The following is a 71914-nucleotide window of genomic DNA, read 5'->3' as shown; positions in this document are numbered from 1 at the left end:
GATTGTAAATAATGACCCTAACTTTCCTGAAAGGGGGTTGCTTATTCCAAAGATGGTGTTTGACAGGAAGTCTTCACACACGGAAAATATTGGTTTTCACACCATTCTGACGGGTAGGTTCTGAAAGCAGCATTCTGATAAGTTATTCCAATGTTTTTGTGTCCACAATGCCGCTGCATAATTCACAAGTAACCAGCTAATTACTTATAGCCAAAAAAAGTTCCTTGTATCCAACTTATTTTCTACGGAGCATATCACAGATAAGAATTGAGCGACTTAATTGTGCCACCATCAACTCTGACATTTAATTGTATTTTTACTTCTTTTACCATTGTAGTAAATAGTGAGACTAAGTATTCGGTAACTTATTTTCCAATTTTTTTTTTCGCAGAGAAGACGGGGCTGTTGGCGATGAAACTACGCCCTGGGAAATTCCTTGTTTAAATCTAAAGCTTTTGTTTTTTATTTTTATCTCTTAATGCCGCATTCAGCTGATGTCTCTAAATATAATTGAAGACCCAAAGGCTTTTTGACAGATAAGGTGGTTGTCCGATAAATATTCAGCCTGCAAAAAACACTCCCACGAGCGATAAAAGCTAAAATACGATTTGATATGGTTGAAATTTCAGCAGTAATCCTTTACGAGAATGTAAATATAAACATAAATTTTTCCACTTTTTCCAAGAGTATTGCCCCTGATATGTTAGCTAATGGAGAGCGAATGAAGGCCAGATCGATACTTACTGGAACCTCTGCATGGCTAAAAACTACACCCAGGGATAAATTGAGAAGCCTGAACAGGTACTCAACTCGCGCAAACATCAATATTGAAATTCCATCGACGCTAAGTGTTTTGAAAGCCTTGTCGGTTTTTACATTTTATTTTTCAATTTTGGATTTGTAGTAGAATGCGAGTAAAACCTTTGCCTGTAATTTTACCTCTCTCAATACGGAGCAAATGTTTACATTTACATTTAAATATAAATACAATATTGCTAGTGCAATCGATAAAACTCTGATATGGTAGACTCTTTCCACATAATAGATGGCTCAGAAAATGCCATTGAAAGACCGCTTTACATATAAAAACTCGATTTTAAGGGGTCAGTCTCGGACAGAAAATATATAAACCTGGCAATATTATTTGACAACATCATCTGTGAATTTATGAGTTTGTTGTGAAATATTGACTAACCATATTACAAATATAAATTTAAAGAGTTTTTGTTTTAGCTTCTATTACAATATATTTACCTGGCACATAAGGTTTCACTTGGTGGTATGAGTTATGGGGCCTATAGTAGACAGTCTCATCATTGTGATGATAGCGTTGAGATGGTGGCTGATATTTGGAAGGACCATTGTTATTGGGGCCTCCACCCGAGTTATTTCCACCACCACCGCCGCCACCACCTCCTCCAGAATGAGGTGGACCTCCCATTCCATTGCCGCCTCCATTACGACCAGTCTGTTGCTGCTGATGTTGTTGTTGCTGTCTCTGCTGGCGCAAAGTGATCTTTTTAGCTGCCTCAGGATCTTCCATCAATTCTCGGAATTGTTCTTGACGTATCTCATCGTGTTTGTCGGGTATCAGGTAACGTCTTAGTTCTGCCAAGGCGTATGCCATACGAGCATATGCTTCAGCCGGTGGAGCTACTGTAGAAACTTCAACATGCAATGGTAAATTTAGGTGGGCATATTTAAAATCAGCCGAGTTGCGTAATTCCTCTTCACGGGCACGATCCTTCATAGAAAAGCGACCCAAAATAACTATTTTACATTGTGTCTCCTCCTGCAGACGACGTAATGAGTTTCCCTTCGGACCCAGTAATTTGCCCACATAGTTGAACTGGAAAAAGCAAGAGGCATTCAAGTATAAAAGGATGTCAATTTATCCCAAAGTATATCATCTCTTACCTTTTTATTTTTTATAGGCACATGAACCTTTTGGGTTAGTTTTATGGTACGTTGTTGGTAGACATCGGCATATTGTTCTCTAGCCGGTATACGGCCATTCAACTGAACCCTTTCTAATGCTATCATATTTGAGAGTATCAAGGACACGGTATGAGAATGCATTTCGTAAGACACCAATTTATCACTTACCTTCATCGATTAATTTCACAGCCAATGGAAAAGTATTTTCCAATTTGGACCGTTCCACCAACAAATCCTGCATGTATTTTTGTGCAGCCTCACTTAATCGCGGCGATGACTTTTCCACGTTCCCATGGTCAACAGCGTTATCGTGAAGATGACCATTCACACTAACACCCCCACTATCGCTGTCTCCACCACGCATACCGTTTTCCGCCATTTATTACAAAGCCCACCACCAATATGATGTGTGAAAACCCGGAAAAGCTTGATTAATTATAATTAATCCAAATCGTGTGGCACTTCAACACGCTTAGCTATGCAAATCTTTTATAATTTTTGCCAATTTATTTCTGAATTTCATGTAATGTCGTAATGTCGTCCAAATTAAAATACCAATCGAAACCAAGAAGAAGGATATCACTCTTCTTCTTTCTCTTCTTCTAATTTCACTGTTCTGTCACTCACTGCAGATTGGCAACACTAATTCCTCTAAGAACGTTTGCGGTCTTTGACAATTACCTAAATTGTGGACTAGAGCGTCGTCAATACAGTAATGCCAGATTTATATTCAGAGGTACAGACATATGCAGTGTGAACACATTCCTGGCGATAGGCGACAAAAGAATAAAATTTTTTAGCTAATAAAAATTGCTTCGTTCGAGAACCCGATAATTTTTGATAATTATAACAAATTTTTACTGGAAGTTATTCGTTTACAATAAATAGCCAGTAAAAAAGAGCCGTGCTCGTGTCAAAAATATCCCAGATATTGGCCACACTATAAGTTATGTTGGGCGGCATACTCGATCCTGCTGCTTGTTAATTTGATCGATGATACATTTATCGATTATATAGCCATCGTCGACAATTCTTAACGATTGACCACACTGTAAGATTCTTTACAAACGCAGACATTAAGTCTGGATAAGCTTACCCCCATAAAGAGAACCTCCAACGAAATTGCTTTATTTGCTATTCTACAATTGAATTCGTGAATATTCTTAAATGCAACGATTATGATTTGTGTGAATGCTTTAATTATAAAACCCGACTAAGATTTATTTAAATTTGTCTTAAGAAATGAAAATATCGATTTACATAGTCTCTCTGTGAAATTACTATAAAACCGAGCTATATAGTCCCTATATTGGCTACTGGTCTATATGATTCACATGAATATTTTCCATTTTTATATTTTCGAACCGATATACACAGCTCATTCTGTATTTAATTTAGACATTATTTTGGGGATTCTAAACAAAAAAGAAACGTTTGTCATTTCGGAAAACTGATTTATTCTGCCTGTAGAGGATGCTGATGAGGAATGTGGAAACCTCATCAGCATCCTCTACAGGCAGAATAAATTAGTTTTCTACAATATTTTAAAAATTCAACAGAAAGTCAGCCTTAAATGACCTTAAATTAAAGGGAATTTCATATGGAATGAAATTATCGCCCATATTTCTCGCTTTTTGGTTTCTTTTTAATTAGCAAACAACCCTGCCAGCATTTCAAAGTTCCATTTCATCCTCATCGTTACCACAGACTCGTAAATGTCACCACAACCATCGCGAACTGTGATGGGGGAAGCATATCAAAAAGTACAAAATGTACATGAAAGTATTTTGCCATCACTACTGTTAGAAGAGCCATTTTATTTTTTGTGAAACGCCAAGCGCAACCATAAATAAAAACGAAAATAAAGTTCTGAAAACATAGATATTACACTTAAAATTGTGAAAGGTATATGGTGAACAATTTTCGACTTTCCAAATAGAATAAAGTGATCGTTTTTCAAATATTTTTCCAGACACGCTGATAGACGCTGCAATATGTAACTTGCTACTTAAAACTCAACATCATTATTTTACACAATCGTGTTTTACTTGACCACAATGATTCTTCTACAATTACCTTAAAATGCACTTTTTCTGATCTAAATAGGCACCTAATAATCGCACTGATGAGAAACTTTTTCGTAGTAACTTGGCGTGGTACAACTTCTCAATAGTGACGGCGCTTTTCCGACGAGTTTTTGATGTCGTATATGATAGCTTTCGACGTAGTGGGGATTCTCAGAAGCGTCCCCAAATTCAAAAAATGTTGGCAGGGAACTTCCAATTTTGCAAACTGCGTTTGTACTAAACTGGGTTGTTTCAAGATTAGATGCCTTCGTTAGTGCAAACAAAATTTTTTTGTAAACAACATTAACAATGTTATTATCGTCAAGAGATAATGAACTTCACTACTGTTAATATTTTCCTCCAAACACATTCTGTCAAACATATTATACAATCGAAACGAACCCTAAGAATTTACAAAAGCTAGCCACAATAATCGATAACAAAATCCGTAATCGATTTATTTGCAAAAATCGTCAATGCTGAATACCTCTTCCCCTGACCGAGGGTGTTGAGGAACGCTTTCCAACCGAACCTTTCAACTTAATCCCGCCTTCTGTAAATAATGGCAAGTGAAGATCTTTTTGCAGAGGATTTCTCAGAAGAGATCATATCCGAATTAGAACAGGATTATGTGGAAGAAACTGATATCAATGAACAGGAAGAACTAGGAAGAGAAGAGATTGCGGAAGAAGTTGATGAACAAGTCGTAGCGGAAGAAACTACAGTAAGCACAGAAGAAAATTCATGTACGTATAAATTCGAAATTCGGTTAATGGTATGTCCCGTCGTTTCTGCAATATTAAGCTTAAAGTTCAGATGCATGACACCTATTTCGATTTGAGAGTTGGGTAGTTGCGGATGAAACCAGTTAATTGGAATCAGTCACTATAAGGACTTGCGGGCTGTAAACTTTATAGGCATTTCTCGTAGCAAAAATTCTCATAGGGTTTACATTGCATGCGATATGTGCTTGTTACGTTTAGAAAATTGTTTTCGCTATTTCGCCCACTTTTGTGCATTGAAAAATCAATCGCATGGCCAACAAAATAAATAAAGGAACTAGTTCATATTGCAGAACGGAACTAAATAGAGTTATAAGATAAAGGAACTAAAAATCCCAACTCTAGTAAATTTGTAAATTTTGCGTCCCTTAGAATCGTTAGTTATACACCGTCGGAGAACAATATACCTATATAGGGAAAGGTGACATAACTCCTCCTGTTCATATATCTTTGAATAAAATCTTGACCTCGAAAAGTTATAATACGTATTTTCCTTAAGAGTTCGCCTAAGCCCCCCTTTTCCAAAATCGATGTTTAACGTTAATGATGTCCGTTTTATAGAATTCAGGTTTTCGTTTTTGAATGTCTTTCCAGTGATTCGAGTAGGCACAATCACTATGTGTAGATCTTCCCCTTTAGTAAACACATAGTTTTGTGAGCAGTCTTGAAAAATTTTTCAAGACATTTATTTTTGTTCAAGATGTATATGATATTTTTGTAATTTTTCCCATTTCCCCCCAATAGCCACTAAGACGAAAAGTGCTCCAGCAGCAAGCAATGAAGAAAAACTTTTTCAATTACCTCTAACACGTGTGCGTAACATAATGAAATTGGATCCGGATTTACATGTAGCCTCGAATGAAGCAGTGTTTTTAGTTACTCGAGCAACGGAATTATTCATACAATCATTGGGTGTTGAATCTTATACTTTTACGGCTCAAGCAAAAAAGAAAACAGTTCAAAAAAGAGATGTAGATTTGGCCATATCCGCTGTAGACAGTCTAATGTTTTTAGATGGGGCCATGACTTTTTAAGTTTGTATAGATATAACTAAATATTATTTTTAATAAAAACACAATACAATTTTTTGTTACAAATAATTATTTATTGTTTCGTTTTTGATGTATATGGAAGTGTTATTTTCTGTGATTTGTATGGACTGATAATGGATGTTATAGATTTAGGTTTATTTTTATGTAGTATACTTACACTCGGCGCTTCCCTCGCTAATTGGAAGCTGCTCCTGTTGTTATAAAATTATTTATATGCAATGGATTTCTCAGGATTTTGTTTTATTAAATTAAATTATCTTAATTGTTGTTGTTTTGCCATGATGTACTATTTTTTTATTAGGTCTACATAAATTATTGTTGGATTATTTTTAAAAGTTTTTGTTTTTGTAATAATTTGCAATTTACTTTGTTTAAACATTCAATGTTGTTTTAATATACATTCATTTTATTTAGTTTATTTTTTGTTTGTTTTTAATAAAATAGTTTTATTTGGAGATAAAGAAACAGCACATTCGCATTTGCTTTTGATATTCAGCCTATGCTGTAATTTTTCCAGTCCTAATTTTAGATTTTCGTATTTGAAAAAGATTTGAAATCACACATTATGAAAATATTTTTCTTTTTTATGTTTGGTATTTAAAAAATCTAACCTTTTTGAATTAAACACTGGAATATCACAGAGTACTTTATGTGGTTAATCTCCGAGAGAACATATATTTTCAAGTTTGTTTTTCTTTTTTGCACAAAATAGATTTTGTTTTTGAAAATAAAAATATAAAATAACGTTGAATTCGCGTTATGTGTATATTGTAATATATTTGAATTGATAGACATTGATTTATTTCTCTTTTTTTTGTTTCACTTATAAATTGCTGGTTTATAAGTAAATATATTTTAGACTACTCTCATTATCGACAAGCTGAATATCGCAACTGCATGTTGATATATCAGATGTAATTTTGTTATGTAATATTATGTAATATATATGTAAAACTATAATAGTAATTAATTACAATATATTGAATAGAAATAATTGATAATTGTATGTCCTACATCAGAATTGAAGGTGTCCTAGTATAAGAACCATTAAAGTCGGAATTAAAAAACAGGAAAACCGTAAAGTCGATCGCATTGAGCTTAGGGTGGGTAGGTATTTCGATTTTTCTAAATATCCAAACTTCCCAATACAGGTTATTCTAACGCTTTATAACTATGGAACCCCAATTAAATCTTCCTAGTCAAAAGTGGATATTTTAGATTCAGCCAAATTAGTATAACCTTATTTTTTATGTGACACATTTTCTATGATTTTTTATGCAATTCTGACCGTTTTGGTCTTATTACTTATCATTTTCTGAGTAAATAGGGTTTCAGAATGTCTTAACCTGTCCCAAGCTATGTTAAGCGGGTTTTGCGATCTTGCATCAACAGAACAGGCACGTAGGTTTAGGTTAGGTGGCAGCCCGATATATCAGGCTCACTTAGACTATTCAGTCCATTGTGATACCACATTGGTGAACTTCTCTCTTATTACTGAGTGCTGCCCGTGTTAAGCTCAATGACAAGGGACCTCCTTTTTATAGCCGAGTTCGAACGGCGTTCACATTGCAGTGAAATCAATTAAACCCTCAGAAATGTCACCAGCATTATTGAGGTGGGAAATCCACCGCTGAAAAACTATTTGTTGTTCGGTCGAAGCAGGAATCGAACCCACGACCTTGTGTATGCAAGGCGTGCATGCTAACCATTGCACCACGGTGGCTCCATCTATCTGCTTGTTCTGGTACACACATGTGTCGCTTTCGTGAGGTGTTCTGGACTACATTTTGTACAATCACACACCTAAAACATGTACACGAACATTTTTCCGTGTGGGCCAAGTGTACAGTTATCGTATGCAATCTTGAAAGTTTTTTTTTATATACTTTAAATATTTAAACTATTTTTAATATATTTTACACATTTTATTGAGAAAACTCACTTGCACATGGCTCGAAATAGATTAAAAACACGTCTTAAATTTGACCAAAAATTTCTTTTGACTACTGTATGTGTCTAGCGGTTGTTTTTTACCCTATTTAGTAACTTTGGCCCGATCTTCATGAAATTTGATAGAGAGCTTTCCGGGACAAGAATGATAGTCTTACCTATTCTTATTACCCCGTTCGTATTCTAATTTGGATAATTTGACGTTTCACGATCAAATTATCCACTTCTGTGAGGTGTACGCTCCACATATTTATGTATTGTCGGACTTAAATATTTTTAACAATATTACCCCTATTTTCTAATCGATCTTATTCACCTTTATAGCCCCCATCAGTGTTGTCAGTTAATTCGTTGCTCCCTTAAATGTAGTCGGAAATGTTCCTTAGATATGTTAGGTTTTGTTAACTGGAAAACCAAAAAGCTAAATACTTTCAGTAGGACACATATAATTATTTTTATTTTATTGATTACCGATCCTTTCTTCTCTGTACTTTATTTAAATTATTCGCTCAAATTGATTAGATCAATTAAAAAATCAAAAAAGCGCAAATTCCACCGATAAAAATCCATACTCAAACGGCCGATTTGTACACTCACAAATTCTGAAATAGGACAGTGTATTTTTTTTGTTCGGATTTTTAATTTTTGTTTTTGTAGTCATAATTGTATTTTATTAATGATTTTTGTTTACTTGATTTAAATATACTCAAATTTAGTACATTATGAAATTTTTTGTTGGATTTTTTTTTATTTTGTATATTTTCATTCTTATTTTATTCCTTTTACTGCGGCATTTTTACTCCAGGCTTCATTCCAAATGTGTAATTTCAGCTCACCACTTGTTCGTTTCTATTTTTCTTTGTTTCTCTTATGTTGTGTCTCTTTTTTAGATTTAGACTTTACTTCAACTTTATTTTCAATTGGATTTTTAAGCCGCTTAGTTTTGGTGGTTGTTGTTGTAGTTGAGTGGTCGTGGTGGTAGTCATTTGATTTAGATTTGGTTTTATATTAACGAATTTTTGGATACGGTGCTGAACGATATCGTACACTTTCTCGGGAACGGGAACCACCTGTCTCATAATGGGACGATGAATGTGAAGTTGTGGATGTTGGCCGATATGCCGATGATGAGGAACGGCCATTACTGCTTTTTGCTATTTGGTTGGTTTTTTTAGTTTGGTTTTGGAGGGAAGGTAGAAGGAGGGGAGAAGATATTGTTTGATTTGTTGTTTTAAGATTAAGATTATTCCATTTAATTTCTTTATATAAATATGTATGTACATTAGGGTGATTATTTTTATTTTTTGTTTAATATGAAAATTAAATATTTGAAATATTTATTTAGACGGGTAGTATAAGGACGTTTTCATTTATTGGTTTTGTAATCTTCATTCTATCTCTCATTTATTTGCTATACAATTTAACGAATTTAAATGGTTTATTGCTCGTTTTTTTTTAAGGGAGAAATTTATTTTTTTGAATAGATCATTAGCGCGTCTTTAACTTTTTGGAAGAATTGTAGCAGAGACTATAAATTTTTGAATACCGAGTTTTAATTAAATTATGAAAATATTATATTTCTATTTAAATTCGTTAGCAATTGTTATTGTATTTCAATTGAATTTGTGTGTTTATTTTTTCTTCATTCTTTTTGTACTTGTTTATTTTTGTTAGAACGTTCCAAACAATTATTAACTCGTTTATTTAGTCTTGATTGTTTTTAAATTAGAACGGCCTTTTATTATTATCGTAGTATTTCAGCTGTAACAGAAAACCTTTTCGCTTTCTGAAAATAATATGCAAACTTACCTGCATAAGCGGCTGCTGCATAGGAAGAGGAATGGGGATGATATTCTCGTCTGTAGTCTCTTTCATAGGATGAGCTTTCATAGGGAGCATGGTGAGCACTTGAATGTTTCGAAGAAGGTGGTGGTGGTGGTGATCCATAACGATCATATTCACTGGGATGCTCATATAAATCATGTTCTCGAGGTCTATTAGAAAAATGGATAGTTAATAGAAAGCTCAACCCAAGCTCAGATTGAATTTTATAACCCACCTATGCGATTTAATCATTGTGTAAGCAGGATCATCCATCACATAACGAGCTTTTTCCAATATCGAATATACCTTTGGTTTGGTTTTCTCAAAAGGTGGTGGTGGAGGTGGGGTTCTAAAAATCAAATGCAACTTTTGTTAACCCCGAGTTATTTGGCATTCATGTTAAATTTACCCACCTGCTACTATATGGAGCATGTTCTCCATATGCTTTGGCATAATGAGATTTCTTATAGAAACGTTCCTTTCCATCCATTTCACGCAATTGTTCTATGCGTATATCATCATTTGCATCGGGTATCATAAATTTACGAACTTCGCTAAGGGCATAAGCTAAACGATGATATGCCTCCGAAGGTGGTGCTACTGTCGATATTTCTATATGCAAATCACGGCTCAAGTGAGCATATTTAAGGTTCCCCGATTTACGAAGTTCCTCCTCCTTGGCATGATCTCGCATAGAATTACGACCCAAAACAGTCATTTTACAAAATGTTTCCTCTTGTAACTGTCTTAATGTGTTGCCCTTGGGACCCATAATTTTGCCAACAAAATTAAATTTTGGATATTCTTTTATGGGAAACCACACCTTTTGGGCTACCCGTATAGGTTTCTCGCTGTAGACGTTGGCATAAATTTCAGTTTTAGGTATGCGACCACTAACAAGAATACGTTCAATTTCTGGAGGTAAGACAATAAAATATGTATGATAAGTTAACATGGTAAATATTGATATCCCCACAAGAACCATGAAAAATTATGGCAAATATGGAGAACATTTTCATCTGTGTATGGCTGCAAGTGGTGTAAGAGGCATGTGGCATATTTTTCATCGGAAAAGAACTTTAGAAACCCTTTTAAAATATTCCCTTTGTTAACTTATACAATCACTAGCTTAAAAACTAAATTACACATCCTCCTTTTATTAGAAATCCAAGATGGCGGTTTATATGGCCGAATGATCTATTAATTCCTAAAACAATTCCTTACCATCATCCAATAATCTTTTGCAAACATTGTATTTGTTGGAATCTAGCAAATGTTTCTTTTCCTGCAAACATTCGTCCAAATAGCCTGCTGTTTTTTCATTAAGACTGGGAACCACATCATGTGAAGTCGTATTTGTCTCTTGGACACCTTGATCATTGCTATTGTTTTCATCATCATTACGTCTCTTGCGTTTGTAATCCGATGTATCTTCACTAGTATATTCTCGGTCGTAGTCACGGGGCATCTTTAAATATTTTAATTAACTAAAAAAGATGAATTTTACTCCGGGTCCTCGAAAAATGTGTATTTATCAAATGGAAGCCGTGATGCCGATAAGAAAAAACATCGATATGAAAGACAAATCGATTGTTGTTATCGATAAGTGACCGAAACTGCACCTCCATGATGTGAATTTTGTATGGTTCGTTTCCACGTTTATAGGTTTTAGAGGCTCAACGTGTAAACATAACCATAGCGATAGCGATAGGCGAAACATTCTTCATTTTTATCAAATGTTTAGAAAAATAGTTAAACAAGGCATACTGGATTATTACTTTATTATTTGTGTATTTTGGTTTTTTAAGAAACGAGAAAACAAAGATAGAACAGCAATGTAAGTAAAAACCGAAATTAGATATAATTTCATTATAAATTATGTCAAATGATTCTTTGCAATTACAGCAGCATTCTTCTTTCCATAGAACCAATTAAATGTTTAAAATCGTATCCCAACGCAATTTTTCACACTCTTCTATAAATTTAATTAGTTGATTTCTATTCTTTGGGCCTCTCTTTTTTTTTGTCGGAAACGCCCATAAATTTCCTATAGGGTTTTACTGGTGATAGTAGAGGCTTTTTTTCTAGCGACATGTGATGGATATTTGTTTTCAATTAGTAATTTTCAAACGGTTTTATGCGAAACCTGAACTCTGTAGTTGTTTTTAAGGATTATATTTACAAATGCCCAAACGGAATCCATTTCACTATCAAAATTGTGAGAGTAACAAGAGCTGTTTTTTAATATCATCGGCGACTATGAAAGTATACCAATTTCTTTAAGTGGCGTATGTTTGAAGTTCATTTACTGGTATAAATGTTAATAGCCCCAAACCGTGTCCTTGGGGAAGGCCAGATAGAACTGAAAGTACATTATGTGCATTGCCATTCAAAGTGAAAATTCGAATTTTACCCTCCAAATATGAACCTACACGCAGTCTGTTTTAATAGCAAGTGGGTTGTATTAAGACCCTGCCGGAAAGCGCGCTGGCCATTACCAAAAGGAGCTTTTCAACACAATTTGCAGCTCTGCACTACGATATTGGAACAATTCCAAGAGCTAGGAAAAGTAGAAGTCATTGTTTTTAAATTCAAATAATATTTTCCAGCGAGGAACTATGGACAGATATAGATTAAGGGACATGGTTAATAGAGCCATTGAAAAATAATTGTACAATTAGATATAATGCATTTGGACGTCGATTGGCTGTTTCGGTATCAGGCTAACATGAGATATAGTAAAATTTTTCTCATTTCTTTGTTCCGTGTGTTTGTGATATCGATATATAATGATTTTGTACTATTCAACATTGGTGTATAGTGTGTTTAAGCTCTGGGGAAATGTCGTTTGCCTGCCATCAATACAGTTTATCCATTTACCATGGAATTTTCAGTAACATATATATCTATCTTATGGTTAAAGTTTGGTATGCACCTCTAGCGGAAATTTACGCTACCCATACGAAAAGCATTGCTACATATTTGCCAGCGTAAATTCCGTACGGAGATATTATCGACTGTTTAAATTTTGCCCCCATAAAAAATACATGGCAAAACTGTGCTATTGGCACACACACAAAATTTCCCCTAGAGCCTCAAACAAAAATTTCATTTACGTGCCAATATCACAGTTTTGGGATGTATTTCTTAAGGCCGGTATGAACTTCTAACGAAAATTCCTCTTGCATGCCAATAAGACAGTTTTGTCCCCGCAGTACTTCATATGGAGATAAAATGTTAACAATCGATAACATCGTGCTAATGAACATTTTGTCAGCAAGTGTCTATCCCCCATGTTCCGAAATTCAGCATCCTGAATGGCAAATTTTTCGTTTGGCCATAAGTTCCTAACCCTGAACGTTATGAACTTAAATATTGGTAATATAGTTCTCTTTAATGAGAAGTTCTAGTTAAAATTGTATTGTAGTCCGAGAGTATCTCTATTTTTTCGTCACGAGATAAATAAATTCTTGCGATTCCGAATATCGGAAAATGGGGGTATGTGTTTCTTATGTGTATCAGAAATTTCGTAAGAGCTGCAAGCTGGGCTTTACGGGAGAAAAAATTAAACAATCAATAACAACGCCGCAAGTAATTTTTTGGTAGCAAAACTGCCAATGCATTTCTTAACAACAATTTTCTAACAAAAACTGTGCGAAACGTTATTATTGTTTTATCAAAAATTTATCCAAAAAGCCCGATAAGCACCTCTGACGGGAATTGCGTTTGCCTGTCATTATCCCAGCTTTGCCAAAAATTTAGCTATGAAAATTCCGCAAGAATATCATATCTGGTAATAACAAAATTGAGTTATCGTGTCTTTTTGATGTCAAAGATGGTGAACTTCAGTTCGCAAAATTTTCGATATTGGGTTTTAACAAGAATATCTTATTGACTACTTTAAGACTATTGTATATCTTGTGAGTGAATAAAGAAAAAATAAATATACAAAATAATATGAGAGACATTGCCCATGTTGCGTCTAAACTATGAACTTTAGTCTTTGATATTCGATTTTCATTAAGACTGATTTGCTTCAACTGCAAAAGTTTAACAACGTGCTAAATTCTTTTTTGAAACTTTTTCATGTAGGCGAGGGCTAACTAAAAATCATATCTATAATTCAGCGCTATCTACGTGGTGACCTCTCATATATATAACAAGACTAAAATACTTTAATTTTCATAGGCGAATATTGACTTTATTGGACAATTATACTTTATTGTTTTATTGATTTCCTTTTATAACATTTAGATATATTGCATATTTAATAAATTTCGCATAAGTATGTTCATATAAATATATAATATATATTTTTTGCTCATGTTTTTGTATGTTTCTCGGTATATTTGTTATTTTTTTTTTCAATTTGTTTATAAAGTAATCATGTGTAATTCTCCTTGTGGTTTCGATTCATTCCTTTATTATCCATATATAGAGTAACATTTGATAAAATGTGTACACCTTTTGTTATTGTTTATTTTGGGGGTTTTTGTCTTCGTATATAGTAATGTTTTTTTTATATTTTAATATCGTTAATTAATTTGTTCTGTCTTTTTTAAAGAATGTTTTTAGTTTAAAAAATTAGTTTTTTTAAAGATAATCTCTGTTATATTTTATGTATATTTAGATGTTTTTGTAGTTTCCTTTCGCTTTTTAGTTATTAATTTTTTGTTTTGTTTACGTTATTATGTGTGCCCGTTTTAGTGATATTGTACGTTTATATTTTGTTTTTAATGTTTGTTTTCCCTCTTTTGTTTTATTTTTGTATTCCTTCGCTGATTATTTTTAAGATAAATATTAAATATTTTGTATGTTTGTATATTAAGATTTGTTTGCTTAAAATGTTTAATCAATTTTAAATTATACAATTTTAGTATTAAATGTTGCTTCATTGCTATGTAGTTGTTTAACCCATTATTTTTTTTTATTAATTTTGTTATTTTTCTTTTTAACCTGTCGTTTAAAGTTTTCAAGTTATTCGTGGTCATTTTGTAGTTTGTTAATAAAATTATGTCATATTTATTTTTTGGAATTTTTAGAAGTTTATATTTAAGTATTTTTAATTCTTATTTCTTTTGTTGTCGTCAATATTTAATTGTAAATATAATTATATATAGTTGTATATATGTTTAAGATTCTTTTCATAATTATTAGTAAATATTGTTTTTGTGTTTTACTTTAGTTATTCTTTATGCTCTTTTTAGCTTGGGGTAGAGCTCAATACTTATATTTACTTAGTTAATTGTTCATTGAATGGTATTCATTATTTAGAATTACACATTTTTATGTATTTGTGTGTGTGTGGTTTTAATTTGTTTTAAACGTTGGTTTATATATAGAATTTTTGTTTTGTATTTATAAGACTTTGAGCCTTAGATAACACAGGGACGGCATAATCCATGCCAAGGTTTCGATATATTTTGGTTTTGTTTTTCTTCGAAATTATCATAAATGATTCGAAACGAAATTTAAAATTTCTTTCTTCCAATCGAATTTTTTCTTTTGTAATTATATGGCCAAATTAAATATATATTTTTTTGTAAACAAGAGTATTTCAAAATAGCAATTGATTCAAGATTTTTGATTTTTTTTATCATTATATTTTTGTAACATTTATGGAAAATAATATCGCTTTCAAAACCTTGCATCAAGAATCATGCGCCAGTGTGTTTTTAATATATGTAAATATAATTTGTTTGTGTAGTTTTTTGTTTTGTTTCTTTAAAATTATAAATATTTGTTAAAATACGTTATAATATTAATAATAATGTAAGATGAAATAAAATATTATTTATTGTGTTCTTCATATTCAGTTGTATAAAGGGGGAGAAGTATATGGTTGGTTATTGGTGGGTGGTGACATTTGTTGTTGATTTTTAAGGAGCTTTATAGTTACGTTAAATTTTATTTCAGATAAATTGCTGAATCGGCAAAAATGGTAATTTGCCAACATGTAGAGTGGTGGTGGTTGTTGAATGATTTGCTGGTCTGTAAGAAAATTTTAGATGATAGCTATATTATGATATATTCCATGCTTGAATTTTCAAATTTTAAAAGAAAATTTAGTAATTTAGCTTAAAATAAAAAAACACAAACGTTATGAACGTTAAAATACTCTGAGTTTTTCTTCAATTAAAATTGTAATTGATTTTGAAAAAAAATAATAATAAACTAAAAATTAAACTTTTTAATTAATACAAAACACAAATAATAATTTTAATTTGATCAATAATTATTGAATTGACTTTGTTAATTAGTGCAAAATTTTTTAATCAAAAGTTATTCGGATAAATTAATTTCGTGATTGAAGACCAAAAATATTTTTTGAGTATCCAGAAAAATTGACCTTTGAAACAAATTGAATTACAAACCAAAAATCATTTATAAATGTTAATTAAATCAATTAAATTTTTAACACAAGAAATAAATTTTTCAACTGAATCAATAAATTTTCAATTAATGTCATCATACTATCATTTCCGTGATTGAAGCAATTTCAACTAAAAATTGATTGAATCCAATAATTCTCGTGTATGATTTTGGTTTGAATAGACATTTAATCGAATCAACTAATTTTTAATTAGATTTTTTCGGTATGTACCTTACCCAAATTGCTACCGATAAGAATTGCATAGAAGGTGTTATTGATTGCTTAAATTTTTTGCCATTAAGTCGGTATGCAGCTAAAGTGATTAAAAAAAATGGGTTTTTTGAATGTCGGTTTTCCTCGGTTTAAAAAACTGGACTATTTTCCAAAACCAGTGCACGGTGTTTTTTATACAAATAACTGGCAAAACGGGTTCAATCGGTTTTTATAAGAACACATAGTTTTGAAAGAAAAATCTTATCTTACTACAATCTAATCTTACTAATCAACATAAAAAAGAATAATTCGATAATTTATGAAAAGATGGACATACTTTTTTAATGCATGTGTATTTTGCACCAATTTGGAAGGGTTTTCATTGTAGTTTAATAAAATACGTAGATTTGCCTACATTTGGTATCTAAAATAGAAAAACCAAAAAAAAAAAACACCGGTTCTACCGGTCCACCGAAAATGGGATTTTAATCATACCCGACAATAGGTGCAAGATAAATCGGCCTACCGGTTTTCATCCATCGGTTTTGATCACTAGATATATCTTTTGTGAAAGGTCCGATCTCATGTCGATAATACAGTACATATGTGCTTTACAAAGGGTGAAAATGCAAATAATCGCTAACAACACTTCACGGAATTTTCAGTAGCAAAAATAGCTATGCATTTCTTATAGGTAGTCAAATTTTCGTTAGAATTGCATACCGAATTTAATCCCGGTTACCTAACGAAATTTCGACATTCCCATTGGTATTTTTGCTACCGAAAAGTCAGGGAGGAGTTGTTACCGATTGTTTACATTTTGCTTCAAAACGAAACCCATGGACAAACTGTATTATCGGCATGCAATAGGAATTTTCGCAAGGGCTGAAAATAAATTCAAATCGAATTTTGGCGTTATAATAAAATCGACATCATATACTATTAACATTTTACTACACACTTGGTAGGCACAGCTGTATATAGCCCACCACATGGGGAAGATATGTTTCGGGACGTGGTCCAGTTTGAAAACAGCGACTTGAAACAAATTAGAGAATTCAATAAATACACCGCACTGGAATAAAAGGAGGGTGTGATGGAAATAAGTCACAGCAATCAATCAGCTTTATACTGACGTCAGCCTACGGCGCAAAAAGTTTGCCCAAATTGGAATAGAATTAATTTGATTACTAAAATATCCATCTTTTGTGTTTTTTTTAATATCCTGAAAGCAAGTTATAGTTTAGTTGAAACCAAACAAAAGTACTCTAAGAATAAGTCCTGTATTTTTTTCTTAAAAATCCGATTTTTTCATAAATTCAGAAATAAAAGCCAACAATATTTTTTATAAATGTCTTAAGTAGCATTAAAGAATATTGAAAGGAATCAATATACTATTTGGCCCTTGAAATCCTTTTGAAACATTTTTGATAAAAAAGAGTTGTTGTTGGCTGGACCAACACTTACAAAAAATTGTAGCTGCTAGCGACTCGTGATTTTTCAGAATTGATTCTAATAGTGCAAAGTACATTTCTGTTTTCCCTACATTAAAACTGATTATTGAATTTTTATAGAATTTTAAATCATGTAATAATTGGCTTTCTACTCCATTTAGAAGAATATGAATGGTCGAGTTAGATCTTTAAAATGGAAAAACCCAATACCGTTACAGTAAAATTGGATATGTAAAACAAACGAAAAATCATTTTTCCAAAAGTAAAATGTAACCATTCCACTAGCACACATTTCGAAGTTTTCTTAAAGCTTACAAAAAGTTGAATTCGATAAAAAATTCATTTAGTAGACTCTGGGATTTCCAAAAACAAAAAATCAAATATCATGCAGTAAAATTAAAAATAATATTAAAGAAATATTAGTATGAAGCAAAAAAAAGCGTCACCTTTCGTCCGTCTCTAACCCACATATAATTTCGTGAAACATAATTGTTTTTATGCATTTATAGAAATAGTGTAGAAATAATGTTTGTTTTTTAATACCTTACGAACAATAGATTGTTTGTTGCCATATGTTGATTTGATGTATCAGACATTGATATAGTGTTTTGAATTGGTGGTAATAATGTTGCTGTTGTTGTTGTTTTTTGATTATCATTGTTATAATTGGGAATAGTTGTTGTGTCTGCAAGAGACGGTGGGAAATTTTGTGTTGTTGGTATTGTCATATGTGTGAGAGGAATTGGGCCATTATAGGAATGATTCATATTGTGATTGTTTTTAGTTATGCCTATTCCTATATTTGATTGTTGTTGTTGATACGTGCTAGTGGCCAGTTGTTGTGAAGACGAGGATGTTGTTGTGGATTGAAATAGGTGATTATTATTTAGTTCATTTTTTAGGCCAACGACGCCAACGCTACTGCCGACACCGACGCCGTTTCCTCCTCCAGCTCCTGCTAATATGGGGGGATCGTGTATATCAGACAAATGATGAGGTAAGATTCCTGGTTTCAAAGTGGTGGTTGTAGAAGAGGAAATCGTGGGACAACGTGTATTCGAAATAACATTGTTATTGGGCTGTTGTTGTTGTTGCTTTTGTTGTGTTGCTGTTGTATTATTTGTTGTTGATGTTACAAATAAATTTCACCTGTTAACATGACTTCGGTTTTGTGTTTGATTCGGATTAAGACCACCATTCGGTTGGATACCAGCAGCTATTACAAATTACAAGAAACAATCAAAAACACTGATCACATGGTTTAAAGAAACTCAAAATAATCACCGGCATAGGATGTTGCAGCATTCTGGTAATAATCGCCACCACCCACTCCACCATCTCCACCGCGTCTACTATAATCATTGGCTTCATAGTCGTTAGTATCATAGGGTCCTCGTACTGAATTCAAGTGATTTATCCCAATGCCAGATGTCTGCGACACATGTGAATTATGTGCAGCCGATTGTCCTGCCCCTTGTGGATATGAATATCCATAGCCTTGTTGTAGATGCTCAAACGATTGACTATCATCGTAGCCGCGACTAAAAAAGAACCCAAAATAGATTAAAGGCAAATGAAACAAACAAATGAGCTGAATTTTAAATGTACCCATACCCATAAGTTTCCTCCATAGCGGAACGAGCTTTTTCCAATATTGACATTACCCGTTGTTTGGGTGCAGCATTGTTTTTATTATATGTTGTACCTTGATTTGTTCCTTGACTTGTGGTTTTGGAATATGGTATCATATTCTTCGATGCATTCGATGTAACAACGCTACCACTTCCAGTTATAATACCCGAACCACTACCACCACCACTCGACGAGCCATGTGGTATTATTTTCTTATAGCCTGTAGCTTTGTGGTCCTCAGATATATGAGTACTATCCATAAGTTCACGTAATTGTTCTTGCCTAATAACATCATTACTATCCGGTATTAGATATTTACGAAGTTCAGCCATTGCATAAGCTATACGTGCATATGCCTCAGCTGGTGGTGCTACTGTGGAAATTTCCACATGTAAATCGCTGTTAAGGTGTGAGTATTTGGGGTCCTTCGATTTACGTAGCTCCTCTTCTTTAACACGATCTCTCATAGAATTACGTCCCAGCACTGTCATCTTACACATTGTTTCTTCTTGAAGGCGACGCAATGAGTTACCTTTTGGTCCTAGCAATTTTCCAACAAAGTTGAACTGGAAAAAAGGAAAAAACAGTAATAAGTGGGGAAACTAGTACCAAATATGAAGGAATTTGTCCACAATCCCCCATAGCCCCCTATATAGATCAAAACAAACCAGACATTGCCCCATAATTTTGTAATGGGCAGGGAAGAGACAGCTGTTCAGACACTACTCCACGAAGTTTTTAACATATAACAAGGACGGGAGCCATCGTTGGTTAATTCTTTCCATGCACGCCGGCCAAAATCTAAAAGGGTTTTCAGCATTTTCCTTTCAGACACTGCTACAAAAAGGACTTCCCTTGTTTTTGAGCTAAACATACACAGAAAAATTGTTTCCTGATTCAAACACGTCTTCATCACAAAATGATAACATCAATCACAATTTTAATTGGGCATTAAATCAATTATTTTTTTTTTGATTCAAATAAAAATTTTATTTATGTTGATTGCAAAACTCACATAAGTTTTTACTTGAACACTTTTTTTAATTAAATAGGGATTTTAGTTTGATTAAAGAATCAATTGTTTCAAATTAATTTTTAATTAAAATTAAAAAATATTCCATCATTTTTAACCGACTTAGGGCCATTTTGATGTAGCTCCGTTAGGCTTTAACTGCCAGTTAACAGAAAGTAAATTGCCAATATTTTCTCTCCGATTAACTTTAACTGAAAAATTGTCGTCAGTTAAGTTCCTAACTGGCTTATGGAATATAAAGGCAAGATGACAGCTTCGTCTATAATACGGTTTAAAAGTTGGTTAGTTAACGGAACCCTAACGGAGCTTTATGAAAATGGGGGTTAGTCTTCTGAGATTGATTAATTGATACAATTAACTTTTTAATAAAAAAATTAAACATTTTCAATCATTGATTAAAAATCACTTGTATCAATTTTTTAATTGAAAAGGATTTCAGTTTGAATCAAATATTTTTGGTGACCAAATCTTGGACTCCTATATTAAGGTGGGTATTAAGTTCGAGTTTAGCCGCTAAAATCGCCATTTATTCACGATTACTTTTCTTCAGTTTAAGGAATACAAACTTTGTGAAAATTTGCTTTGGGCTATTCCCCATCAAGTTATAATAAAATTCGCAACAAATATGTATAATTTTATGCTTTTTTTACTGATTCAGTTTTCACTTAAACGATTTTAGCGGCTAAACTCGAACTTATTAATACCCACCTTTAAGGTGGGTATTAAGATCGAGTTTAGCCGCTAAAAACGTCATTTTTTCACGATTACTTTTCTTTAATAATCCATTTTAAGGAATACAAACTTTGTGAAAATTTGCTTTGGGCTTTTCCCCATCAAGTTATAATAAAATTTGCAATAAATATGTATAATTTCATGCATTTTTCTTACTGATTTAATTTTCACTTTAGCGATTTTAGTGGCTAAACTCGAACTTAATACCCACCTTTAGGCTAAATCTCAATTTCATTTATTGAGTCATTCGCACCATCAATTGTGATTAGATTTATTAAATAGTTTTATGGTCAGTTTCTCTATATCGAACAAACTTTCGGCTCTTAAAAACAGCTGCATTTTGAAACAAAAACCTTCTGTGTTTTGCAGTCTGTCGAACATGGTAAATTTTTTAAGCAGCTCTTTATTTCATGAGTATGAAGAACAATGCGATTCTTCTTTTGTATACTCGTGCATAAATGACTGAATTCAATTAGGTCGTATTTATCAGATTTACCGAAAATTGAGATTAGATTTACTAACTAATTATTGATTTCGCTCAGTTCTTTACATGAACTTCATGGATCTCCAGATTAACATTTTAAGGAAAAGTTAGGAAAGTGGTTCCATTAGTACCTTACAGGGATTGTGATGATAACGAAAAGACAACATCTACATTTTTTTATTAATTTGGAAATGTCTACTTTAAATTTTTTCAAAATTTTAATTTTAATTTAATATTAATTTGATATTAAAAAGCCGGTTTTTTACGTTGCCGCTTAGACTTTTTGATCATCACACTCCCTTTTCAAATCAAATTAGACGTTATTGTTAAAGTTCGATTAGTCGATTCTGTTAAAAAGTCGATTATTTGATATTTGCCAACTTTAAAAAAGTTTATCAACCAATTTCACTCGTTTTCAAAAAAAAAAAATTCGATTAGTCGGCTTTGAAGGTTATAAAAAACCGATTACAAACTTTTTTCGACAAAAAGCCTATTCAAACGGATCTGCAAATTATAAAATGTTAGTATTTGACATACCTTCGGATGTTCCCGTATGGGCACTAAAACCCTAAAACACAGAAGAAACAAAAAAAATACATTCATTTAAAATTAGTCAGTCCAAGTGGAATAAAATAATGACAATACCTTTGTGACACTCTCAATGGTTTTTCTCTGTATATATCAGCATACTTTTGCTCTTTGGATGGTAAGCGTCCTGTGGTCTGCACCTTCTCGATTTCTACAAAAAAATATATATCAGCATTCAATTATCCAATGCTCAAATTAGTGTGGGTGGATATTCCGCATTTTGATATTCACCTGCATCCAATAGTTTTTCCGCAATGGGAAACTTTCGGTCCATTCGAGATTTCTCATTTAAGCATTCCCTTACAAAACATTCCCTCTCGTTGGCTTTCTCATTAAGATAGTTGGTGTCAGGATGTTGATGTGGGTCTCCCCCACCATTATCGGCATAATCGCCATTTCCCTCATAGGTAGTGGCCATGTTTATTGCTTTCTTTGCTTCCCAAAGCGCCTTCTTATTTTGGCAAATCAATCTACACAATTAAATATTCATGAGAGAAAAAAGGAACACTCAAGAAAAATAACTACAACTGCAAAATGTCCCACAAACAAAACACATCCACCCTCATATAAGCAAACGTCGGTACTTTCTTTTCTTCTTTGAGGTATCAGTTGTAGTATTTTTTTTTTTTTTTTACAAAAACAAGAGCTGTTTTGATTTGTATACACACCACTTTTCTTTTAAATAACAAATCTATTGCAATAGTATTAATTTCTTATTTGCAACTGTTGTCTAATTGTAATTGTTTAAAATTGGTTGTTGGTATTGGATGTTTGGTATTGAATCCGTCCTTCCTTCCCAAAAAAAAAAAAACTATTATATCGATATTTGGTACATTTTATCGGAATGTTTGAACCGGTTGAATATTTCATAGCCCTAACGTCAAGCCTATACAATTCATGAATTTATTATCCGATTATTTTTGAATCCTTCACATACAATGGGTAGAAAACCAAATTATTTTCGTCGGAGTCACGATTACTTTTCTCTAATAATTTATTTTCGCGATTACTTTTCTTGAAATGTTGCTATAAACGACCTTCTGGTTTCCCTAGAAAAAGAAAGGATACAAGTGGTGGCATACGCAGATGATGTGGCGCTAGCAGTCAGGGGAAAATTCCCATCAACTGTTAGAGATATTATAGAGAGAGCCCTCCGGATGACTGAGAAATGGGCGAAAGATAATGGTCTTGGGGTAAATCCTGCAAAGACAGAACTAGTCATGTACTGCAAAGACCGCAAAACTCCCACGGTTAGACCCATTTTCTTAGGGGGTATTGAAATTCCCTTGGGAGTGTGCAAAATACCTTGGCGTTATTTTGGACAGGAAGCTGAACTTTAAGCTTAATATTGAAGAAAGGGCGAGGAAAGCAACGGTAGCTTTATACTCGTGCAAAAAGGCAATAGGGAAAAAGTGGGGACTAAAACCAAAAATTGTACATTGGCTATACACGGCACTTCACCAGCCGACAAGTTTAGACAAAGTTCAGCGTATGGCGTGCTTGTGTATCTCAGGTGCATTTAGCAAGACAGGAACAAACCCCCTTAATGTCATACTGCATCTATTGCCTTTAGACATTTTGGCCAAACAGTCAGCTGCAACAACGGCTGTGCGGTTGCGCGAGCTATCGCTGTCGGAAAAAAGTTACGGTCACAGTTCGGTCCTCAAAATAATGCCAGATGTACCTAACGTAGTTGATTACACTTTGGCGAGTCCACTTTTCGACAAAAAGTTTGAGAATCTAATCCCCAACAGTGAGGCGTGGTGCACACAGACCCCGGGGAATAAAGAATATATAGATTTCTACACTGATGGCTCCAAATTGGATGGACAATTGGGTTTCGGAGTATATTCTAATGATCTGGAACTTCGAATAGCGAAAATATTACCTAATCACTGTAGTGTTTTGAAGAAGTAATGCTCCAAGAAATAATGCTCCAAGCGGAGAAGTAATGCTCCAAGCAATATTGGCATTAATATATACTTAGACAGTCAACCTGCAATAAAATCCTTGGACTCTGTGTTCCTCAACTCGAAAACGGCCATCGACTGCCGCAAATCTCTCAATGGGATGGCTGAGCAGCACAATATTCACCTAATATGGGTGCCTGGCCATAGAAACATACCGGGGAACTGCGAAGCAGATGATATTCCAGGGGAACTAGAATCTGTTGGTATGCCTCTGGCTACCTGCAAGCTCTTACTTCGTGAGAAGGCTGTCATGATGGCAAATGTTCGATGGGAGAATTGTAAGGGTTGTAACGACACCAAGCAAATATGGCCCCATTTAAACTTAAACCGCACACTAGATATGCTAGTGTTCTCGAGACGCCAGATATCACTTCTGATATCTGCTATAACGGGTCGCTGCCTGATAAGCGATTTTGCAAAAACTATTGGTGCGAAGTATAATGACTATTGTATGAGCTGTCATGATGCGGAGGAAAAGGAATCAATAAAACACCTCTTGTGTGAGTGTCCTGCATTTTGTGTAAGGCGTAAGCAAATTTTAGGGGCATATAGCTTCAGATTACTGGCGGACCTGGAAAACGTTAACTTAAGCAGTCTGCTAATGTTTTTGGAACAATCTGGTTGGCTCAACAAAGAAAAATAATCAAGAAGGTTCAGCGGTTAAAACTAGAAGTGCCCATATGTAATAGGTACTTTTAGTTAATGTGGTATCACAATGGACTGAATAGTCTAAGTGAGCCTGAATCTTAATCGGGTTGCCACTTTAACCTAACCTAATGTTTTTGGAACAATCTGGTTGGTTCAACAGAAGAAAATAATCGAGAAGGTTCAACGGTTTAAAACTAAAAGTGCCCATATGTAATAGGTACTTTTAGTTAATGTGGTATCACAATGGACTGAATAGTATAAGTGAGCCTGAATCTTAATCGGGCTGCCACTTTAACCTAACCTAACCTTCTTGAAATAATCAAAATTATAAATGAAAACAAACATAATCCCATAAAATCATGCCGAAATCTATAGAAAGAAGAAATTGCGCATCAATTGAGTTAATTTATCTGATATATATTGAACTGTTTTTATAAAGTAACCGCGAAAATTTCAACTCGAAAAGCGAACATAGTACTTACCTTAATCCATTACAAAGAATATAAACGTGGGAAGAGTTGCTTTGAGGTATTCCCCATCAAGTTTTAGTAAAATTTGCATCAAAGAGGTAACATTTTATACTATTCTTACTGATTTAATTTCGGGTTTAGCGTTTAAACTCGAACTTAATACCAATTTTTGCAATTGGCTGGGGAGCTTGATAGCTGAGCCCATAAAAATTGTCATAATCGTTTATACTGCATATTTGTAATTATTTTAACAATACACTAACAGCTAATTGGAGCTACGATGGTGCAATGGTTAGCATGCCCGCCTTGAAGCCACCTCATCAAACCCTGTTTTGACCAAACACCAAAAAGTTTTTCAGCTGTGGTTTATTCCACCTCAGTAATGCTGGTGACATTTCTGAGTGTTTCAAAGCTCCTCTAAGTGGTTTCACACCACCGTGCTATCGCAATGGACTGAATAGTCTAAGTAAGCCTAAAATATCGGGCTGCCACTATACCTAACCTAGCATAACCTAACAGCAAAATTTTCGTATGCGAAACGAATGCTTTCGTTCGGCTGAAATGGCGAAAACAGCTGATTTTTCTAGTCCGAGTCGAACGAAAGTATTGGGATTATACTATCATGTAATCTACATATCCTATTATATCCCTATTTGTATATATTTATGTATTATGACATTTATTGTATTCCTTATGTTATTGACATTTAGTAATAAAGAGTTCTACTTCCGCTGTAAGCGTGCGCTCTACTATAGGTTATGTTCCCAGCTTAGAAATAAAATTATAATTCATCCTAAATTATCAATCTAATCTCGACATGTCGAAGCCGGAAAGTAATACAGGAGGATTGTCTATCGAAAGACTTTTTGGGAGAGAAAATTATCCCACCTGGAAAATTGCTGCGCAGGCTTATTTGGATTTAGATAATCTTTGGACTACCACGATCGATTATGAAGTCGATGAACAGGGAAATCCAAAAAAAGATGTGAATCCAGATCAAGACAGGAGAGCGAAAAGTAAGCTGACGTTGATAATCGACCCGGTATGTTATGTTCACATACAAAATGTAAAAACAGCAAAAGACCTTTGGAACCAGCTAGCAAAAGCATACGAAGATTCTGGACTGACTCGACGCGTAGCATTATTGCGAAAGCTGATCACAACGTCTCTTGCAAGCTGTGGATCGATGGAAGTATATGTAAAAGAAATTGTTACGACTGCACAATCTTTGAACGGTATTGGTTTCACGATAAGTGAAGAATGGGTTGGCTCATTGTTACTTGCTGGACTACCCGATGAATACCGACCAATGATTATGGCTTTGGAAAACTCAGGAATTAGCATCACTGGAGATAGCATAAAGGTAAAACTTCTGCAAGAAATACCAAGTGCATGCGAAACATCTGCATTTAAAGCTTCACAAAGAAAGTTCCAACAAGTAAACAACAAAAAAGGCCCGAAATGTCGGAAATGCCAGAAATATGGTCATATAGCAAAATATTGTCACACGAAAGTCCCAACATCTGACAGCAGTGATAGAAAATATGATGCGTACTCAGCTGTTGCTCTTTCGACGCTAAACACAACCAACAACAACGATTGGTACTTTGACTCTGGTGCTACATCACATATGACGTTCAATTCGGATTTGTTGACAAACATTAATTCAAAAACTGGAACAGTTTCAACAGCAAATAAAGGGATAATGCAAATAAAAGCGTCTGGTACATCAACAATACGTCCTGATTGTCATGACACAGACATAGAAATAAATAATGTATTGCACATTCCTGATTTGTCAACTAATTTACTCTCGGTAAGTCAAATTGTGAAGAGAGGTCATTGTGTTATATTTAGCAAAAACGGTGTTGAGGTGTTGAACCCGGAAAACAAAGTAATTTCTACAGGAAAACATATAAACGGTCTGTTTAAATTGGAGTGTAAAACCACTAATAAAGCATTTGCATGTGGGGCAACTGCAAGTTACAATTTATGGCACATCTTAACCTCAAAAGTTTACAAAAACTAAAAAATGGTTTAGCAACTGGCATAGAATTTTCGAATGACAACGCGAATGATTGTAAAATTTGTCCAATGGGTAAGCAAATTAGATTGCCATTCAACAAAAATGCACATAGAGCTTCGGAGATACTCGAGGTGGTACATTGTGACGTTTGCGGCCCAATGGAAGAACATTCTCTTGGAGGAAGTCGATATTTTTTAACATTTATCGACGACAAAACACGAAAAATTTTTATTTATTTTCTTCCAACGAAAAGTGAAAGTGAAGTTGCTGCCAAATTTAAAGAATTTTTGTGTTTTGCGGAGAGGCAAAGTGGTAAACAACTAAAAACCATACGCACCGATAATGGAACGGAGTTTGTAAACAAAACCTTTCGGCGCATAGTAAAAGAGAATGGGATAAATCACCAAACAACAAATGTACATACACCTGAGCAAAATGGAGTTGCCGAACGCAACAACAGATCAATTGTTGAAAAAGCGAGATGTATGTTAGCAGATGCAAATTTGCCAAAAATATTTTGGGCAGAAGCTGCAGCATATTCGGTTTATTTACTTAACCGGTCACCATCGAAAGGCACTGGCATCACTCCTGAAGAGGCGTGGAATGGCAGGAAACCTGATCTGTCACATATAAAAGTTTTTGGAACAAATGCTATGGTCCACATACCCAATGCAAATCGTAAAAAGTGGGATGTAAAAGCAAAAGAATGTGTTTTAGTAGGCTTCGATGAGCACACAAAAGGTTACCGTTTTTATGATCCGGATAAAAACATGGTGTTCAAAAGCCGTAATGTATCATTCATTGATGAAAACATATCTACAGATACTCCTGCGAAGTTTGCGATCAAGACAAAACATAGCAAAGTCGGTCTAGATTTAAGAGAAAATGCACTAGAAGAACAAAGTCAAACTGAAAATATAAACAGAAATGAAGTGGCAGAATAACAACAAACTGAAATTACCCCAACTGATTCAACGGACGACGTAAACAAAACAAATCAACAAGTTTCTCAGCAGCAGCATACTGCAACACAGTCATTAAGACGGAGTGGAAGAAACCGAAAGAAACCCGTTAGATTATATGAATACGTCACTGGCAATGAAAGTACATCATCAGATGAGTATGAAACAGCTGTTTTGCGAAATGATGAACAACAAAATATTTTACGAAATGATGAACAAGGAGATGGTAACTCAACATGTAGTTCTGAAGTCAACTTTATTGGATTTTCTGGATTGGCGGCGCCTCCATTGCAACCAAATAGCCGAAAATTGTTTCCCCAACAAAAGGTTAAGCACGGCGATGAGGGGCGCATATTTAAAGGCAAGTATTTTGAAATTAATTTTAAAAATAAACAAAATACTGCATCACAATTGTTTCAGACATACATGGATGATCCGGCGACGCTAGAAGAAGCATTGGCATGGCCAGATGCGAATCACTGGAAGCTGGCAATGGAAGAGGAATATCAATCTCTGATGCAAAACAATACTTGGTCAATGTCAGAATTGCCACCAAACCGCAAGGCAATCAAATGTAAATGGATTTTTCGAACCAAACGTGACGTCACTGGTAGCATTGATCGTTATAATGCGCGATTGGTCATAAAAGGATACTCGCAGCGAAAGGGGGTGGATTATGATGAAACGTACTCGCCAGTTATACGTCATAGTTCCCTACGATACCTTTTTGCAATCGCGGCGAAACTAAATCTACAAGTTGAACAAATGGATGCCATCACAGCATTTCTACAAGGCAATATTGAAGAGGAGATCTACATGGAACAGCCACCGCTATACACGGATCATTATAATGCGTCAAAAGTATGTCGTCTAAATAAAGCATTGTATGGGCTAAAACAGTCAAGCAGAGTTTGGAACAAAGAATTAAACAAGGTACTAGAAGCTAGTGGACTACAAAAGTCAAAATATGATCCATGTGTATTTTACAAACTCGAAGACAACAAACTACTTATAGTAGCTGTATATGTGGATGACATCTTACTGTTCTGTAACAATGATAAATGGCTCAAGAATATAAAAGGTCACCTTAACCGTAAATTTCACATGAAAGACCTTGGAGCCGCGAAACAAATTCTTGGAATGAGAATCACTCGTGAAGAAGGTAAAATTTCTCTTGATCAAGAACACTATATTGAGAGCATTCTTGAAAAATTTGGAATGAAGAATGCAAAACCAGTCAGCACACCTATGAATGCAAGTGAAAAATATTCAAAAGATGACTGTCCCACCACATCCGAGGAAATGAAGAAAATGGAAAATATTCCGTACCAGGAAGCTATCGGATGTCTTATGTATTTGTCTCAATGTACTAGACCAGACATTACATTCGCTGTAAATAAATTGAGTTGCTTCAACGCAAATCCTGGAACCCATCATTGGTTAGCAGTAAAACATATTTTAAGGTATTTGCGTGGCACCTCAAAATTAAAATTGAATTTCTTGAAAGATGAGAGAAGTGATATCATCGGATACTCTGACGCAGACTGGGCTGGTAGTGTTGATGATAGGAAATCTACGACAGGCTATGTCTTTATCGCTCAAGGGGGAGCCATATCCTGGTGCTCAAAACGGCAACAAACCGTAGCACTCTCATCGTGTGAAGCTGAATACATTGCTCTGTCAGCAACTGTTCAAGAAGCAATATGGTGGAGTGGTATAGAATCACATTTTTACCCGAGTCCAAAATCGATGCAAATAGCTTGCGATAATCAAAGTGCCATATCGATTGCATCAGCAAGTGGAGACCATTCCAGAACTAAACACATTGATGTTCGTCATCACTTTGTGCAAGATCAATTACAAAATGGAAAGTTTAAAGTGAACTACATAAGCACAAACGAACAGGTTGCTGATATCCTAACAAAACCGCTTGAAAAGAATAAATTGGAATTATTCAGAAAGGCAATGGGGCTTCAATAGAATATCCAGATTAAGGAGGAGTATTGGGATTATACTATCATGTAATCTACATATCCTATTATATCCCTATTTGTATATATTTATGTATTATGACATTTATTGTATTCCTTATGTTATTGACATTTAGTAATAAAGAGTTCTACTTCCGCTGTAAGCGTGCGCTCTACTATAGAAAGCCTTCGTTTCGGCTTTGAGAAATTGGCTGATAAGTTCGAGGTTAAGGCCAGTATTAAGTTGGTATTATCGCGCCAAATTGGCCCTTTATACGGTTACTTTTCTTAATTAATTGATTTCACCGGAAATAAACATTTTCAACTTTTGCATTGGATCATTCCTCACCGCGAAAATCCCACTGTGAAAAACGGCCAATTTATCGCGATAATGCCAACTTAATACTAGCCTTTAGCCGCTAAAATCACATTTTTCATGATTACTTTTCTTTAATAATCAATTTTAAAGATTATAAAACTTATAAAACGTTTCTTTGCGCTATTCCCCATCAAGTTATTATAAAATTTGCATAAAGATGTTTAATTTTATATATTTTCACTGACTTATTTCTGATTTTAAGGGTGAGTGAAAACTGAATCATCAAAATAAGGCATACAATTATACATATTTGTTGCAAATTTTATTATAACTTGATGGGGAATAGCCAAAAGCAACTTTTCGTAAAGTTTTTATTCCTTAAAATGGATTAATAAAGAAAATAATCGTGAGAAAATGGTGATTTTAGCGGCTAAACTCGATCTTAATACCCACCTTAACGGCTAAATTCGAATTTAGTACCCACCTTAAAGGTGAGTATTAAGTTCGAGTTTAGCCGCTAAAATCGCTAAAGTGAAAACTAAATCAGTAAGAAAAATGCATGACATTATACATATTTGTTGCAAATTTTATTATAACTTGATTGGGAAAAGCCCAAAGCAAATTTTCACAAAGTTTGTATTCCTTAAAATGGATTATTAAAGAAAAGTAATCGTGAAAAATTACGATTTTAGCGGCTAAACTCGAACTTAATACCCATATTAACTCTTAAACTGGTGACTTTTTCTATTGAAAGTTTAAAAAGTCCCAAATTTAATGAATTATTACTTGTTTTATCCTGTATATAACTGAATATGTAAAATAAAAATAAGCACTAAAAGTTTGTGTTTGAGAATTTATCATTGGCTTTTTAATTCGTATGGGGTACCGCGACTTTTGCTGCTCACTCTATGTCATTCAATAATCGATTTCTTTTTTTTACAGCTATCGAGATAACTGTTGATAACTTTCGATAACGCAAATCACAGGGTGACGCAGTAATGATAAAAGCTCCATACTTTTCAGGTAGCATGCCCGCCTTGCAGGGTCGTGGGTTCGAACCCAGTTTCGCACAAACACCAAAATTGTTTTCAGCGGTGGATTATCCCACCTCAGTAATGCTGTTGTGTTTCAAAGCTTCTCTAAGTGGTTTCACTGCAATGTGGAACGCCGTTACGAAAAAGTATATAAAAAGTAGGTCCTTTGTCATTGAGCTTAATATTGGATCAGGCAGCACTCAGTGATAAGAGAGAAGTTCGCCACTGTGGTATCACAATGGACTGAATAGTCTAATGGTGTTTTCTTTTCTGAAAAAAGTGCTTTGCCTTCATTTTGTCTGTACAGAATGCGCATTTTTAAAATGTTACCAGAAACCTAAAAAAATGCTATCATTTCAGCGGGCAGAAAAGAATTCAAAGAAGGAAACAGGGCAATCGCAGCACTCTCGTTTGTTGGCAGTGCTGAAAATGCCCGTAATTTGCCTCTATGCGTGGCGCTATTTTCACAACAGAATTCGAAGCCTTTTCGCACTTTTGCCTGTTTTTTTTAGAAAAGAACCTAAAGAGTACATTTTCCGGGCAAAATGCAAAAAAAGTGTGCATTGTTTACAAGAAAAGAAAACGCCATAAGTGAAATATCGGGCTGCCACTATACCTGACTTAACCGTACTTTTCAACAACTATTCGGAGATGGAATTTCCTTATGAACCAAACCCTAGATGAATATTTGTTACGTTTTGTTATTGTCGGTTTCTTCTATTACTGTTGTTTTGATTTCAGCTTAAAACCATGCGTTGGCTAAACTACAGGAGTAGCTTAACCAATAGAGGAAAAGTATGCTTGAAAAATGTATTTGGGCAAAGCCCTTTTGACTGCAAGATGGTTGGGATTACCATATTCCTCATCAGCATCCTCTATTTGCATCAAAACTATCAACCAATTATCAATAAATTTGGGAAATTCATTGAACTAAAAGTAAATTACACTTGAAAGTTGTTACATGTATTTTTGAACAGCTGTCTTTAGTAGAATTTTCTACGAAATCTATGGTGTAGGATATATAGAGTTCGCCATTGTCGAACTTTCGGCTTTTATATATTTTTATTGGTTATCGAAAGATATCGAAGTTGGTATCTTCAGTTGTAGTATTACATTTGACACCCAAATCTCAAATCAGTCTCCTTTCAAATCAATGGAAATCTAATGGTGTAATAATGGACAAAGACACAAATGCATCGTGTGTGGAAACTCCCGCCGCTCCCGAATGGTTATCAAAACTCGAAGACAGACGTGAGAGATTAAAGTTCGCAAAACTTGGTCATGAAGTAGGGGCGGGAGCTCCATGTAGTGTTTGTAATGACAAATGTCCAGGATTGGATCTGCATTTTTGGCGTAAAGTTTGTCGAAATTGTAAATGCCGAAAAGATCAACATATGTGTCAAGATGATGATACATCTGGATGGGCACAATTTGAAATTCTGGGACAAATTAGGTCTAAACCCGCATGTAAGTAAAATGGCTAAAGATGATGAGCAATAAATATATGCTTAACTTTAATGTATATTGTATTTTTAGTTATCAAAATAAAAACTTTAAGCCAACCCGTCAAAGTTGACTGGGTGCCTCCAAATGCTGCTCCCGATGTGGTCGCTGATTATCTGGACAAACTTGGCAGCAAGAATGTGCCTGTAGCGGGAAGCGAAGCGGCAGCTAAGAGAAAGCAACAACTTGAATTTCAAGTTCCCCCTCACGATTTGGATGCTGGTTTCTGTGATAATCTCACAGAAGCAGAATCCAACCAACTGATGCAGTATGTCCAAAAAATAAGAGATCATTGTGTAGGCCAAGGTAATGTTGTGAGAGTTGGTAATTATGCCCATGCAACTGTAGCTGAAATACAAAAACCACGTTTGGCTGACGATATGGAACTATTTGAGGACGAGAAATATTTGAAAGCTATGTCTGCCATAAAAGAGCAACCAGTCTCCGATCCGATTCTCTGTACCCTGCTCAGTAATGATAAATTGTCCAAAGCTATTATTGAACCTGGCCCGCCATGTGCATATGGCAAAATATTTGTAGCCTTTTCAGAACCATTGTCCGATGGCCCACCAATAAGCAAGGAATGCATAAAGCTATCACCAGTAACAAAACAAAAGCTTAATGGATTAAATGAAGCAGCTGTACAAAGTTTAGTTTTGAATGGTCCCATATACGATAAAATATTTGCAGTTTTAAATGTAAGTATAAATGTAACGAGCTACTAGTCTGATAAATAATTTGGACACTTCTGACTTTGAATTAGAATGTTATTGAACGATCCTATGAGAATGACAAGGCGCTATGTAATGGGAAAGCAGCGCCCCGCAGTAGGAAGGGGCGAGAGAAGAAACTGTCTAAGGAATTAAATTTTGAACAAATTTGGACTGAACAAATTCGAACTAGATTTAGAAAGATTTTCCTTCAGAATTTTCAATGAGAGTTTGTTATCGACACCTACAATTTTCTCCCATTAATCTAGAGGAAATTTCCCATAAGAAATGCTTAGATGTATTATTGAATCGCTTTTATCGATTATTTATATTTTGCTCCCATATTGCTTACAAAAGGAAAACTATGTTATCGGCACCGCACGGCAAGGCCGTAGCCAGGATTTTAATTCGGGGGGGTTCAACTTAAAAAAAAATATTCATATAATCTCATGTGTAGAAAATTTTATTTATGCATAGGTATGTATACAATATTGTTATAATATTAAATTGAGCCCACGGGCTTTTTGGGCAGCAAATAAATCAATTACTTCTTCAGTCGGCACATTTATTCGGCGATGAACCGACATTAATGCCAATCCATTGAGTCTACTCTCGCTAGTCGAATTTCTAAGATACGTCTTTAATTTCTTCATTGTTGAAAATGAAAGTTCGGATGAGTACGTAGTAACTGCAGGGATGGAAAATGCAGTACTATAGTACTTTTTTCAATACTTTTTCACTCCGGTCAGTACAGTAGTACCCCCGCGAATGATTTAGTACCTTTTGTGTAGACATTTTTGAGTCGATATCAGATTTATGGTACAATAGCTTTGACAAAATATTTTAATATTTTGAGAAAGTCTTTATCAACCTTATTTGCTAATAGTCTTTTACAAATATGGCAAAACAAACATGATCATGTGGGAAGAAAATCTCGATTTTGTAAAAGACATAGTCAAAAACCGGATTTTATTGAACTTCAAGAATGATTATCGATTTTTTATTTCGGTAGAAAATGTTGTCAAAATTTTATTTCTATATAGAATTTTTGCAAAATTTTATTTTTATAGAAAATTTTGTCAAAAATTTATTTCAATTGAAAATTTTGTACAAATTTTATTTCTATAGGAAATTTTTGAAAAATTTTATTTCTATAGAAAATTTTTGCAAAATTTTATTTATATAGAAAATTTTGTCAAAATTTTATTTTCTTTAAAATTTAGTCTCTTGACAATAATTTTCCAGTGAAATTTTTGTTGAAATTTAGTAAAAAGTACCTTTCCGCTCAAAAAATACCTTTTTTGTACTTTCTTAAAAATTGTATTTTCCATTCCTGAGTAACTGGCAAAGTGACCAAAATTTTTAAAAGAATATGCACGTTTGGAAATATCTCTTTATTGCACTCTCCAAGTGCTTCCATCGCTGAATTAGGCAGGTTCTTTTCGCAGGTTTTGCGCCATTTCATTTACACATGTGTGTTTGGCTGTTTCGTTGTTGTTGCTATGGCCAAACAAAGCGAGTCCTGTTCACAAAAAGAACAACAAACACAAATAAAAAGCAGAAAGACATTTTCCAAAAATGAAATTTGTGGTGCGAGAACAAAAACAATTTGTTTTTTTCGACCGTCGTTTGACGGACTTTTCAACTAGTATTCTATGATTTGTGCAAGTTTTATAGGTAAGCGTTTTTCAAAATAAAACCTCCAGCTTTTCTTCAACATCTTCGATAAGATTTTTCTATGCAGCTAAAAATATATATTTATTTATATAAAAATATTCATTCATTTCGGGGGGTTTGATCCCCCTCACCCCCCACCCCTGAATTCGGCCTTGCCGCACGGTATGTAGCTCTTGTGATAATTCCTATTGCGTGGCAATAGAGCATTTTTGCTAGGTTTTTCCTGTGGTTATAGGTCGATAACATCTACCTCATGCAAATTTTCCTTTCCAGCTTTAAGCTGGATATTATATTCGGTTTCCATGTTGAAAGCCAACTTACTTTTACTTTTTTGAATTAATTTTAAAAGCCAAAATTTTACACAGTCAATGTCTGTCGCAAAACTGTATTATCAATATCACACTGTGATTTTTGGATACCAATAATATTATTTGGCCATTTATTTCTTATTAGAATATATTTTCTGGTCACTTGTTTATTTTATTTTTTTTACTAAAACACAGAAACAAAATCTGGATATATCCCGTGATCCACGATTGGGCCCGCTTGTTGATTTACGCAAGGAATATGTATCAAATCCTGTCATCAAAAAAGACCTTGATTCTATGGTCTACATGCCTAATGCTATATCATACAGTTCACCGCTAAAAACCCCATCCAAATTTATTAATGATTTGGCATTCAATTCGCCCCTACCTTCAAAAACATTTTCTTTGAACAAAATGAAATATGGAGCTCAAATGCAACAAGACACTCCCATGAGAAAAGTTCTATTTGGTAATGTAACTACATCAAACACTGTGCCAGATTTTCTTCCAACCAATGTTGATTATGAACGCGATCCAGTTTTTGCACATATTATAAATTCGGATTCTTTGAATAATGCCATACAAAAAGCTAAACAGAAAACTCATCCCATATTGGCCTTAAGTTTGGGTCTACGTAGCGATAAACCGGATATATTTGATACAGATTTAACAGATGTTACCAAGAGAAAACTTCAATCCATTGGTGTCACTAACAAGGATATGTTGCAAAGTGCTGTTCTCAATGCTCCATTCTATGAAAGGCTTTTTAGAAATCTAGATGATTTGAACATCAATTATTCCAATTGTCAACAATTGAAGCCATTGGAACAATTATCAAAGGAATTACGTTCTGATCGACCTCTGTACGAAGAGGTAAGGGAATATGTTACTGCATTACCAGGAAGCTTAGATATTGCTTATGCTCCTATCAATATTAATTTGGGACAAGCTATGAGTATATCACGAAGTACAGACTCAGGGTTTGAATCACCCAGTCATAGTGCTGCTGGTGTTTGCAATCCTTATGTGGATGATATAAAGGCTTTGCCAGGAAAACTTGTAAGTGTGCCGGGTATACAAGATATGAATATGTATCCCTCGGTGGCACCTTCCACAGATGCTCTACAGAAGAATTTGCATAATTTATCATTAAAGGGAAACAATGATAAGCATGGTAAAGTATAAATATTGGATGTGCCTATTGTCATTGTTTATAATCAAAAATTGCATTTATACTAACAACAGGTCATGCTGATCTGCCCACAAAAGTTGCTGTTAACTGTCCCGATTGCAAAATGGCTATCCACTTTGGCGAAGTTGCTGTTAAAGCCGAAAGAGCTGGCAAAGAATTTGCTTGGCATCCAGATTGTTTCCGTTGTTACGAGTGTAGAGAACTTTTAGCAGATCTCGTTTATTTCTTCCATCAAGGTCATGTTTATTGTGGCCGTGATTTGGCTTTGAAATTGAAAATACCACGTTGCAAAGCTTGTGATGAATTGATCTTTACCAAGGAATATACAGCAGCCGAGGGCTCTACATTCCATATAAAACATTTTTGTTGTTACCACTGTGATGATCCTCTGGCAGGACATCAGTATGTACCAGATGAAAAGACTAATATGCCACTATGCCTTAAGTGTTACGATGAACACTTTGGAAAACCTTGCCAGCGGTGCCTTCAAATTATAGGACCTACAGAAAAGGGGGTCTCCTGGAATGATATACATTGGCATGATTCGTGTTTTCTTTGTGCTGGTGCCAACTGTGACAAGTCATTGATAGGAGGTCGTTTTTGTGTTAAACAAAATATGCCTTTTTGTAGTCCAGCTTGTGTACATAGTATGATCAAGTGATCAGGTGATACAATGTCACATCCGCACATACATTAACACATTTTTTTGTGATTAGTATATTATATTTAAAAGTAAACAAAAGTATTTTTTATAACCATATACGATATATACACCAGACATATGTATCTACATACATGTGTTTAAATATTTTATAAATTTTTATACATATTCAAAAGACAATTAAATCGCATTCCATTTACATTTCTTATAATAAAGCACAACTTATACAGCAGAACAATGTCTATGAAATTATTTAATTTAAAGAGCTTTCTTTCTCTATTATTACAAAGTTTGACCCATTGGGTCAATCTGGGGTAGACAAGTCACTCTCATTAGACATAACTTAATGTTGTCAAAGCATTGTAGTAGCCGTTCAAATTACCGACGTATGAATAGGCCAACACGTCCCAAGAAATTCAGTATATAGAGCACGACAACCAGCGTTATATGACAGTGCTTCTAGACGAGGCAGCGTAGCAGATAGTTCTGCTCAGGATTTTGTATAGGAATTGGCTAATAGCTATAAGATCAGTTACGGCAATTTTCATGTAGCTGTGGAGTCGAGTCAATTTTGCTCGACTCCGACTCCAGCATTTCTTATTAGCCTCGACTCCGACTCCGGAGTCGACTCCGAGTGATGTACTTAAATATTATTTTCACAGTATTCCAATTGTAATTTTAAGGTGTAGCGTTCCAAAAATAGACCGATATAAGTATTCTATTTTGTCGTATGTGTCTATATGTCCCAAATTTTGATACGACTCGACGACAAATCTCAGCATTTTAGGTATATAAAGAACTCTACATTTTAATGTCAGGCCAATAAATTAAAAGTACGACACAAGACTATATAGAGACCACATCAAAATATGGATAACAACAGTCTCCAGAATATGTACTTATAAAAACAAAAAATTAAAACAAAAATTATTAGGCTTCCAGAAGTTTAAGAAGTAAAATCCTGGTAGTAATCTATATAGGCATTTTATAAAAAATACACAAAAATCAAAATGTCGGACTAATCAGATAGGACGGGCGGAATTTTAAATAACCACTATCTTACAACAAATGACGAATATTGTTTCTATAGAAGTAAAATGGTGAAACATCGATTTATAAATGGTCTATCAGTTATGGACATTAGATACCATTAATTTAATGTAAAGAATTTCGAGTGGCTTTGATAAACAAACTTTCTCCCAAAAGACCGGCTCAGATGACACGTTGGCAGAGGTTTAATTTAAAATTGCAGCTTCCAAAGACATCGGGTGTATATGGATATTTCTCAAGTAATTATCTGGGCCGACGGTAAATTTCCGTGTTTATTTATGGATCTCAAAATTCTCTAAATTCAAAATTTCTGACAAATGAAAATTTTAGACTGGGAAAAATGTCTTAACACAAATAGGAAGATAGGTTTATATGTAGGTGCTATATCACAAAATTGTCCGTTATGATCCATCTTCGAACTCGACATGCCTGCCAAAAATTCAGAACGTTAGGTTCTACTGATGTATTGCCTTAAAATTGTATCTTTATCAAGAGTACATATAGGGTCAAAAAATCGACATTATGTTAAAAATGGACAATATAATTGACCAATTCAGTTCACATTCTAGTAAAACCTTTTTATATCGAAGCGAAATTTCATCCATATAAATACACTTTAAATAGCCTGAAATCCAGAACTTCGTTTTTCGTTGTTCGAATAAAAACCCTAATCTATCTAATTTGTCAAATATTTCTTTAGTTACAGATATAGGAATTTTTCAAATTTTGTTTCGCCGGAGTCGAGCAAAATTTCTACGACTCCAGCAAAATCTTCGGACTCCGACTCCAAAACTGCGTCTCAGACTTCACAGCCCTGGCTCCGTTACATGAACTGAAATATTTTCAGCAGTCAATTAAAAATTTAATTGATCCAATTAAAAATTTAATTGATACTATTAAATTTTTTGATTTTTGTTTTAATTAAAAAAAATTGTGGAAACAAGATAGTTTTCGCCCCAACAAATTCTAGATAAATTCATTTGCTTCCGCCTAAATACTTGGAATAAGAAATAAACTAACGTACTTCGTAATATGCCTTCTTTGTATTTAGCCCAACTTTTTTTTTAGGATTAAGGGCCACATCATATACGTTAACTGTTTGTTGGTCCCTCTAGATCTGGCAAATTCCCCTACGTAAAATCCTATCTAATTTTAATTAATAGGAGCGAGACTAATGCAAGTCTCTCTGTGCTCTACAATGACAATGGGCATTAAAAAAGAAAAAAAAAATGGGAATGCATTTTCAAAATCAATGCATGTACTATTTTCATAAATACTTTTAACCCCCTTTTTCATGAAGCTCCGTTAGTGGCACGTTAGCTAACGAACTTTTAAACCGTACATTTTTTTACATTTACATTTAGTTTATTGCCTCACATACAACAAGATTTATAATCTTATACTTATAGTATGCGACATAAAATATTTCAAATGTTACATAGATTGTTTGGAAAAAAAAACAAAACTATGGACATATCTGTCATCTTGGCTATATATTCCATATGCCAGTTAGGAACTTAAGTGCTAAAAATTTTTCAGTTAAAATAAACCCGAGAGAAGATATATCCATTTTACTTTCTGTTAACTGGGAGTTAAAGTCTAACGGAGCTACATGAAAATGGCCGTAAAAATGGAAAACCCCAAAATGATTTGAATTCGAGTGACTGTTCATCTTTTGAATAAGTTTTCCGATTTACAAGAACAGGGCATTAGGGTGTGATGTACAGTCATGACTTCTGATGTAAGTCATCATATCTGTCTTGTCCCGGAGACGGTGACCCAAGATAGTTTTCACCCCAACAAATTCTAGATAAATCCATTTGCTTCCATACCTAAATGCTTGGAATAAGAAATAAACTAACGTACTTCCTGATATGTCTTCTCTGTATTTAGCCCATTTTTTTAGGATTAAGGGCCACCTCATATACATTAACTGTTTATTGGCCCCTCTAGATGTGGCAAATTCGCCTACGTAAAATCCTATCTAATTTTAATTAATCAATGATCTACAATAACTACATGACAATGGCCAACTGGTTTGCTTGCCCCTCCAAACTTATCTCCATTTGGAAATTGATTAACAGATCTTTTTTCTCCAACTTAATGGACAAAAGAGAGGGCATTATTACAGTACCGCTATAACAATAGCAGGAGGCTAATCACGGCATTCGATATCCAGAACTTTTTATCGAAATCTAAATTTTTCGGATCGATTGGTAAATTGCAATCGTAAAACATTTTTCACTTGTTTTTTACATTGTTTTCGCCATATAGGAATAGTAAATGTATTAGTTTTAGTTCGAATTGTTGCTAATTTGTAGTAAATTCACATATAATGAACATATTTTGAATATTTAGGACTAATGCAACTCCAATAAAAGTTAAACAAAAATTGGTCATAGTCGAGTTCGGGAGCGAGCATCCTAGCTTGGCAAAGAACCATATCGACAATTTTTTCGATACGGTTATGAATTCGATATCGAATGCCGTGATTAGCCCCCAGATTAATTTCTTAGTTCTTCTATGACTTTTTGCCCGCCTTTAATGAAAAACAATAGTTTTTTTAATTGGTTAGTTGATTTTTGGTGCTTTAATTCATCGCAAGTTTATTTGATTTTTATTTGTATTTGAAAATTATTCAATTCTCATTTATTTCTTAACAAACAAAATCACATTTTACCAAAACTTAAAACTAATGTAATGTTTATCTATACTTAAAAATTATATATAGTAGTATGTATACATTTATATACTCCTTATTGTTTGCAGAAGACCAAGAAGAGAGTATGGTTTGGGTAAAGGGTAAAGGGTAATGGAATAAGGGCAATAATGGATGATGAAAGGATCATATGGTTATTTATGGGATGATGGAGGAGAATTATAATGTTATATAATTAGTTTAGTCTATTTTTCTTAATTGGTTCTATCCCTATGCTCGACCTGATGATGCACTGCTACATTTTTTTGTTTCTTTGAGATTGAAACTCAAAAAAATTGTAGATTTTTTATTTTATTTTGTATTGAATTCACTGTTGTTTTCCTTTTTGAGAGAGAGAGAGAGAGAGGGGGGGGGCAATATTAACAGACTATTATTTATTATTATTTTGTAGTATTATATCCTAGTAGTATAGTGATAGCAGTTCAAGGGGTTTCCCTTTAATATGAAGTTTATAGCTGAAGTTTTTTGGTGGTTCGGCTTATTTTCGAGGTGTCAATGAAACGGATTTTTCAATTTTTGTATGTGTGTGGGAGAACAGCTTGGTAAATTCTAGCTAGGCCAGTTCACAGAAAAAAAAAATTAATTAAAAATAAAAACTAATAAACTTTGCATAAGAGCAATGGTTGGTTTTTCTATACAGATTTTGGCACGCTTGCACTTATAACATACAAAACCCATTTAACTTCACCTTTTGGATAAAATAAAAACTCCAATAGAAAAATGAAAAATTGAGGTTTTGTTTGTGTGATTAATATTGTAAAGACAAGCAGTTAATATATATACTCTGTTTTATTATTATTATTATTAGTATCCTTATTTGATTCGTATTCCTTTTTGTTCTTCACTTTCTCTTCTTGTATTTTAATTATATTCTTTCTACATTTGTGTTTTGCTTATATTTTTTTGTAATACTTTTGTTACTTCATTAGTTTTTTTTAATATTTTTTTCTATATGATAAATAGAATAGAATTTGTTCGATTTTTATTAGTATTTTTTTTTTTTAATTTTTGCAGTGAAACCAAAACAAAAAAAAAAAAACAATATGAAAAACAAAAAAAAAAAATAAATTTAAAAAAATGGAAAAAAATTAAATAAAAAAGTATGTATATATATGCAATAATAATAATTAAATAATATTAAAAACATACACTAAGAATTAAACTATTAAACACTAAATAAAATTATAATGAATAATTCATTTTTTTATTCTTATTTTTCTTTTTAATCTATCATAAATCAAAAAATTTTAAGGTATGCTGAACATTGTTTTTGTTTTTTTTTTCTACTTTTAGACAACAAAGAAGATTTTCAAATTTACTCATGTATTTTGGGCATATTGCAATTGCTAGCCCTTTGGGAAAAAGTTTAAGTCTATGGAAAAAACAGATTGCAAAATTGCCTAATTGCCTTCGGATTGATTTACACTATGCAACAAAAAGTTTCACCCATGATACCAAAAGTTATAAAAAATTAACATCAGTTTTCCAAAAAACTATTCACATACCGATCAAAGACGAAAATATTTGGTTAAAAAAATCAATTTTCGTCTAAAACAAAAAATTTTAAGAAGGATTTTGAGAATTTTATGAACACCATATTAGCAATATTAGAAACTGTAAAAGAAAAGTATACATTGTACTAAAAAAGGCTTGTAACAGCAAATTTAAAAGAATTTTGCTTTCAATAACAAAATAAAAAGTGCTTTCAAGCAAAACATATTAGCAACTATTTCCAGAGGAATGAATCTGTTAGTGTTTATTGTTTGCTGAATGAGCTAACAGTTAACTTTAAAGGGCAAAATTCTAAATGTTTTTGAATTTCTATTGATGAAAAATATAAGCAATAATAAATGTCTATGCAACAAAAAACTTTTCATGGTCCATTTGAAGTTATGTCTATAAAAAAAAAACTCGAAAAACGTATTTAGAAAATATGATAAAATTTTAAAATAAAAACAAATTTAAATGTTTTTAGCCCTACCGAATAGATGAATGGGTCGATAATGAAGTATTGGTATTTTATAAAAATAATTATTAGGATGCTTATCTTTTGGTTAAAAATTAAACCAAAAATGCTTGCATGAAAGCTAAAATGTTTTTCAGATAAAGTTTTAATTGAATAAAAAAACAAAAATATTCAATTAAAAAATTAGCTGATTTAAAAACACCTATTTTTCGTTCACAAAAATAATCCAATACATTTTTAATGAAAATTTCATCAATATCGGAAATGATAACAATTAGTAACGTCAATTAAATACTTGGATTGAAAACATAATTGTATCAACAATTAATTTATTATCCCTTTAATAAACAAAAAATTATGAAATTAATATTAAAAAAAAAATATTTTATATTATTTTTTTTTATCAAATCAATATTTTTTTAATTTGGTCAAGTAATTGTTTAATTGACATTCGGGTTTGATATCATTTTCGTGACTGTGTAGTTAACTTATATAAGCATATAACATACAATTCTCATAGAGCCGGATCTACGCAAAATGAATATATTTTCTATGGTGCTTACTGGGCCCAAGAAACACAAAAATATTATAAATTTTTCAATGGAAAATCACACATATTTTAATAGTTAGTTAAATAGAATTTTTCAAAAAAGTGCGGATTTTTTAAAAAATCAAATAAATGCTTTTCAACTCTAAAACTCAAGAAGTGTTTTTTAGTAAGGGTATCCAAACTTATTGCTGATGGCCTTTATGGATTGTTTACTATATTTGTCCGTCAGAATGGATAAACTAATATTTTGATTTCAAAGAATGTTTCAAATGAAAAATATTTAACATTTTACATTGCCTTTTAATGACATTGAAAAGCGCAGTTTTGTTTTCTTATATTGTCGTTTAGTCAATGACAAAAGTCAATTCGCCAATTTCGAATATCCTGAATAGAATAATATGACAATTAGAGACGATATTCAATATCTAATAAGTTGATTACTTATCGATATTTTTGTCAAATAGATGATTAATTGATAAGTAAACATTTGATTTTTGAAATTTAAAAAAAATGAGAATTTTTGTTTTATTTCTATATTTTTGGCTAAATTTCTATATATGATTTCAAATTCAATAATCGGTCTTGAAAAGTCATAATTAGTGGATTTTCTAATTAAGGATCTACAAAAAATTAAGTCGACGAAATATTTTCGATGTTTTTGTAAAAATCGATTATGGATTCTAGGATCCATAGGCCCAATTTATATGCATGAAACGTTTATAACAATGTTATATTTTAATTATTATTTAAATAATTTTCTTTGAAGATCTCCCGTTTATTATTTTTTTAATAACAAAAATATTTTATATTTCATTCTAATTAACATTAAAAATATGTGATTTTTTCATTAAAAATTTTATAAATTATTATTAAAAGATAAACACGAAAAATTCCCCTTATTTCATCTATTTCCTTCTAGAAATATATGTCGATCTAATACGTTTTGATAATGCAATTTTGGTTGGAATTTATTAATACTTCTATAAATATGGGTGTTCACTTGATGAAATGGCAAATCACTACATACAGATCTTTGAAAAACTGATTTCCATTTTTCTTTTAATCAACTCAAGCATACAAAAATTTTTTGTTAACATTATTGTTAACATCGTGGTTGTCAACTTTAGTTAATAAAAAAAATAAATTGGTGAATTTGGGTATTTCAAGTTGTTATCATTTGTTGCATAGTTTTATTTGTTTACAACGTCAACGAAATATTTAATTGAAATTGATGTTGCAATTTTTTCAATTAAAGTTTTCTTCTATGTTTGTTTGTTGTACACATCTTAAAGCTATTCATTCGGAAAGACAGTATATAAAATTAATATGTATAGAGTTGTAGTGTAGTGTAGAGATGACCGTTGGGGTGGTGGGGGAGTGACAACGAAAACGAAACAGCTGTTATCAATAGACTAATGATAATGCTGTTGATGATGATGACGAAGATGATGGTGTGATTTACCATTGTAGATGACGTTTTTTCTTTTGCTGATGATGAGCTCATACATGAAGGGTTAGGCAAAAAAAAAAAAAACACAAAATATAATGGTGATAATTTTTTCTTTTTTAATTTCAGTAGAACTAGGCAAACGTATTTTACGATCTTGCCAATAACTCCGCACATCTTTTTGTTTTCTCTTCTATCACTGCTGTTTTTTCCATCCTCCTTTAGATGCGGTTTCCAAAATTAATTATAGTTTTCCTATTTACAGTGTATTGCGTTGCTATTAGACAGAGCTATTCAAAAACAAATTTTGAACTACACAAGTAAAATTGGGCTATTAGACACAATACATTCTCTTTACTATTGTCACCAGCGTCTGTCAACAGTTTGTGTAGGCTCCTCGAGTATAGTAAAGTTGTGTCATACGTTCCGATAGTGTGGTATATAGATTGCTTATCAACTCCATGGGGACACGAGACCACGCCTCACGTATGCGAAATATCAAATCGTCTTTACGTGAAAATTTACGGCCTCCATCGAATACCTCGCGTATTAACCATCCCCAAATGCCTTCCATTATGTTTAGATCATGGGCCACTGTTGGCCATTTTTGTGTCTTAATACTCTCGGCATTTAGCCATTCTTGCACTGAGGGTAAAGCATTTGTTGTCCAATTGTGATCTTGCAGGTAGAAATCATTAGTGCCACCCAATTTCGATACAATATTGGGTCTTTCCCTTAGTATGGTGTCGACACAGGATTCGATCTTGAATTTCGCTGTTGATACCTCCAAGTGTATGGGTCCCCCTGCGGTTAACACCAGATAAATATACACAGAATTGCCTCGGGGTCGTTGTGAGAGCGTACGCTCATAGTTGCGTAAATCATGGAAATAATATGAAAAACCATCGGGTCCATCTAAATTAAATTTACGCTCATCCTGAAACACCACACGCCGCCAATGATTTTCCGTCCAATTGACATGGGAGTTGGCAAATGTTAACCGTTCGGTTTGATGAAATTGTGAGAGTACGGGTTCGACTTTTAGCTTTTTGGCACCACTAACCGTACTACCGCGTGAACTTGATCCATTCGATGAGGAGCTACTGTTTGATCCCGAGGAAGGTGTTGTGCGGGCACTTGAATTTGTTCCGGGTGGAGATAGACTTGATCCTGTGGTATTTGATTGCTGTGTGGTAGCGTGACTAGATGCTGTCCCTCCTCCGGTACTACTGCTGGCTGCGGAAAAATTTGAATTCTGATTGAGAGCATGTACCGGTATGGAATGACTGTAACTATTGTGGGTAGTGGTTGATGTGCTGTGGGCGTGGGCGGGTACAGGGGTACTGTGCTGTTGATAATATGGATGATGAAAACTGGCTGCATGTTGATGATGATGTATAGTGGGCTGTTTTAGTTGCAATTGTTTAAGCTGTGTTTGCGATTGCGCCAACAAATGATGATGGGCATGATGGCTATGGCTGGTATTTGTTCCAGTTACTCCATTGTTGATTTTGTTGTTGTTGTTGTTGCTACTGGTAACCACTACACTAACTCCATTGGCAGGTTGGGTGACACTACTATTGTTGTTGTGATTATTTTTATGAGTTTGTGTGTGGTTAGTGGTCACCGCTGATGTTGTCGTTAGAAATGTTGGAGTCTGAGGATGTGAACGTTGGCCATGGACCTGAGATGTAACTGTGGCGGCCGTTGCAGCTGCCGCTGCCACAGATGTAGCAGCCGCTGAGCTAACTGTATAATTGCCAGGATGTTTAAGGTAATATTGCAAAGCCATCAAATTTGCTTCCTCCGTGGAATTACCCAAATTCGCCACTTTTGGATCGTAAATAAGTTTACGAAAGTTTTGAATGTCGTCGGAGCTAAGAAGTAAAGTTTTCATTTGGAGTTTGGCTATTTATAACTGGCGAGGTATGTAGTTGTTTATATAAAATATATAAAATATTTAAAACAAAAAAAGTTTTTAAATATTTTATTAGTAAGGATCCTTTATAGTTCTTGGAATAGTTTGTTTTTCTATTGATTTGGCACAAGGCTAGTAGTATTTTTTTACTTGAATTTAAGCAACTTGTTCTATGTGACCCGTTGCTATGTGTCAAGGTTTTCCCAATCTTAGGTATATCTGGAATCCAAAAATCTTTTAGTAGGGAGTAACCGAAACAGTGCTCAGTGGTAGTTGCGAAAGGAACATCTTTACCAAAAAACACACGCACACCAAAGCCTATGTATACAACAAATTCTTCTCTCTTTCCACTGACGTTGCCTCGGTTTATCTATCTGGCTGCCTGCCTGGCTTTTTGGTTGTCTTGCCTTTACCTCTCTATGGTTATTTACTATGGATTGCTAACGAATTTGGCAATGCTATGTTGTCTCTTTGTTGCGACAATATTGAATTTTGTTGTATTTTTTTTTATTACTATATTGAATATTCCCAATATATATTTGTTTGTTGTTACGTGCACAACCCAGAGTATCAGCTTAACACTATGTGCTGGCGATTTGATGTTGTTGCTGGTGTAGGTTTTGATTTGTATGGTATTTTTTTGTTTAATTTCGCAAGTTTTTCTTACTTTTTTGTTGATTTTATTTTATTTCTCTCGGAATGTTTGCTTTACGTAGTAGTGGGAACTATTATGTGAAATGAAGAAGAGACAAAAAGAGGAACGAATGGTGAATAAAATGAAAACTGTCGAGAAACAGCAACGACAGCAAATCTCACAACATGCGTATGTTCATTGTGCTGACAACTGGTTCACTCGCTAGCTATCTAGCTTGCTTGCTTGCTGACTGACTGGTAAATAGGTAGGTAGGTAGGTAGGTAGATGGTATGACGGAACGGCCAGCTCTGACTATAAGTTGTTTAGAGATGAAGATAGAGACGGTGAAGACGAGAGAGAGCGACTCGGGTGGAGAGTTTGTGTTTGCACGCACTTTCACATCGATTAACTTGATTTTCTGCTCTGCTGTTGCTGCTACTGTTGTTGATCGCCGTTCGTCTCTATTCTCGTTGATGTTTTTTTGTTATCAATATCGGAGTTTACCCTCCGTTATATGCTAGACTCGTAGTGGTTCGTATCTCTTTGAGTTTTCTTCAACGTGACTATAGCAATCAGCTGACACCACAATTACTGTTCTTTGCAAGATATGATGCGTACGTTGAGAGAGCGAACGCGAGAGAAACAAAAAGAGATCTTTTTCCCCTACTCCCAAAGGTTTGTTGTTTTCTTTATTTTTGTTGTTTTTTGTAGTTATTGCTCTCTGATGATGATGATGAGAATATTGTCTCAACTTCACTGTATTGTATATCTTGTGGATATTTGCTTAACTTCTTCACTGAACCTGGGGCGCTGCAGCAGTTTATTTATAGTATATTTCCCTGTTCTGCAGTCTTCTGCGTCATTGTTAGCTCTGTCGTTCCCTTTGTCGTTGTTGTTGTCGTCGTCGCCGCCGCCTTCGTTGTTTTTTTGTTTTTACCTAAAATGAGAGTATAAAAATAAAGAAGAAAAATCAATGATGTGTTCAAGATTTTGTATGGATTTTACATGCATGGCATTCTTCATGGCTATATCTTTCTTCTGTTGTTGCTCTTTGTGTTTTTTGTTGTACTGAGTTTTTCTTGATTTCGTTACTAAATGTAGGGTGAGAAATTGTTATCTTTCTCTCTGTTGAGATGTGAAAGTCTCGAAAGGATTCTTTAAATTTGATATCCACCAAAAAAAAAAAAAAGAAATTCGCCAGGTGTTTAGTGTATTTGTTTACAATAAGAAAAATAAATTTTCGAAGTATATTTAGTTTTTGTTTGGAAGTAGATACTTATGTAGTACATATACAAAGAATATAAGATTAGGGTTCACTGAATACATATACGATAGGAGGCATATGATACATGTAGGGCATTCACTTTGATGTGAGTGGTATATAAGCAAGGATGAGAGTGTTATTGTAGTTAATTCAAAAGGACATTTTCGTATATTAAACCTGTTATTTTTATCGTTATTTTTATGTTAGAAATTTGGATGCTTTGATATTTTTAGGACTTTACTTAAAACGATGAAGTACAAAAGGATTAACACAAGTGTACCAAAATATACCTAATCTAATCAAAATCCTTAATATGTTTTGATGAGTAAAATAGCGATATGCGATAGGTTTTTAATTTACAGCCTGTGTCTGTATGTCGATCGAGCTCTATCGATCGACTAAAATGGAAACAAACAGCTGAATTTATAACCATGCATTTCGATCGATCGATAGAGCTCGTTCGACATACAGAAACAGGCTGTTAGTTGAGTTGGATTAAGTGTTCGTTAAGTATGATAGCAATTTGCTTTTTAATTCACTCTTATGTTAAGAAAATTGAATTAAACTAAATTGGTTTAATGTACAACAATTTTTTGTCGCTATAGATTTTTATTACTTAAAGTATTTTAAAAATCCCGAAAAAAATTCCGTGATCCCGGGATTCGGGATTTATAAAAATCGATTCCGAATGACAGCCTTACCCTAATCTAAACATTAATGAATTGGGGAACTACCACATTCGAGTAGCTTCGAAATTACTTGGGAGGTGCCTGCTTATGAGAGGTTATTTTTAATGTGATAATATAGCAAACTTCACACGATGATTGTCCACTTTTGAGAAGTATCCGATTTTCAGAGTATCCAAGTTTGCGAGGTTTCACTGTATATGATTATCATCTGCATAAATGCTGAAATAAATGGCTTTTGGGCTTTGCGTTTTTTTCTGAAATTTTCTTAAAGAATGAAAATTCGATAATCAATATTGAAATATGTTATTCACGATCATATTACGATCATATTAATCCGTACATTAGCGTTGCTCAGCATGGTTTCATGATGAATCGCTCGACTGTAACTAATCTAGTTTCGTTTACGAGAACTTGTATTTCGTACTTCGAGGATGGTTACGAGGTGGATGCATTATACATGGACTTTTGTAAGGCGTTTGATAAAGTATGCCATGAACTTCTGTTATTGAAATTAGAAAAGTTTGGTTTTCATCCATTGATTGTAAGGTGGTTTAAGTCAAGGTAGTATTTTAGGGCCTTTACTTTTTATTTTATTTATTAATGACATACGTAAATGTTTTCGTTTTGCTAAGTATTTGATCTACGCAGATGATATTTAGATATTTTTGAATGTATCACGTTTAGAGGACACGTTACTGCATCAGGACGACTTGAATCGGCTTGTTGTTTTGGTGTGGTGAGAATCATTTGCCGTTAAATGTTGAGAAGTGTTATTTTCTTCCTTATTGTCGGGCTGATATGCGCGTTTCTTCGAATTATTGCATTCATTATCAGTTTTTATTTCGATAGTAGGCTAAATTTCAAATACCATATTGATTATATCTTGCCTAAAGCATATTCTTCTTTTGCATTTATTAAAAGGAATAGTAAGGGTTTCATCAGTCCATATACCCGTACGTTTTTATATACTTCATTTGTCAGGTCAAACTTGGAATATGCGTCAATTGTCTGGAACCCGTATACTGTTGGTATTTCTGATAGAGTTGAGAGATTGCAAAAGAAATTCATAAAATTTGCACTAATAAGTCTTCGTTTTACTGAACCTCTTCCTGTGTATGAATCCAGATGTAGGCTCATATATTTGGAGACTTTGGCCAATAGGAGAAAGAAAGATTCATTATTATTTTTGTATAAGTTAATTAATGGTTATATTGATTGGCCGCCTTTGCTTCGTGAAATTGGCTTCAATGTTCCTGCTAGGAGTTTAAGATTTTTCCAATACTTTCATGTACCTTTGCATAGGAATAATTATGCTTGCAATAGCGAGTCTTTAAGGATTATATTGTGAATTATCCAAAGACTGAATAAAGTCATTCAATATAGAATTGAATGAATATTGAAAGTCAATTTCATATAGAATGGAAGTTCTTTACTACACTACACCCACAAATTGCACAAGTAAAACCATATTTTGAGAGCCACGGTGAGGCAAATAGTTAGCATGTTCGCCGTACATATAAAGGGTCATGGGCTCAATCACTGTTTTCTCTTATCTATGAGACTAACTGATTCTATGATTAGTTCGATGACAAGTGATCTCCTTTTTATAGCCGAGTTCGAACAGTTATTCCCATTACGGAATGATACACCCGGTTGTGGTTTATACACTCAGTGTATTATTCTCTAAATGTTTATTCCGTAATGGGAATAACTGTTCGAACTCGGCTATAAAAAGGATATCACTTGTCATCGAACTAATCATAGAATCAGCCAGTCTCATAGATAAGAGAAAAGTTCACAACCTAATTAAGTGCGAACCTAAAATAACTGATTAACAAAGACCAGAGACCACAGTACAGCGAAAATCAAAGCGATAACGCAGTGTCAAATCCCTCAGCAAGTTCACAAATAGGCCACTTTTTACTATTTTTAATTTTTTCTCATCCTCTATTTTTATTTAATCGTAGCTCCTTTTTAGTTTTTAATTCAAAATAGTTATAGATATTTTGGATATTTGGATATTTCTCTGACAAATATCGCTGCTAAAATAGAAAGCCGCATAAGTTGCTTCTATAATGAGGGCGAATAGTTTACAAATATTATTTTATAATCAAGAAGGTCCCATGTGTACTATACGACTGCTAACTGCCATAATAATTCTCTGTGCCTTTATAATTTTATACGGATCAGCAGAAAATTTCAGCACACTACAGACTTTTTTGCAGTCTTCTGCTTCAAATTAGCAGATTATTTGCTATTTTAGCAAAAACACTGGTTAAACAACAATACAATAAATGAATAAATAAATAAATAATAATATTAATAAACAACAGTTTTTGTCTGCTGAAAAGCAGCAGTCAGTATTTGCTATTAACAGCAATCTTTTTTCTATGAATGTAATACATACTTCTACAAATATTTTTGTTTTGGATTGACCATTTTCTTTTCCAAAATTCAAAATATAAGAAAACACAAGCGTGATTGCTCTTTTATTAGTTGTTTATCCCATTGTTTGGGCATAGAAGTAACTACCACTGATTTCAATGTTTCATAGAAGAAACAAGTAGAATTATTCGCACAATTGAAGAAAGGATGGATATTAGAGCACGACCAAAGCATCGGCTTCGGCTTTCGGCCAAAAATCGATAATCGGCCACGAATGGGCCTTCGGCGTCAAGAGGCCGATTAACCGAAGCCGATATTGAATTGTCCATGTGTTTAATTTGTCTCAGTCAAAGCACTCAGTACAAATACAACGTAAAAAATTATAAAAAAATCCTTTTTTGTCATTATAATGTCAAACTACTGGACTGAAATACTTATTACTGTTGTATTTATGCATTTTATTTATTTTTTTATTTTTTATTAAAAATTTGAGGAGAATAATCGGTTTCGGCTTAGTCTTCGGCCGATTATTGCTTTTTTCGAATATCGGCTTCGGCAAAAAAACCCGCTTCGTTCAAGCTCTAATGGATATTTACTTTAACCAAAAATATCTTTATACAGAAAGTTTGGTTTATTTTCCACGATTTTATTTATCGGCAAGATACGAAGACAAAATTATTGTACGTTCCACAAATACCAAAAGGGAATATAAAAAATGTACGTTTTACAAAAGCATAAATTGCTTGTTAAAATCTGATATACATTTTGTGGATTAAACTATTTTCTTTTCCAGCAAAATATAAGAATAAAACAAACATAATTTCCCCTTATCCCATTGTTTGGCCATAGTAACTACCACAGCTCTCAATGTTTTTTTAAAGAAGAAACAGGTCGAATTATTCGAATAATATGAAAAAGATAGGATCGATTTTTAGTTTATTCAAGAATGTCTTTTTACAAAAGCAGTTTGGTTGTTTTTGTACGTTTCATAAATACAAAATCCCTGTAAATCGCTAGACTTTCAGGGGGTGAATTCAAATCACAGAATTTACAATTAAAGATTGTATGTGTATTCATTTTGTAGTGTATGTATGGTTGTGTGTATGTGTACATATATTACGAAAATATTCCCTTCATACTTGTTAACACACCTGACCCCATGCAGTTTAGGTGGTTGCTGGGAAGAAACATTGCAAATACAAATTTGACGTTTAACCAAATCTTATGCAGTTCTTAAAATTTCATACAATGGAAATAATATTTTGCCTAAAATTGACGATAGCCAATAGAAGAAGTTTTGAATATATATGTGTGTTTTTGTACGATAGCAAAACATACAACACACAGCATCTATATCTGCTGCTTCTCATTTAATGGGAGTTTTCTATGCGTACATTAACATTTTAATCGATTTATTAAAAAATTAAGCAAAAAATCACTTACATACCATCTGTATGTTTATTGTATAAAAATATATTTGCATGTATTATATTCATTTATATATAAAGTTGAACGTTCAGTTGCTTCCCTTTCCATAAAACTTTGAATAACTACAGTACGACCTCATATAATGCTAACTTTAATTTCAAATGTAAAGCTATTACTTCCGCAATATTGAGTTAAGGTGCTGTCTGACTCATTTTGCCAGCGTAATATGAAACGTATGAATGTATACATATACATATCGAGGAATTTTTAGTATCTTACTTAATTTTGCATTTCACAATATCACTCTGAAACAACTTTTACAAAAGGTATTCGAATTGACAATGGAAATAAGTATATACACTCAACTTAGATTCATGTCAATTTTATATAAATCGCAAAAATTCACAAATATGTCAATTTCAAATAAATTTTGAAAAAGTCGAATGAACTGGAATGCAATGTAGCCAGGACAAAAAGGAAAAAATCACGTTAGAAGTATACGAGATTGGAATAAAAAAGTCGACTAATCGAATCGAAGTCAATAGGTGTTGAAAATACAGTCGAATCGACTTTTGATAGAGAGACTAATCGATTTTTAACGATAACATTGAAATATTGGACATTTAAATTGAATCAAAAAGGAAAAATCCAGTTAGAAGTATACTAGTTTGGAATGCAACAAGAAAGTCCATAAGTGTTAAAAATACAGTTGAATCGACTTTCACTTCATCTTGCAATTAGAGTTAGGCGAGTTAGCAAGTTTTTCGTTATAGGAAAAATAGCTACAAAAGTAGACAAAAGTCAAGAAGTCGAATTTTTACAATTTTGAAAAAGTCAATTCCTTAGGTTCCAATATTCGGAATATGCATAACTTTCGTTTGGCCATATTTTCTCAATCCTAAAACTCGTATGAAATTAAAATTTGATAATCAAAAATCACTTCATCTTGCAATTGGGCTTCGGTCCAGATTATCTCAATTATTTCCTTAATAAGAAAAAAAGATTTTTGGCAATATTGGAACAAGGGAGTATAAGTCGACTTGTAAATCAAAATGTTTAAAATTCGTAGATTTCGAAAATAAACAAAAGGCAAGAAGTTATTTTATTTGTTGAATTATTTAACGATAAAAGAATGTCCACCTGAATTTAATTAAAAAATTAAAAAATTTGATAATCGATGGCAACAACGCTATACCATTTTCTGCCAATGAATTAGAATTTTCTGCCAATGAATTAGAATAACGTGACTGCTAGCGGCGTGTCGTCCCGTTATTCCGTCAGGGATTTTGGTCTTCCCATAGGTTAGGTTAAAGTTGCAGCCCGATTAAATTTCAGGCTCACTTAGACAATTCAGTCCATTGTGGTACCAGATTAACTAAATATACGTATTACATATGGGCACTTCTAGTTTTAACCACTGAACCTTCTCGATTATTATCTTCTGTTGAACCAACCAGATTCTTCCAAAAACATTAGCAGACTGCTAAAGTTAACTTTTTCCAGGTCCGCCAGTAGTCTAAAGCTATATGCCCCTAAAATTCGCTTAAGCCTAACACAAAATGCAGGACACTCACACAAGAGGTGTTTAATTGATTCCTTCCTTCCTATAAGAAATGCACGAAAACATGTTTTCGCCTACGGCCTATTGCTATGGTTATATTTACACACTAATTTCTGTACTTTCTGGTAGAGTTACAAAGGACAATGCAGCTTGATAAACCACATAGGAAAGCTTCGAAAAAGCCCGAGATGTCACAAAATTTCTGAGAGCAGACAAACCACTGGTAAAAATGTTTGCTGTACATTCGTAAACCTTTATGTGCATCCTCTGCCCATCACCTAACCTAGCCTGATTGTCCTCTTGTAATAGGTTGTGATCGTACCTATTGGTTTCATAGAACTTCGACGATCAAACATCCGCCGGCAAAATTGTTCTATGGCCATTGCATCGAAACATAATCATGCGCCTTTTTCTGCAAACTCGTGACCAAACCTTCTATTCCAGGTTTGTTTCCATTTAGAATTTTTCTGTGATTTCCCGATTTAGAGTCACCCGCATTAAAATCTAAAACCAGTCCAATCGGCTCAACACCAGATAACTCTGAATCCATCCCACATTGGATGCAGATAAATCGTTAAAACTTCAAAATGTATCCCCTTATCGTAATATGTGGCATATATTAAAGTTTTTTCCCAGATTCATGTGAATTATGAAAAATGCAGAGGTTTCTCAATGGACATTTGGTGGTTTAAATTATCAGGATTTCACTTTTCATTACAAAGCGTTTGTGAAAAGTAGCAAACGAACTACCCTTTCTCATAATAAAACTTGACGTTACATTTGTATTTGTAGACGTTTTTACTACGGTCTTCAACACAGATTTTTTCTATTTACTTTTCTCTACCCCTTTCATGTAAATTCCCACTTCCACGATAGTGAAAACTTTTAATTTTGTAAAAATTAACCCTTATTGTATTTGATTAATGAGTTCATGAATTAATGAGAGAAGGATATTGTACCAAGTACCAATTGTAACAGAATTTATGAAATATTCATTGGTTTTATGAAAGCTGTTATACAGACGATAGTGCGGATACGTAGGGCCCCTAAAGCCTGTGCCAAAAGGCAGAAAACTAACTGAAAAAGAATATACCAGTACTGAATCGAAACTGAAGGCTTACAGATGGACTGAAGGATAACAAAGTTTACACATGCTTGATATTATTTAGAATAGGAAGGAAGGGTGCAAAGAAGAACGAAACATCGATACTAGATTTTAAACATGAAGAAAAACAGATCAAAAGAAACGGTTCATGGATAGCTATTGTATTGTATCGCAAATGGACGGAAGAAGGGATGGAGAACAAAACTAGAAATCGACTTATGTCGTATAATAGCACAGTCCTACTGAATGTATAAAATGGCTCAGCAACACAACACCAGACAGAATTTCTCTCAATGAGTGCTCTCGATTCTGTATTAAGCTCGACCTTCTTTTTATAGCGCTACAAGTTGGGCGACAAAGGGAATTAGACTCGGAGAGCGCAAAGTCTGTAGATGTCACTCGGATGAAGTCTGTAGATGTCACTCGGATGCTTTGGAAAGAAGGAATGACTGTTTAAAGCACGAACTTAACGAAAGAGGAGACATTGCTTTACAAAGACCTTGTCAAAAATCTGACAAAACGATGGCAAAAATCCATGAATTGGGTTTCGATTTACTTCCTCATCCAAGGTATTAGCCATTTCTGGTCCTGTAATCTCAAAATATTGCTCTCTGATAAGAAAATTTTTAGACAAAAGAGAAAGTTGATCGCCCAAAGTGGAAAAAGGCTTCAATAGAAGCAGGTTTGGATGAATGAAACAAATTGTACAACAATTTCCTTGAAGAAACTATGGAGAATGGAAAAAATAATTTTTGCAAATATGTAGTTACTATGGAAGGTCCATACAATTGACCCTCATTGGTGTTTGTTAGTCACTTATGTGGAAATTAAAAATAACAACTTCTTTTCAAAATAATCAGCTGTTCTTTGTTTATGACGGTGTTTGCCAATAAAACTTTCGGTAAATGCCTTTGTAAGGAGAAATGAAATGGTATTTCAAGTCTGGTTGTACTGTATTTACTAGAGCCACATCCAACCATTTCCACTTATATGTGTACATCTCGTGGATAGTCCTTCTATGTACAATGATGTCTACTTATGTACATATGAAATGATGTATGTATATACACATCTGGAATGCACACATTGGAATGAGTAACATCAACAAATTAATACGTTTTAGATGGTGTAGGTACGTTTGAGTGGTTTTCATTGTAAAAAGGACACAAAAAATATAAAAGCGTTTGTTTGTTCTGGCAAACCAGCGAAGGCAACCAAATATCAGCCTGGTATGATGATTGTCCATGTTCTGTGCTATGCATCTAAACATTGGATGTGTGGATACATACACTTGCTGCTGCATATGGGTATGAGAGTGCATCACAAGAAGGAGGGCAAGCAAAGGAAAATGCAACGTCTTCGTGCTATATGTAATCAATACATTTTCCGTTCCTAAAAATATAGATTTTTTAACTTCGTTTAAAATTGAATCATTCAATCGTAAGCTAGCTGGTCGCTCGCATACAATACGAACTTCTTGCACACACAAATTCTCTAGAATAATGAATTGGGTATTGGATTGTGATGATGATGACGACGACTACGACGATGGCTATTTTCTCATTTTATACAGCGAAACGAACATAGATTTTTGTTTTAAATGTACATTGCCATATAAAATGGATGGATGAACCGATGGACTGGTTGATGTTCGGACTTGCTCTGACTATGCCTTTGGCTACTGATTTTCAAATACTTTCGTATATACATTTCAGTATATATGTACGAAATATTTACTATATATGGTAGATTTTAGTATATAATAGAAGGGGTTCTAGCTAGATAGTCAAACTACACCATCGTATTTATTTTTGTGTACCATATTTATCCTTCGAACGCTAGCCTATACTAGCCCCAGCCCTTTAAGTCCAGATAATATAACAAAATGTTTTTGTAATTCACATATAAGATATTGGAAGCGAAAGCTGGAAGAGAAACTATAGAATTATAGGAAAACCTATTGCTTGTCTTGGAACAAGTACAAACCCAATGTTTTTAATGATCGCAAAATATGACCGTAATGCGTATGTTGAAATTATCGAATAATGATTGGTTCACACCCGTAAATTGCTTTGTATAAACTTAACGTTCACTGTGTCCGGGTTCAAGGAAATATATATTCCTCTTACGAATGTCTTTTTTTTTTGTTTGCATACAAATGTCATTTCAAGTAATACATATGAAAGAAGGCGAAGACGTAAATGTCATTTAAACTCTCCACTCATTACATGGCTGTTTTATTTTTACACACGCATACACATCCTTCCTGTATATACGATTTGCACCCATACATACACATACTCTTTTATATACATACACATATAGCAAATGCAACATTCTTTTCATTAAATTTCTGTTTTTTTTTTTAATACAAACTCCCTTTAAAATATTTTTTTTATCGCTTTGTAAATTATAATATTCTATTTTTTCCAATTTTTTTTAAATTATTTTTGTTCATTACTGGCAACATTTTTAGGTTTTTCTTGATGAAATTTGAAATTTAATCTTGTTTTTTCTCTCTTGATTACGCCATTTTGAGAAACTCGCCGTCGAGTTGGATGTTGATAAAAACGTGTTTTTTCTTAATTACTTTTTAAATTTTTGGCCGTCAATATGATGTATCCGTATGCAGGAAATGCTTATTTAGTTTGTGAATATTCCTTGTTTTACCGTCCGCGACCGTGGATTTAATTAAAAAACGTTAAAATTTTAAGAAATCCACACAAAGGGCGAGACGACAAAAAAAACGACGAGGCATTTGTGGTGGTAGAATATGTTCGTTTTAGGGTTGTATTCTCAGTCATGACACTTGGCTATATGCTTTTAAAAAATACAACACTACATTTTTTAGGTTGAACTACTCACATTTGGTTACATTTCATGCAACAAATCTACGTTTGTACTAACCCAACAAACACAAGGATGAGTATTTTTCACATGTAACACCATATCAATTTGATAGTGAATCCCATATTCAACATTAATTCAAATGGCCTTGCAAATTGCTTGCCTTCAACAAATTTTCCAATAGGTTTGAAGCATTAAAATGAAATTTAGTTTGAAAAGTTGTTGCTAATATGTTGAGAAATTGTTGCTAACGTGTTGAATTCTACTGTTGAGGGTAATGTCTGTTTTTTGTTGAGAACGCGATTTTCTCAACAATTTCTCAAATTGAATTTTAAGGTAATTCTTTGAAGAAATGTTTGAAAGCGTATTGAATATAAGCATTTCTCCAATGATTGTGTTTATTGGGAAGTTCACACTATGCCCGAAATCTACTCAAAGTAAATTTCAGCTAAAATCTCGATTAATTTCAATATATATATGTGCTTTGGATAATGTGCCGACCACAATTTACGTTTTTTCCCCGAAGAAATGTCTGTGTTTGTAAGCAATCTTATGGGCCTTGCAGACTATAAGTTTATCCGATTATTTATAAATGACTATAGTCATCGCCGACAATTCGTATCGATTGGCCACACTGTAAGATTCTTTTCAAACACATTCCGTAAGTTATTCCTTCCGGAATAACTTATAAACTGCCCAATAAACACAATCATTGGAGAAATGCTTATATTCAATACGCTTTCAAACATTTCTTCAAAGAATTACCTTAAAATTCAATTTGAGAAATTGTTGAGAAAATCGCGTTCTCAACAAAAAACAGACATTACCCTCAACAGTAGAATTCAACACGTTAGCAACAATTTCTCAACATATTAGCAACAACTTTTCAAACTAAATTTCATTTTAATGCTTCAAACCTATTGGAAAATTTGTTGAAGGCAAGCAATTTGCAAGGCCATTTGAATTAATGTTGAATATGGGATTCACTATCAAATTGATATGGTGTTACATGTGAAAAATACTCATCCTTGTGTTTGTTGGGTGGACGGTGCATTAATGTACAACAGTGGTTTCAGTACTAAATTTTAGCATTTTATTTTCGCAGTTACTTTTTTAATGCGCTTTTCAGTTATTCCGGATGGAATGTCGGTGTTTGTAAAGAATCTTACAGTGCGTCGCATCGATACGACTTGTCGGCGACGACTAAATAATCGGTTAATGTGTTATCGATCCCATAAAGATGCCTAACATAAAACAGTATCGATTATGCCTTCGGACTTAACTTATAATGGGCACAATATATGGGATATGTTCGACACGAGCACTGTCGTCCGGAATAACTGATGCGCATAAAACAATCTGTAATGCGCATAAAACAATTACAAATGTTGAAAACCAACAAATTCGTATTAAATCTTGACAAAATGTAGATGAAAAAAATATCCATCAAATAAATTAACGTCCTACTTCACAATTAATTATATGGATAGATTAACTGCAAAAAATAAACGCGGTTGCCTTTATAAAACAACTTCAACATCAGTTTTTAATAAAATCTTGTCAACTCGTGGATTTATCTTTCTTTTCCATCTTTCGAAATTGGTTGATGAAATTATATCCGCCGAAATAAGGTAATTTTTCTAAAATAAGATATATTTATGCAAATCTATAGCGGAAAAGTCGATTAAACCTTTTTCGGGAGGTTCAAAATTAAGAAATTTGACAAACATACTTTTCCTTTATTGGTCACGATGCTCTTGTAGATTATTAATCGTATGGCTTTAAGCTGAAATAAAAATATAAAAATAATTGAAATAAAAACAAACATATATAAAATTGGGGTCAGTGCGCATCAATTAAGTAAAACTATCTGCATCGAAATAAATTATTTTATCGGAGTAACCGCAAAAATTTTAGTGAAAAAACTATCATTATACCAGCCTTCAGGCCGGTAAAATATTCGGCATTTAATTACTTTCAATAAACTTAAATAAAAAATAACATAATCCTGTTAAATCTTGAGAAAATATATATCAATGGAAAAAGTAGAAATACTTCATAATTAACAAATTTCTTTCACCATAATATGGGGGAACGCTTCGAAAAGATACTAAAATGCACATTCTAGCAAATAAAACTTCTTATGTAACAGGTTGGCTGATAAGTCCCCGGTCTGATACATAGATGGCGTCGGTAGTATTAAATGCATATTATTTTTATATAGTACCAACCTTCAAATGATTCGTGTCAAAATTTGACGTCTGTAAGTCAATTAGCTTGTGAGATAGAGCGTCTTTTGTGAAGCAACTTTTGTTATTGTGAAAACATGGAAAAAAAAGGATTTTCGTGTTTTAATAAAATACTGTTTTCTGAAGGGGAAAAATACGGCGGAAGCAATAACTTGGCTTGATAATGAGTTTCCGGACCCTGCCCCAGGAAAATCAACAATAATTGATTGGTATGCAAAATTCAAGCGTGGTGAAATGAGCACGGAGGACGGTGAACGCAGTGGACCCCCGAAAAAGGTGGTTACCGACGAAAACATCAAAAAAATCCACAAAATGATTTTGAATGACCGTAAAATGAAGTTGATCGAGATAGCAGAGGCCTTAAAGATATCAATATTTGGATATGCGGAAGCTCTGTGCAAAATGGGTGCCGCGCGAGCTCACATTTGACCCAAAAACAACAACGTGTTGATAATTCTGAGCGGTGTTTGCAGCTGTTAACTCGTAATACACCCGAGTTTTCCGTCGATTTGTGACAATGGATGAAACATGGCTCCATCACTACACTCCTGAGTCCAATCGACTGTCGGCTGAGTGGACAGCGACCGGTGAACCGTCTCCGAAGTGGAAAGTCTCAAAAGTCCGCTGGCAAAGTAATGGCCTGTTTTTTGGGATGCGCATGGAATAATTTTTATCGATTATCTTGAGAAGGGAAAAACCATCAACAGTGATTATTATATGGCGTTATTGGAGCGTTTGAAATCGCGGCAAAACGACCCCATATGAAGAAGAAAAAAGTGTTGTTCCACCAAGACAACGCACCGTGCAAGTCAAGTCATTGAGAACGATGGCAAAAATTCATGAATTAGGCTTCGAATTGCTTCCCCACCCACCGTATTCCCCAGATCTGGCCCCCAGCGACTTTTTCTTGTTCTCAGACCTCAAAAGGATGCTCGCAGGGGAAAAAATTGGCTACAATGAAGAAGTGATCGTCGAAACTGAGGCCTATTTTGAGGCAAAACCGAAGGAGTACTACCAAAATGGTATCAAAAAATTGGAAGGTCGTTATAATCGCTGTATCGCTCTTGAAGGGAACTATGTTGAATAATAAAAACGAATTTTGACAAAAAAAAATGTGTTTTTCTTTGTTAGACCGGGGAGTTATCAGCCAACCTGTTATTCCATTCAACCCACCGCCTATTTATACTAGCGTAGCCATTTTATCTATAAAAAAAAAAAAAACAAACATTGTGGATCACTATCGGTTTTTAACTCAGTATAGCTGGCCCAGCAATGAGTAAACCTTTTAATCTGTCTGAAATTTTTTCTTGCTGGATATGACATCTTGTAAAATGCCTACTGTCTCTGTCATCTCGCATAAATTCATTCCGAGGTCTGAATATAGAAGATTGTGAACTTATTTCACTTTATAATCTATGGTAGCCGTTATCGAGGTATTGGACATGGCTAATTAAAAAATGGCATTGAAATTCTGATTTTTCCCTTTCTAAACCCGCGAACACTTCCGGTTGTACATGCAATAGAAACAAAAATACATGACCGATCATTCAAAAATATTGTAAATTGGTCTTGACATAGCCTTGCATCAGACATAGTGGTTAAGTACAAATTAGACAACTACCAAATCTTTTCATAACAACTACCATATTTGGATATAACATCACATTGACACTTATGTAACCGTATTTCTCTTTTATGACCGTTCTTACTCTTAAAGGTGGGTATTAAGTTCTAGTTTAGCCGCTAAAATCGTCATTTTTTTACGATTACTTTTCTCCATCAAGTTATAATGAAATCTGCAACTAATATGAATAATTGTATGCCTTTTTACCGATTTAGTTTTCACTTTAGTGAAAAAATGATGATTTTAGCGGCTAAACTCGAACTTAATACCCACCTTAATCCCGCAAAATTCCTATCTTTATTAATATTCAATATTATCCTTATTCAAAGCTTTCCCAAGAAGTTGCTCTTGGGTGTGCGAATAATCAGCCGCATGATTTTAGCCAACTAACTTGTATGTTTTCGAAAACTACTCACAAGTGCAAACTGTCAAACAAATCGTCAAATATTTAGATGTAACTCCTCCACATATGTCACTACTATTATTTAATAATAGCCCTTAAATATGGTGGTAATTGAGTAATTGAGGATGTTGAGAGAACAAATTAACTGTTTGTAAGTTTTCGATGCCATTTTCAAATGTTGAATTCACATTAATAATTTAAGTATTTATTCCAAATATGTTTCTAAATTTTACACAAATACTAAAATTTAATCGGTTGGATTTTGAATGACTATCAATATGAAGTCCTTGTCGGGTGCAACCATAATCTCATGTTTCTTTGATCGTACACGCAAAAATGTTAAATCGTTCGATGGATCCAAATCACGTACAACACTACGGGCCTTATCCGACAATTGACTCATTAAGCCAGCATATTGGACAGTAGTGGTATTGTCCAACGTTGATTTTACTGGAATGCCTAAAATTTCATTAAATACAAAATGCATTATTTCATATTTGAACTCAAAATCAATATTGATATTTTTGTATCAATCGTTACTATGGTGTTAGTCATAGACCAAGCTCAAATACATTGCTAATGATATGCAAACGGTGACCACTACCTTTTTACTTACCTTCGTTATTCACAACAATTGTACCGACAACACCTTTGTGGGCTTGTATACGCTTTAAAGTTTCTTCAACTTCTTGTGACTGTAAGATGAAAAATTATAATTATTTTGTTCAATTTAATTATGTTAAAGATTCTTGCCATTCTAGTTTATAAAATTATTCACAGAAAACAAAGATTGAAGTGACAGCTCAAAATTGTTTTTTTCTTGACTGTCGTCATCTGTTGTATGGACGAAATAGAGTAAATGAGTACCGATTACTTGGCATGAAATGTAAGTACTTGATACGGCTAGTCACTATATAGCCTAAATAAACACGTACTTCCGTGTTATGCGCCGTTCAGATTATAAGTTTATCCGGACGATAATAGGGCTGTTTCCTTTTAATGCCTAGTACTAAGTTCGTTTATGCGAAAAACGAATATCTTCATATATCACCGTAAATAGGGTCTCAAACCCAGGGATGTTAACTTATTTATGCGAAATAATATACCTGCCTATTTTTTCGTGCGAAAAATCCAGGGTTGTATAAATATTTGCTTTAAAATGCTCAAAACAAAGATTTCGTATTTATTCCGCGCTAACCTTTTTTATATGAAGTATAACAGTTTTTCGCGTGATCTTAGTACTAGGCTAAATGCGCCATGCAGACTATAATAATTTTATCCAGACGACAGTACTCGTGTCGAACATATTCCATACATTGGTCATACCCTGCCAGCATTTCAAAGTTCCATTTCAACCTCATCGTTACCACAGACTCGTAAATGTCACTTCAACCATCATGAAAAGGTACATCAAAAAGTACATGCAAGTAATTTGCCATCCCTACTGTTAAAAAAGCCATTTTTTTTGTGAAACGCCAAGCGCAACCAGCTTGTTATATTTTAATTAAATAAAAACGAAAGTAAAGTTCTGAAAACATAGATTATACGCTTAAAATTGTGAAAGGTATATTGGTGAACAATTTGGTGATTTTCCAAATGGAATAAAGTGATTGTTTTTCAGATATTTTACAGACACGCTGCCTCCATGGAATAAAAACACTGGTTGATAGACGCAGCAACATGTAACTCGCTACTTGTAACTCAACATCATCATTAATGCCAAAAATTATGTTAAATGTAATGTGATAGTGGTAAAAATGTTATATTTTTAAGAATTTGTAAATGTTTAATCAAATTAATAAATATCTAAACAAACGTGTTTTATGCGCTTTACAGACTATCAGTTATTCCGGACGACAGTGCTCGTGCCGAACATATCCCATATATTGTGCACATTATAAGTTAAGTCCGAAGGCATAATCGATACTGCTGCATGTTTATGGGATCGATAACACATTTACCGATTATTTAGTCATCGCCGACATGTCGCATCGATCCGACACACTGTAAGATTCTTTACAAACGCCGACATTCCGTCCGGAATAACTGATAGTCTGTAAAGCGCATTACTCGACCACAATGATTCTTTTACAACTATCTTAAAATGCACTTTTTCTGATTGTTTGGAGGGTCCCTTATTGGCGTCGTTCTAAATTGATCTATAAAGGCACCTAATAATTGCACTCATGCGAAACATTTTATAGTAACTTGGCGTGGTACAACTTCTCAATAGTGACGGCGCTTTTCCGACGTGTTTTTGATGTCGTATATGATTGTTTTCGACGTAGTGGGGATTCTCAAAAGAGTCCCCAAATTCAAAAAATGTTGGCAGGGTATATATAAGTTAAGTACGAAGGCATAATCGATTCTTTACAAACACAGACATTCTTTCCGGAAAAACTTATAATTTGAAAGACGCATAACACTGGATGCCCTAGGCAGTAGGGCTGTTATTCGGGATCGATTTTTATAAATCCCGGGATTTCAAAATATAGAATCCAGGTATTTTTTTCGGGATCCCGAAATTTTCGGGATACTTTAAATATTATAATTGATAATTTACAGCGCCAAAAATTGTTGTAGATTAAGCCAAATTAGTTTAATTCAATTTTATTAACATAAGAACATAATGCGCTTTATGCGCTTTACAGATTATCAGTTATTCCGGATGACAGTGCTCGTGTCGATCATATTCCATATATCGTGCACATTATAAGTTAAGACCGAAGGCATAATCGATACTGCTGCATGTTTATGAGATCGATAACACATTTACCGATTATTTAGTCATCGCCGACAAGTCGTATCGATCCGACACACTGTAAGATTCTTTACAAACACCGTCATTCCCTCCGGAATAACTGATAGTCTGTAAAGCGCATTACAGACTATCAGTTATTCCGGACGGAATGTCGGTGTTTGTAAAGAATCTTACAGTGTGTCGGATCGATACGACTTGTCGGCGATGACTAAATAATCGATCTCATAAATATCGATCTCATAAACATGCAGCAGTATCGATTATGCCTTCGGACTTAACCCTGCCAACATTTTTTGAATTTGGGGGCGCTTCTGAGAATCCCCACTACGTCGAAAACAGTCGTATACGATATCCAAAACTCCACGGAAAAGCGCCGTCACTATTGAGAAGTTGTCCCACGCCAAGTTACTACAAAAAAGTATCGCATGAGTGCAATTATTAGGTGTCCTTCTGGATACATTTAGAAGGACGCCAATAAGAGCCCCTTCAAACAATCAGACAAAGTGCTTTTTAAGATAGTTGTGAAAGAATCATTGTGGTCTAGTAAAACACGATTTTTTAGATGTTTATTAATTTTATTAAACATTTATAAATTCTCATAAATATAACATTTATACCACTGTTGTGCTTTTAAATAAAACACGCGTATATTTTATATCAAAACGATTCTGAAGCAATCTGGAAAATTTAATGACTCGAAAACTGAATACATAAAAACAAAATAATATTTCATAGCCTACTCAAATGAAACTGAAATAGGCTACTATAATCAAAGTTGTAAAGTACATAATAGGCAAGTAGATCCATAGTGTATCGCAACATCCTCCTGTGTTAATTATGAACATAGTCATTGAGATAATTTGGAAATTTTCGTACTCTAGCTGATCTTCCAGGATAATCTGGAATTGGCGATGTTCCTTGCAAATTGTCATTTCTCATTGTAAAATCTACGTTGTTATCGAATGTGGCAGGACTTGGTTGATGACCCTCAATATTGTTGGAGTTATCTGAAGAAGGTAGACTCTCTGGTGGCACCTCATTATTGCTTGAGTTTAACACTTCATTATAAGTTGAATTTGTGGTTGTATCTGCAATGGTGCCCAAATTAGTATTGGATCGATTAATACAGGAATTCATAGTGAAGTTTATGGAATCACTATTAAAAAATGACACGTTTTCTTCTGTACGTCGTTCTTGAATTTGATTTGTATCCCTGCCAACATTTTTTGAATTTGGGGACTCTTTTGAGAATCCCCACTACGTCGAAAACAATCATATACGACATCAAAAACACGTCGGAAAAGCGCCGTCACTATTGAGAAGTTGTACCACGCCAAGTTACTACAAAAATGTTTCGCATGAGTGCAATTATTAGGTGCCTTTATAGATCAATTTAGAACGACGCCAATAAGGGACCCTCCAAACAATCAGAAAAAGTGCATTTTAAGATAGTTGTAAAAGAATCATTGTAGTCGAGTAAAACACGTTTGTTTAGATATTTATTAATTTGATTAAACATTTACAAATTCTTAAAAATATAACATTTATACCACTATAACATTACATTTAACATAATTTTTGGCATTAATGATGATGTTGAGTTACAAGTAGCGAGTTACATGTTGCTGCGTCTATCAACCAGTGTTTTTATTCCATGGAGGCTGCGTGTCTGTAAAATATCTGAAAAACAATCACTTTATTCCATTTGGAAAATCACCAAATTGTTCACCAATATACCTTTCACAATTTTAAGCGTATAATCTATGTTTTCAGAACTTTATTTTCGTTTTTATTTAATTAAAATATAACAAGCTGGTTGCGCTTGGCGTTTCACAAAAAATGGCTTTTTTTACAGTAGGGATGGCAAATTACTTGCATGTACTTTTTGATGTACCTTTTCATGATGGTTGAAGTGACATTTACGAGTCTGTGGTAACGATGAGGTTGAAATGGAACTTTGAAATGCTGGCAGGGATGGGACTTGATTATTTTAGATATACCATTATCTAAGACTTCAACTTTATAATTGACACCACCCAGTCGTTGTTTAATAACCCCAGGTTGCCAAAACGATTTATTATGCTTAAAAACTTTAACAAAAACTTTTTGATTGACTTCGAACTCTCGGTGTCTTGCTCCATGCTTATTATTGTATTGTTTTTCCATAGCATAATTCCTGTTCTCTGGTGTAAATGGATGGGAAGGCTTCAATAATTCTATTTCGGTACGTAATTTTCTTCCTAAGAAAAGTTCCGCTGGAGTTTTTCCTTCCGCAGAATTTGTGTTCGGAGTTGATCTGTACTGCAGTAGAAATTCCTGAAGATTGTCGTTGTCATTCGAATTTTCATTGTAACATTTGCGCAGTGCTGTTTTTATTGTATCAACATAGCGTTCTGCTTGACCATTACTCTGTGGATGGTAAGGAGCCGTTCGTATATGTTGAATGCCACGTTGTTGACAAAAATTTGAAAATTCAGAACTTGTAAATTGTGTTCCATTGTCTGAAACTATGACTTCTGTGTAACCAAATTGTTATTCAAAGTGCCTCAGTCCACTTTGAATAAGAATCAACTATTATCAAGTAATAATGCGACTTTATTGGACCAGCTATATCTATGTGTATACGTTGCATTGGTTTTGTTGAATTAGGCCATGAATGCAAAACTGATTTAACTGGGGATTTTGCATTAGATTGACAGCTGTTACATTGCCGTATAAAGTCCGTAATATTTGTATCAATATTTGGCCAGTAAACTGTGCTTCTAGCAATCGCTTTCATTCGCTCTTGACCTTGATGTCCTTTGTGTAAAGTTTTTAAAATACGATTCCTGTATACTGATGGAATTACCAATCGTTCTCCGCTAAGCAAACATCCATCTACTATTGATAGAGAAGTTTTCCTATTAAAGTATGGTAGTAAATCGCTGTTTTTGAGATCTTTCGATTTCTTAGGCCATGATGTCTGAATATGATTTTGGACTTGCTGCAATAATTCATCCTTCGAAGTTGCTGATTGAATCATATGATGAGTTATGGGTAGCGAATTAATGTTATCATGTACAATTGATTTTACATTATATTCCATTGTTGCACAAGCTATTACATAATCCTCATCCTGAACATCTTTAGTTGGTAATAGCCGCGACAATATGTCCACATTTCCGAAATCGGTTGTTTTTACGTATTCGATATCGAAATCGTATGTCATCATTGTGAGTGTCCATCGTTGTAATCTGCTTGCAGAATGCACTGGGATTCCCTTTTTAGAACCGAAAATTGACAATAAAGGCTTGTGATCGGTGCGAAGTAAAAATTTTCTGCCATAAATCATCCTATGAAATTTAGTAACTGCAAACACTAGTGACAGTGCCTCTTTCTCTATCTGGCTATAATTTTTCTCCGCAGGTGTTAGAGATCGAGAAGCATGTGCCACCGGCCGTTCACTTCCATCTGGCATGACATGTGAAATTTGAGCACCTAGTCCTTGTAATGACGCATCAGCAGATACTACGATTGGTAATGTAGGGTCATAATGAGCAATATGTAAATCGGAACTCAAAATTTCTTTGAATCTAATGAACGATTGCTCGCACTCTTTTGACCAATACCATTTTTTATTTGCTTGAAGTAGGTCATCTAGAGGTGCTCTGATGGTTCTCATTTTATCAATAAACTTACAAAAAAAATTTATTGAACCCAGAAAAGACCGTAGTTCATTTACATTTTGAGGTCTTGGCGTGTTCAAAATTGCTGAAATTTTATCAGGATTAGCTCTGATTCCCTGAGAATCCACAATATGACCCAAATACTTAATGGTTGATTGAAAAAATTCGCATTTGCTCCAATTTAAAGTTATGTTATATTCGGAAAACCTTTTTAAAACACAACGAATGGAATTGATATGATCTTCTTTTGAACCACTAGCTATTATGACATCGTCAAGATAAGCTGTTGCTTCGGGAATGCCATTTATAATCTTTTCGATAGCTTGTTGAAAAGCTCCAGGTGCTGACTTAATACCAGGGACTAGTCTATTGAAATTGTACAGTCCACGATGGGTATTAATTGTTAAGATAGATTTTGTCTCATCGTCTACCTCGAATTGCATGTATGCATCATTTAAGTCGAGTCGTGTGAAAAACTTGCAATTATTTAAATGAATGAAAATATCTTCTGGTAAAGGAAGGGGGTGAAAGTGTGGTTCAACGTTGTCATTAAGACCGGTAGAATAATCTGCGCATATTCTGATTCTGTTATTGGATCTTCTCACTATAACTATTGGTGCTGCCCACTCTGAGTAGTTAATTGGTGAAATTACCCCTTCTTCTTCTAGTCGAGTTAGCTCAGCGTCCACTAGAGAAATTACAGAATATGGAACTGGTCCCTTTGAGCAAAATTTTGGCACAGCATTTGGTTTTAAAGGTAAATGAATTTTAATCTTTGTGCAGTGACCTAACTCCTTTCGAAATACCGAAGGGAATTCATTTTAAAATTTTTCTATTTGTGGCTCGTTAGGATCCTGCTCTACTTTCGCACAAATGGTGTTAATAGGAATGTCCCACAAACCAAATTCCTCAAAGAAATCTGAACCAGCTATATTCAGATTTTCTACTGTTGTGACAAATATCTTCAAATTTGATGTTTCATTTTGAAATTTTACCTCGGCGTTGAACTCTCCAATAAATTCTAACCAATTTTTGTTAGCATCTCTGGCAAATTTTCTGGTAGAAGTCAATTGTGGACTTCCAATTTCCGACCAAAGCTTCCGTGAAATTATCGAAATATCCGAAGCTGTGTCTAGTTGTAATTCGGCATTGTAGTAGTTTATTAGCACATTCACATACTTACGGCGTGACGAAAATTCTGAATGGTTGATGGTCTTGGTATTTACCGAACTTGTCTTTGTTGAATTCCTGGAACTTGTCTTACCACTATTCTTTGAACTCTTGTATTACATTGCAGTAACCTTCTTTATGTCCGACTCGATTGCACTGCTTGCAATGGTAATTTTTATATTGACAAACTTTTGAAAAATGCATAGAGCCACAAAACCAACATGGAGTGGATGGTAATTTATGTTCTATTTTCTGTTGACCCTTGAAAGGCTTGGTAGGTTTTGTATGAATAGCTTGTGTAACTGCCTGAATGTTGCTGATCATTTTGTTGTCTTGCTGACGTTGCAATGTTCGCTGAATTTCTCTGCTAATATTGTCCAATGTCACAGGCTGATTTGCTTTTTCTTCATCCAACATTCTCAATATCTCATTTCTGAACCCTGCATCCTTCGGTGCTTGGAGTCCACTAACAAAAATAAGGCATTTGAGATTGTCTTTGGTAAAATTTTCCAATTGAAAATTTTCGCAAACACGATTGACCTTCGCCATGTAAGCTATATAGTCTTCGGAATCAGATTTCACTGTCTGGAAGCATTTATATCTGCGGTTAAATAGAGATTCCTTTTGCCCAAACATTGCTGTTAATTTTTCGATTGTATTATTGAAAGAAATTTGTAATGGTTTGGATGGGAGAATGACATCTGCATATTTTTGATATATGTGTTGTGGTAATTTTCTTAGAAGAAGCCTTGTTCTATCTTCATCCGACAACATATTACCTTCATTTACAAAAATGTCTTCATATCGAAAATACCAACTCCCAAATGTTTGATTTTCTTCCTGGTCATACACAAAATCACTTATTTGTTTGGCTAAAATATCCATCAGATGCTCTTTTGCGTAATTTC

General features: G+C 33.9%; 7 protein-coding genes and 1 long non-coding RNA gene across 8 annotated transcripts in view; 2 read left to right on the top strand and 6 right to left on the bottom strand.

Annotated features, from left to right (window-relative positions):
- The window catches only part of qkr58E-2 (quaking related 58E-2), a 9132-nt gene extending 6565 nt beyond the window's left edge, over positions 1–2567 (bottom strand). The window contains exons 1-3 of the mRNA XM_075310431.1: positions 2107–2567; positions 1918–2036; positions 1255–1849 (exon numbers count right to left, since the gene is read on the bottom strand). Of these exons, the coding sequence (XP_075166546.1) occupies positions 1255–1849; positions 1918–2036; positions 2107–2317 (925 nt within the window). The 5' untranslated portion in view covers positions 2318–2567. The remainder of the gene's footprint in view (positions 1–1254; positions 1850–1917; positions 2037–2106) is intronic.
- Positions 2568–4489: 1922 nt separating this feature from the next.
- Positions 4490–5886, top strand: PolE4 (DNA polymerase epsilon subunit 4). The gene is made up of 2 exons (XM_075308913.1): positions 4490–4750; positions 5531–5886. Exons 1-2 carry the CDS (start codon positions 4567–4569, stop codon positions 5818–5820), a joined length of 474 nt encoding a protein of 157 aa, XP_075165028.1. The 5' UTR covers positions 4490–4566; the 3' UTR covers positions 5821–5886.
- Positions 5887–8661: 2775 nt separating this feature from the next.
- Positions 8662–11171, bottom strand: qkr58E-1 (quaking related 58E-1). The gene is made up of 5 exons (XM_075308912.1): positions 10837–11171; positions 10026–10527; positions 9848–9961; positions 9598–9782; positions 8662–8942 (listed from the first exon to the last, which is right to left on the bottom strand). The coding sequence occupies exons 1-5, from the start codon at positions 11078–11080 to the stop codon at positions 8797–8799; spliced, it is 1191 nt and encodes a 396-aa protein (XP_075165027.1). The 5' UTR covers positions 11081–11171; the 3' UTR covers positions 8662–8796.
- Positions 11172–18662: 7491 nt separating this feature from the next.
- On the bottom strand, positions 18663–22926 carry qkr54B (quaking related 54B). Its single transcript, XM_075308911.1, has 7 exons — positions 22790–22926; positions 22353–22591; positions 22179–22272; positions 22071–22101; positions 19267–19850; positions 18937–19193; positions 18663–18868 (listed from the first exon to the last, which is right to left on the bottom strand). Exons 2-7 carry the CDS (start codon positions 22537–22539, stop codon positions 18798–18800), a joined length of 1224 nt encoding a protein of 407 aa, XP_075165026.1. The 5' UTR covers positions 22540–22591; positions 22790–22926; the 3' UTR covers positions 18663–18797.
- Positions 22927–32593: 9667 nt separating this feature from the next.
- Positions 32594–37809, top strand: Tes (testin LIM domain protein). Its single transcript, XM_075310138.1, has 4 exons — positions 32594–32987; positions 33057–33721; positions 35914–36892; positions 36964–37809. The coding sequence occupies exons 1-4, from the start codon at positions 32696–32698 to the stop codon at positions 37569–37571; spliced, it is 2544 nt and encodes an 847-aa protein (XP_075166253.1). The 5' UTR covers positions 32594–32695; the 3' UTR covers positions 37572–37809.
- Positions 37810–41519: 3710 nt separating this feature from the next.
- On the bottom strand, positions 41520–59067 carry LOC142241530 (uncharacterized). The gene is made up of 2 exons (XM_075313314.1): positions 58878–59067; positions 41520–48792 (listed from the first exon to the last, which is right to left on the bottom strand). Exon 2 carries the CDS (start codon positions 47198–47200, stop codon positions 45680–45682), a length of 1521 nt encoding a protein of 506 aa, XP_075169429.1. The 5' UTR covers positions 47201–48792; positions 58878–59067; the 3' UTR covers positions 41520–45679.
- A 4526-nt stretch (positions 59068–63593) lies between these two features.
- robl (dynein light chain roadblock) lies at positions 63594–64274 on the bottom strand. Its single transcript, XM_075309891.1, has 3 exons — positions 64164–64274; positions 64027–64105; positions 63594–63869 (listed from the first exon to the last, which is right to left on the bottom strand). The coding sequence occupies exons 1-3, from the start codon at positions 64164–64166 to the stop codon at positions 63658–63660; spliced, it is 294 nt and encodes a 97-aa protein (XP_075166006.1). The 5' UTR covers positions 64167–64274; the 3' UTR covers positions 63594–63657.
- Positions 64275–67657: 3383 nt separating this feature from the next.
- LOC142240864 (uncharacterized) lies at positions 67658–68142 on the bottom strand. Its single transcript, XR_012723413.1, has 2 exons — positions 67909–68142; positions 67658–67851 (listed from the first exon to the last, which is right to left on the bottom strand). It is a non-coding gene; the product is annotated as an uncharacterized LOC142240864 (long non-coding RNA).
- Positions 68143–71914: the final 3772 nt, after the last annotated feature.

The sequence above is a fragment of the Haematobia irritans genome, chromosome 5 (assembly GCF_050003625.1).
Source record: "Haematobia irritans isolate KBUSLIRL chromosome 5, ASM5000362v1, whole genome shotgun sequence".
NCBI classification, from domain to species: Eukaryota; Metazoa; Arthropoda; class Insecta; order Diptera; family Muscidae; genus Haematobia; species Haematobia irritans.
This window is presented reverse-complemented; position numbering and strand designations above follow the sequence as displayed.

Excerpts from the sequence above, each read along its gene's own strand:
- PolE4 (XM_075308913.1), top strand. The coding sequence starts at position 4,567 with ATGGCAAGTGAAGATCTTTTTGCAGAGGATTTCTCAGAAGAGATCATA. Across the intron at positions 4,751-5,530 it reads AAGCACAGAAGAAAATTCAT|CCACTAAGACGAAAAGTGCT; the intron begins GTACGTATAAAT and ends TCCCCCCAATAG.
- qkr58E-1 (XM_075308912.1), bottom strand. The coding sequence starts at position 11,080 with ATGCCCCGTGACTACGACCGAGAATATACTAGTGAAGATACATCGGAT. Across the intron at positions 10,528-10,836 it reads CAAAAGATTATTGGATGATG|AAATTGAACGTATTCTTGTT; the intron begins GTAAGGAATTGT and ends TCTTACCTCCAG. Across the intron at positions 8,943-9,597 it reads TGCAGCAGCCGCTTATGCAG|CAAAAAGCAGTAATGGCCGT; the intron begins GTAAGTTTGCAT and ends CCAACCAAATAG.
- qkr54B (XM_075308911.1), bottom strand. The coding sequence starts at position 22,539 with ATGGCCACTACCTATGAGGGAAATGGCGATTATGCCGATAATGGTGGG. Across the intron at positions 19,851-22,070 it reads CCATACGGGAACATCCGAAG|TTCAACTTTGTTGGAAAATT; the intron begins GTATGTCAAATA and ends CCTTTTTTCCAG. Across the intron at positions 19,194-19,266 it reads GCTATGGAGGAAACTTATGG|TCGCGGCTACGATGATAGTC; the intron begins GTATGGGTACAT and ends GTTCTTTTTTAG.
- Tes (XM_075310138.1), top strand. The coding sequence starts at position 32,696 with ATGGACAAAGACACAAATGCATCGTGTGTGGAAACTCCCGCCGCTCCC. Across the intron at positions 32,988-33,056 it reads AATTAGGTCTAAACCCGCAT|TTATCAAAATAAAAACTTTA; the intron begins GTAAGTAAAATG and ends TTGTATTTTTAG. Across the intron at positions 36,893-36,963 it reads GGGAAACAATGATAAGCATG|GTCATGCTGATCTGCCCACA; the intron begins GTAAAGTATAAA and ends TACTAACAACAG.
- LOC142241530 (XM_075313314.1), bottom strand. The coding sequence starts at position 47,200 with ATGAAAACTTTACTTCTTAGCTCCGACGACATTCAAAACTTTCGTAAA.
- robl (XM_075309891.1), bottom strand. Across the intron at positions 63,870-64,026 it reads AATTGTTGTGAATAACGAAG|GCATTCCAGTAAAATCAACG; the intron begins GTAAGTAAAAAG and ends ATGAAATTTTAG.